The 72,089-nt window shown below is 40.1% G+C and overlaps 2 long non-coding RNA genes across 3 annotated transcripts; one reads left to right on the top strand and one right to left on the bottom strand.

Moving 5' to 3' along the window:
• Positions 1 to 25,616: 25,616 nt before the first annotated feature.
• Positions 25,617 to 30,425, bottom strand: LOC148527239 (uncharacterized). Of its 2 annotated transcripts, none has more exons than XR_015878055.1 (2): positions 30,262 to 30,425; positions 25,617 to 26,847 (listed from the first exon to the last, which is right to left on the bottom strand). It is a non-coding gene; the product is annotated as an uncharacterized LOC148527239 (long non-coding RNA). The 2 variants fall into 2 exon arrangements; XR_015878054.1 differs by lacking the exon at positions 30,262 to 30,425 and adding an exon at positions 27,199 to 27,323.
• Positions 30,426 to 37,643: 7,218 nt separating this feature from the next.
• LOC148527238 (uncharacterized) lies at positions 37,644 to 49,359 on the top strand. Its single transcript, XR_015878053.1, has 3 exons — positions 37,644 to 38,185; positions 46,780 to 47,030; positions 49,025 to 49,359. It is a non-coding gene; the product is annotated as an uncharacterized LOC148527238 (long non-coding RNA).
• The last annotated feature ends 22,730 nt before the right edge of the window (positions 49,360 to 72,089 follow it).

Genomic DNA, 72,089 nt, shown 5'->3' with positions numbered 1-72,089 from the left:
CATTTTATTTTCTTCTTTTCTTGGCACCTTAATATCCAAATGCCTTAAATTTTAATTAGACACTGTTCAAATAGAATGGCAGTTTACCTTCCCCCTCCATGTTGCAATGATATTTTAAAGTCAGTAGTCGCTTTTGTGGTACAATCTCCCTTGACCCTGGTCCTTTGTGTGGGAGATTTTAATAATGTGATGGATAGCTCGGTGGACCCTTCCATCTACCTTCCACTCCTCCACCCCTTTTTCTAAATTAATTAATGAGTTGGGCTGGCTTGATATCCGGTGGGTTTGTTAACCTTTAGCTTCTCAATTCTCCTGTCAGTCCTCTACTCATCACATATTCTCCTGCAAAGACCTTGTCTCTCTCCCCCATTTTGACCCCCAGGTTTCTTGCAATTTATTATTTCTCTCGAGGTGGTTACAACCACTCTCCATTGTGTATAACATTTGGAACTTCACTTGTAGAACGTCCACATTTTTGCAAGCTTAATCCATTTTGGTTAGATCTCATGGGTGCTGAGTCTCCTCTGGTGGCTTTCATTTCTTATTTGAGGTTAATGCTTTTTGTCTTGATGCTTCCAATTTTAAGGCTTTCCTTTGAGGCACCATTATGAAACGTGTTACAATTGTTAAATTGTATAACAAGAAATAGGAGGTTGCCCTTAAATGCTGTTATAAAGCTACTGAGGCCCAATAACTTGTCTTCAGGGATGATTCGGATTTGAAAATTATGCATCATGCAAAAAAGGAGAGATCACACTCTCTATTTAATAAAACTAAATGTACACTGTTATTTTCCCTCCCTCCCTAGGATAAAGCTACCAGGGTAGTTTCGGCTGTTCTAGACTCCTCTCAGGTTTTGCACTCCTCCTTAGAGAATAGTGCTGCTGTTTTTCTGCTATATTACTTTTCATTATACACTAATATGGTATCTTATTCTCCCTAGACATTGACATTTCTTTCTTTAAGACCCCTGGAATTGATGGGTTGCCTGTAGAGGTGTAACATAAATTCAAACATTTCTTCATCCCCGTCTCCTTGAGACTTATAATGCTCTCTTAGATGCTGGGATCCTTCCTCCCTCTATGCCATAATTGTAGTGCTCACGAAACCTGGAACAGATCCCCTATATCCAAAGTCCTGTAGACCTATTTCCCTACTACTGGCTATTCATCTTAATTATCTAATTGGTTTCATAATACACCCTGAATCAAACTGGCTTTATGCCAGGTAAATCCACTACTCAAAATATTCTGTGTCTCTTTTATCATATGCAGATGTCTCATTTGGAGGTCCATGAGGTGGTGGTGGTGGTTTATCTCAAGGCTGCCAAAGTTGATTCTGTTGCATGGAGATATCAGTGTGATATCCTATCTAGGTTTGGTTTTGGTCCTTGTTTTATTGCTTGGGTCTGTCTACTAAATTTTTTCCTGGCTGCCTAGGTATCTATTAATGATTATTTTACTTCCCATTCTAAACCATAATGTGGTACTCATCAGGAACGCCCTCTCTCCCATGCTTTGTTTGCATTAGCCATTGAGCCCATGGCATGTCTCATTTGAATGGATACTATTATATTATTATCCGAAGCCTTTGTTCCTGTCTGATGTTTGCAACTCATTGGAGAGACGTATGAATGTTGTTAGGGATTTTGGTCTTTTTCCTGGACTGATTTATTTGTCCAAGTCTAATACTTTCCCACTTAATGTTCTCTGCCTCCTTTCCAACAATTTTAGTACCTGGTTGTTTTCATATCTCCCAAGTCAGTCGATTTTGTGGTTTACAATGTATTGCCCCATTGGCTCATTTTAAGTAAAAGATTCATATTTGCAAAAAACTACTTACTGTTATGGGTCATATTCATTTTTTTAAGATAATGTGACACAGTCGGGATAGGGGTCCCTCTCCTGGGGTAGATGGACTCCCTCTTTATACACACAGCAGCCGTAGAAACAGGATACAAGTCAGGGGTTCTCATACAAACTGGTTGGCACCAGTCTTTATTGTGCCAAATGAATATAAACATAAACAAAACATAAGCACTAGCTACACAGCAGATTCCCTCTCTATAATAATGGTAGGGCCTATTGCCCTCACCATCAACAAAACATGTGCACAGTACTTACAAGGATTATCACCAAGTGTCTCTGAACAGGCTAGTCTGCCTGCTCTCCCAGGTGTGAGACACTCAGCCACAAACAAACCATGCTTATATTAGCCATTTCCAGCTGCAAGCCCTAATGAGCCTGTTACCAGGCTGAAAGGCCCAAAACCTGGAGTGGCCTGTGGATGGAGCCCTGCCTCTCCTCACATTCACACCTCCAGGACCCAAACCGGCTATTCCAAAAGCCGATACTCTGGTCTGCTTAAAAAACAGACTTCTCCTGGGGTTTTTTAGAACACATAGGCCAATAACCAAGGACAAATGTACCTGCCATTGACCACATATCCCCCTTTGTTTTGACCTGTGGGGTGGAACAACCGCAGCCTCCAAACAATTGACACGTGACAAAGCATCTGCATTGGCCACTGGCTTCCTGGCCTGCGTTCTACCGTAAATTTAAAGGTTTGTAATGCCAAGAATCATCTCGTTATTCTCACATTACTGTTCTTGTTTTCTGACATCCACTTCAGAGGGGCATGGTCAGTGATTAATCTGAACTTTCTTCCCACCAAGTAGTACCTGAGAGTCTCTAACACCCACTTTATGGCCAATGCTTCTTTCTTGACCGTAGCATAGTTTGTTTCATGTACATTTAATTTTTGGCTTAAGAAGAAAATCGGGTGTTCTTCACCCTCTTTGCTTTGGGACAGGACCACTCCGATGACTACATCTGACGCATCGGTTTGTACAACAAACTCTCTGTCAAAATCAGGGGTCATCAGAACTGGTTGGGTACATAACGCTATTTTTAACTCCTGGAATGCCTTTTCTGCTTCAGGACCCCATTCCACCATGACTTTCTGTTTGCCTTTGGTAAGGTCAGTCAGTGGGACTGCAATGGTGGCAAAATTGGGTATAAACATCCTATAATACCCAATGATCCCGAAGAAGGTTCTCACCTGCTTTTTATTCAGGGGTTGTGGCTAGTTTTGGATTGCCTCAATCTTATTGATCTGTGGCTTTATCAAACCTCAGCCAATGGTGTACCCAAGATATTTTACTTCTTCCATCCCCAGTCAACACTTTTTTGGGTTGGCTGTCAAACCTGCCTTATAGATAGAGTCCAACACTGCTTGTACTCTGGGCAAGTGAGACTTTCAATCAGGACTATGAATGACCACATCATCCAGATAAGCAGCAGCATACTATGGGGCCTTAGAATCCTATCCATCATTCTTTGAAAGATATCAGGTGCCCCATGTATCCCAAAGGACAACATTTTGTATTGAAACAACCCCTCTGGTGCAGAAAAAGCTGTCTTTTCTTTGGCGTTCTCAGTTAACTACACTTGGCAATACCCTTTGGTTGTCAAGAGTAGTTAAATACCTGGCTTTCGCCAGCCTTTCAATTAGTTCGTCCACCCTAAACATAGGGTAGGCATCAAACTTTGACACACTGTTCAATTTCCGGAAGTCATTGCAGAATCGCACACTGTTGTCGGGTTTTGGAATGATCAGAGATAATAAGTAAAAAACACTTGCGCACTAAGGTAATGTGCGGGTGAGCTCCAAATCACAGAGGTTTGTCGTCCTCTATATATACATACAGAAAGGTCCTATCACCATTGGTAATCATGGGGGATTGAGTTTCAACCTTATAAGATGACTGTGGGTTGTGGTGTAATGAAACTAAAATGATGCAGAGTAATAGTCAACAATCGTTTACTTGATAATGTAAAATTAAACTGACAGAATAATCAGTTGGTGCATGTACCGAACAGAATGTAAAATATAAAACAACAAATCAAAAGTCAAATCAAAATGATAAAACTTATACTGTAAAATGGATAAATCCTAGTGGAATAGAGCTGCTCAACTGTCAACTCACAAATGGCCAGTCTTGTGTGATCATCTTGGACAGGATGGAATCACTTAAATGTCATTGAATGTCCAATGGGTGGGGAAAATGTTGACTTGTAAGTACAGTACAGATATTTGGATAGCGGCGTCCCGCAGTGTCCAGTGCTTGGATATGCTAATCAATGTCCTGATAGGAAGTGCCGTCCCTTGGTCTTCTTTACAGGGTGAATGATGCGGGGAGAGTAGTGGCTGAGAGCATATGGGAATCCCTGTGTCGGACCTCTGAGTCCGTTCAGGACCTATGGAGGTGTGCAGCTGTAATCCTACAATCCCCCGGGTGCCTGTAAAGGACTAGGGTGCCATCGTCTGGGGAGGGGATATGACAGCGTCGGCTTGATAAACCTGTGCCGCGTACCCCCTCCACTGCTGTGGGACTCACCTTGTATCTCTCTTGCTGTCTGTCTACTGCCTCACACTCCTCTGTAGATGGGAGCTCTGTAGCCGCGGTGTGTGCCTGGATCCTTCTTCCATGCGTGTCACGTTGCATCACTTCCTGGTCTAGAGTGCTGTCCAGCTCGACCACTGGTGAGCTTTCCAAACGAAGCAAATAGATCAAAAATGTAAAGGGGAAATAATGAGAGATGCTGTGTAGCTGTCTCCAACACGTTTCAATCCTGGTGCGGATCTTCCTCTGGGAGATATTATGAGGGTTTTGGAATGAGCACAATGGGACTTGACCACCCACTATGTGATTATTCAATTACACCCAACTCTAAATTTTTTTTAATTTCCTTTGACACTGATTCTCTTTGAGCTTCTGGTAACCTATAGGGTTTTAGGTTAACCTTAACCCCTGGGTCAGCGATTATGTCATGTTTGATGACCGTAGTTTTCCCTGGTAGGTCTGAAAACAGTACCCTATTTCTGATCAGAAATTCCTTAACTTCCTGCTGTTGACTGGCTGACCGGGTTTTTGCCACTGTCACTTCGGGTACCATGGGCCCTGGGTTTACTGGAGGGCCTCGGGTGGCTGACAGTGCTGCTCTATCCTTCCAGGGTTTTATAAGATTTACATGGTATATCTGTTCTGGCTTTCTTTTCCCCGGCTGGTAAACTTTATAATTGACCTGCCCCACTTTTTCTAAGATTTCAAAGGGTCCTTGCCATTTAGCCAAAAGTTTACTTTCTACTGTGGGAAACAGCACCAACACTCTGTCCCCAGGAGCAAAGTTGTGTAAGCGAGCATTGCGGTTGTGTACTCTCTGCTGTGTCTGCTGGGCCTGTTCCAAGTGCTCTCTTACTATTGGCACCACAGCAGCAATTCTTTCTTGCATTTGAGAAACATGCTCAATAACTGTTTTATACGGTCTGAACTGCCCCTCCCATGTCTCTTTGGCAATGTCAAGTAACCCCCATGGATGTCTCCCGTACAATAAATCAAAAGGGGAAAACCCTGTGGAGGATTGGGGAACCTCTCTTATGGCCAACAGCAAATAAGGTAACAAGTAATCCCAATCTCTACCATCTTTGTCCACTACTTTCCTTAGCATGTGTTTTAAAGCTTTATTAAACCTCTCCACTAACCCATCGGGCTGGGGATGGTACACAGAGATTCTTAATTGGTCAATTTTAAACAGGCGGCATAACTCCTTCATGATTTTTGACATAAATGGGGTACCTTGGTCAGTCAGGATTTCCTTAGGTATTCCCAACCTGCTAAAGACATGGACTAATTCTCTAGCAATGGTCCTGGTTGACGTATTGTGTAATGGTATCGCTTCCGGGTACCTGGTAGCGTAATCCATTATCCCCAGAATATATTGATGGCCCTGGGCAGATTTCATTAATGGCCCAACCAAATCCATAGCTATTCTTTCAAACTGGGTAACGGTACCAGGGGACTTTTGAAATGTGGCCTTGGAGCATGATACTGACATTCAGGGCAGGATGCACAATAGTCAGATACCTCTTTATGGACCCCGGGCCAAAAAAACCTCTGCACAATTCCCTCAGTAGTTTTCTTTACCCCTAGGTGGCCTGCCATTATATGACCATGGGCCAGATCTAACACTGTTCTTCTGTATGCTTTAGGAACTATTAATTGTTCCACAATATCTTCCCCCTTCTTAGTCACCTGGTACAACAAATCCTGACATACTGCCATGTGAGGATATGACAAAGGACTATCGGAGTCTATGGGCTTACCATTAATCACCTTGACATTCTCCCTGGCTTTTACCAGAGTAGGGTCATTCAACTGCTCCATGTTAAAGACCTCTCTCCTGACCTCAAGATCAGGCAGGTGGGCCATGGGCTCAATAACCCTCCCCACCTCAGTGGGAGGCACACCACTTGGTGAGCCACCATCATGCTCTGCATTCTCTAGTTCGCCAATCATACTAGAAAAAGGGGACATCTCTGACTGCTACTACGTCAGTAACCCTCTCAAATAAGTCAGGGTGATTTACCTCTCTGCAAAATCGGCTTTCCCACAAATTCCATAAGTGAGCAAAGTCTCTATCCAATATTGCATCATACATTAAGCTCTGTACCAAACCCACAGAGAGTATCGCGGAACCACATGGTGTTTCTATGTTCACTTCTGCAGTAACATAATACCGGGTATACCCATGTATGCAGGTCACACCAAAAGTTTTCCCGATATGCTTCAAGGGGTTCACCAGTTCAGCTTTCATAAGTGTAACCAGGCTACCAGAATCAGAGCCTCTATTCGTTTGCCTTCTACAGTGAGTATACACATGTGCTTGCTGTCTCAACCTGCCGGTCAGCAGTACAGGCTGGTTGTGCAAAGAAAGACATCCTGCGGTTGAAATGAGCAGTATCACATTGCATAGGTTCAAAGGTAAGTGAAAAATTAGCCGCAATATGGGCGAAACCACCACATTGGAAACATTGAATTACATTAATATCTAGTCTTTTATGGGGTAGGAGCCTTCCTGGCCTGGCTGGCCCGTCTCCAGGTTCCACACCCCCAGTCTTGAGTACCTTCCACCACCCAGCACTCTTCTCCCCTGGAACAGTCTTACCAGTGTCAATGGGAGTTCGCCGATGTGCCATCGGGGCTTGGTGGGGCACACTCATCAGCTCCTCAGCCGCTATGTACCTCTCCACCAGTTCGACCAGCTAGTCTGCAGACTTGGCTCACCCACTTGCGCAGAGACGCAGGTAGCAATCGCAGATACTGGTCCATCACGACTCTTTCCACACTCTGTGGTCCTGTCAGCATCTTGGGCTGCAGCCATTTTGTGGTTAAATGGGCGAGGTCATGCATCTGTGAGCGTGGAGGTTTTTCCATTAGGAACTCCCAGCGGTGGACCCGTTGGGCCCGAACAAATGAGGTGACTCCCAAGTGGGTTAGGATCTCCCATTTAAACTGTGCATACTCCTTGGCATCATCCAGGCATAAATCATAGTAGGCCTCTTGTGGTTCTCCAGACAGGAAGGGTGCCACAAGACTTGCCCACTGCTCTTTAGGCCACTTCTCTCTTTTGGCGGTTCTTTCAAAGGCCGTAAGGTACTCCTCCACATCATCACTCTGGGTCATCTTTTGCAGAAAGTGACTGGCCCGTATGGTGTGAGTGTTAGTTAGCAGAGCAGGGGAAGCATCTCCAGACTGGACTACAAACTGTTGTACCACCTCTTTTATGGCCTGGCTGTTTTCTGCTATGGCCTGGTGGGTTTCCTCGATGGTGACTTGTTGTTGCCTCTGGGCTGCCTCCAAGGCCAATAGTTGCACCTGGGTGAATTCCTGCTGAGCCCTGGTAGCTTCTTCCTGAATTTTGTTTGTTTCCTGCTGAGCCCTGGTAGCTTCTTGCTGAGCTGCCATAACTTGGAACAAGGCTTTAACAATGTCCTCCATTTTGTCCTGGTGTGTAGGTTGGAAGCAGAATCTGGCTTCCCTAAGCATCTGCGGATGCCACCTCTATAGATTTCAAAGGACACAACTTTATGTCCACACTGACGAATTGGTGTCTGTCCCTTTAAATTTTAAACAAAAACTTTTCCTTGCTGCAATTTCAGTGTGTGATTGCCCACATTCTCCACCAAAATGTGACACAGTCGGGATAGGGGTCCCTCTCCTGGGGTAGATGGACACACACAGAAGCCGTAGAAACAGGATACAAGTCAGGGGTTCTCGTACAAACTGGTCAGTGCCAGTCTTTATTGTGCCAAATGAATATAAACAAAACATAAACATAAACCTAGCCCGGCTGGGAACTAGCTACACAACAGATTCCCTCTCTATAATAATGGTAGGGCCTATTGCCCTCACTATCAACAAAACATGTGCACAGTACTTACAAGGATTAAAACCAAGTGTCTCTGAACAGGCTAGTGTGCCTGTTCTCCCAGGTGTGAGACACTCAGCCACAAACAAACCATGCTTATATTAGCCATTTCCAGCTGCAAGCCCTAATGAGCCTGTTACCAGGCTGAAAGGCCCAAAACCTGGAGTGGCCTGTGAATGGAGCCCTCCCTCTCCTCACGTCCACACCCCCAGGACCCAAACCAGATTTTCCAAAAGCCGATACTCTGGTCTTCTTACAAAGCAGACTTCTCCTGGGGTTTATTAGAACACATAGGCCAAAATTTTAGGACAAATGTACCTGCCATTGACCACTTTACCAGTGCTACTATCACAATAGTTATTCATCCTAAATACTTATTTTTCAACAATCACCTGTTTTTATTCCTAGGAAAATTTTCTCCCTCACTGATTCTCTTCGTTCTTCTTTTACAGTCAGGTGCATAAACATTGGGAAATTTACAGAATTTTCATATTTTGGCCTCTATTCACCACCACAATGGTTTTGAAATGAAACAAACAAGATGTGCTTTAACTGCAGACTTTCAGATTTAATTTGAGGGTAATTACATCCAAATCGGGTGAATGGTGTAGGAATTACAACGGTTTCTATATGTGCCTCCCACTTTTTAAGGGGCCAAAAGTAATGGGACTATCAACTCAAAAGCTATTTCATGGACAGGTGTGGGCTATTCCCTCGTTATTTCATTATCAATTAAGCAGGTAAAAGGTCTGGAGTTGATTCTAGGTGTGACATTTGCATTTGGAATCAGTTGCTGTTGACTCTCAATAAGAGATCCAAAGAGCTGTCACTATCAGTGAAGCAAGCCATCATTAGGCTGAAAAATCAAAACAAACCAATCAGAGATAGCAAAAACATTAGGTGCGGCCAAATAAACTGTTTGGAACATTTTTAAAATGAAATAACGCACCAGAGAGCTCAGCAACACCAAAAGACCCGGAAGACCACGGAAAACAACTGTGGTGGATGACAGAAGAATTATTTCCCTGGTGAAGAAAAACCCCTTCACAACAGAAGGCCAATTCAAGAACACTCTCCAAGAGGTAGGTGTATATGTGTCAAAGTCAACAATCAAGAGAAGACTTCACAAGAGTGAATATAGAGGGTTCACCACAAAATGTAAACCATTGATTAGCCTCAAAAATAGGAAGACCAGATTAGAGTTTGCCAAACAACATCTAAAAAAGCCATTACAGTTCTGGAACAACATCCTATGGACAGATGTGACAAAGATCAACTTGTACCAGAGTGATGGGAAGAGAAGAGTATGGAGAAGGAAAGGAACTGCTCATGATCCAAAACATACCACCTCATCAGTGAAGCATGGTGGTGGTAGTGTCATGGCGTGGGCATGTATGGCTGCCTATAGAACTGGTTCCCTTGTATTTATTGATGATGTGACTGCTGACAAAAGCAGCAGAATGAATTCTGAAGTGTTTTGGGCAATATTATATGCTCATATTCAGTCAAATGCTTCAGAACTCATTGGACGGCGCTTCACAGTGCAGATGGACAATGACCCGAAGCATACTGCAAAAGCAACCGAAGACTTTTTTAAGGCTAAAAAGTGGAATGCTATGCAATGGCCAAGTCAATCCCCTGACCTGAATCCGATTGAGCATGCATTTCACTTGATGAAGACAAAACTAAAGGGAAAATGCCCCAAGAACGAGCAGGAACTGAAGACATTTGCAATAGAGGCCTGGCAGAGCATCACCAGGGATGAAACCCAGCGTCTGGTGATGTCTATGCATTCCAGACTTCAGGCTGTAATTGCCTACAAAGGATTTGCAACAAAGTATTAAAAAGTGAAAGTTAGATTTAGGATTGTTTAGTTTGTCCCATTACTTTTGGCCCCTTAAAAAGTGGGAGGCACATATAGAAACCGTTGTAATTCCTACACCGTTCACCTGATTTGGATGCAATTACCCTCAAATTAAATCTGAAAGTCCGCAGTTAAAGCACATCTTGTTTGTTTCATTTCAAAGCCATTGTGGTGGTGAATAGAGGCCAAAATATGAAAATTCTGTCAATGTCCCAATATTTATGCACCTGACTTTATATTGGGGAAAGGGGGGGGGGGGGGGGGGGCAGGAGACCTCAGCACTCACTTTGTACTCTCTGTAGATATAAAATCTTAAGGTAGCCTTTCTATTCCCAATTTAAGATTTACTATATGGTCTCTCAACTAGCACTTTTGGTCTCCAGGCTGTGTGCTGGTTCTGATTCTACAATGGTAAATCCTTGGTGAGCATACAGGATTTCCTTTATCTCTTTTAAAGGTCCTTCTCTCTAAACATCTTCCAGGGGGTAAGCCTCATTTGTTACTTCAAGATTTGTTGGTTTGGTACTTTGCACAGTATTATTTTGGGAGGAAATTAAGATCCACATGTTCCTCTTTGGTTTGATTGTAGATATTCTGGACTGGGCATGCTTTTTTCTTTCCTATGGTATCTGTACTATTGATCAGCTGTTTTCCAATGGTGTTTTTTACTGCGTTTGCAGTCAGAGTTTGGCCTTCCTAATACACTATTCTATAGATCTGCCATGCTTTGCATGTCCATTTTAGAAAATTCTCTCTTTTGCTGTCCAATTCTGTTCTTAAACTCACACTCCTAAAATTTACCCCCCAAGAAAGTAATTTTCTATCTCTATAGTGACCTTACTTTCAGTTATTTGCTGAATGCCCTCCTTCCTCTTAGGAATAAATTGGAAGTAGACTTGGGTTCTCTTCAATATGAATACTAGTCTCAGATCTTTGGATCTATCCGCTGTACCTCACCATGTATTCAATATCAACAAATTCACTATTTTATTCTGCTTATATCGTATCGTAAACCTGCTGTTCTAGCTTATATGGCTGTTGGCTCCCTTCTAATTGTCGTAAAGGTCTAGCCATTGACTGTAACTTTTGGCATTTGAAATGGGACTATCCTAGGGTTAATGATTTCTGGCTACAGGTTTGGTGAAACATTCAATCTACTTTTCCTACTTTGCTGTCTGCTGAGGTCAAACTCTATTCATTGGGCTTATATGGGAATTTTTTTAATGGCACTATTTGCCGATATGTTATGGGCCTGTCTATAACATGCCAAAGAGATTTGAGAGGTGTGGATGAACTTAGGTGGCTTGAGCCAGGACTTCCTCATGTATAGATGTGAGGAGGTAAAGATATGATAGTGGATGATGGGCCCGAAGGCGTGAACAAGAATAGAAAGTCTTTATTGAACAGCAGGTTGGAATGGAACTGAATATATAATACTACATGAATGAGCATAATCAGATTGGGACCGATGATGCTGGATTGAGAGCTGTATAGGTTTCAGACAGATGTTGATGATTTGAAGAACTTCATGGAATTGAATCCGATGTTGAAAAATGTATGAACTTGCTAGGTTTTAGACCGATGTTGAAGAATTAAAGAGCTTAATTGATATGAATCTGATATTAATGAATTGAATAACTTGATTGGTTTGGACTGATGTTGATGTATTGAAGAACTTAATTGATTAGAGTCCGATGTTGATGAATTGATGAGCTTGATCGGTTGGGACCGATGTCGATGAATTGAGGAACTTAATTGATAAGAGTCCAATGTTGATGAATTAATTAACTGGATCGGTTGGGACCGATGTTGATGAATTGATTAACTTAATTGATAAGAGTCTGATGTTGGAAGCATTGGATGAGACTGATGGGTGAAGGTATTGGCTGGAACTGATGGTTGCTGTAAGAACAAGTCTCGGTGGTAAAGCCAGAAAATAAATGAGTGAAGGCTGCACTAAACCTGTGTATTCCATAAGACATGCTGGCCTTGAGGAATAATAGGGATTCACCTTCCCTAATACGAGGTTTAGCATAAACGCCAGGGGTGATTTTTTGCTTTTTATTCTAAACCTCAGTGGAAAAACCACACTGGTGTGCAAGATGGTATATGAGACTTGTTTACCAGATCTAGGAACTGGATATAATGAACTAGGACCATTCAGATACAGAGTACCTGGGAGATCAGTATTAAGCTGTAAGCTTAATTGATATGAATCTGATATTAATTAATTGATGAAGTTGATTGGTTGAGACCAATGTTGATTAATTGAAGAACTTAATAAAAGTCTGATGTTGAAGAATTGATGAACTTGATTGTTTTAAACCGATGTCGTTGAATTGAGGAACTTAATTTATAAGAGTCCGATGTTGATGAGTTGATGAACTTGATTGGTTGGAACCAATGTTGATGAATTGATTAGGTTAATTGATAAGAGTCCGATGTTGAAAGCATCGGATGAGACCGATGGTTGAAGGTATCGGCTGTAACCGATGGTTGCTGTAAGAACAAGTCTCAGTGGTAAAACCAGACTAGCATGCAAGATGGTATAGGAGAGTTGTTTACCAGATCTAGGAACTGGATATAACAGACTGGGACCATTCAGATACAGAATACCTGGGAGCGCAGTACTGAGCTGTAACTTCAGCAAGAACCGATTTTGTACTGGCAAAGAGGCCAGTCAGGAAATGGAATTTATAGGGGAGTATCCCCAGGGATTGGATACTGCTATCAGCTGGTCTGGGAGCAGCACTCTGAGTGGTGGAGGAGAGTCAGGTGAAAGAGTCCAACATGGCTGCACCCATACTGTTGTTCTGGAGGTAACACTGGCATGCAGTTTGTATGCCATCATGCTGGGGAGACACGCTGTGAGCAAGTGACTGTGGAGAGCCATCTCCATGCTCAGTGACAGGACACTGAGAAGATGGGGCAGGAGTAAACCTCAGCACCAGCCAGGAGCAATTTGCAGCATGATCGGACCTCTATGCTATCCAGGAGTGATGTACCACACGATTGGACCTCGGTGCTAGCCTGAACAGGCACTGGAAAAGTAAAAAGGTGGTTTTAAGTCACAGGTCTTGTTAATAAAGCCTTATGTCATGAGTAGTATGTCTATACAAGCCAAAAGGCCTTCCAGAAATCTCACAAGCTATGGGTTAGGTGGTCTTAGTCTCTCTGAAGGACCGCCGAAGAAATTTCACTATAATTTCTCCTTATTCTTCTCATACCCTGTCATTATTGTTATATTTGCACTGCTGCACCCATACACTGAGATTTGATTGTATATTACTTTATTGTACTTTTTCTGTTCACTACTTCTTTTGCACTGTAAATTACATATATTAATCTTCTGTCTTCAGTTCACGACTTGGGTCGACATGTTTGCTCTATGCTCCTCTGTAAGTTTTTCTCCGAAATTTTATTTTGTGTACTTTATCAGCGGCTGTATAATTTTTTTTATTTTACTTGTTTTTCTTTTCTTTCTGTTCATAATTTTAATAAAAATATCACTTGATATAAAAAATTAAGTAGGTTTGTAGAATAAGTCTGGTGATATATTAAGTTAGGATTGTAAAATTGTAAAATCAACTTTGTGTTATATAATTTATACATTGTTAGTTGTAAGCTGAAAAGAAGTAGCCTTAAGTAATGAATCACCACAACATGGAAGTTATTGCTTCTGTTAGTATGATATTTTGATATTTAAAACTGTATTATAATGGCACCAGCATATTTTTTTTCTGATTTTCTGTTTGCATCTGGGGGGGGGGGGAATCCTTGCCTCTCTGCTCTGGTGTAAAGTAAGGATGACGCAGAAGTGCTGCTGAAGGAAGAGTTCTGGGGCAAGAGCAAATGCCTGATGACACAATACAATCAGGTAACAGCAGATCAGTGATAATCCAACTATAATTTAATACATTTATTTGGGGTCCCACATCTGGACCACTGTAGTGCAAGTTGAGATACAGGGTGAAGGTTTACTGTGGGAGCCCTTATGCTGTGCGAACAAGCCGGCCAAAGGCGAAACGTATGTCACCCAATTACAGAAGCGGCCAGCGGCCAGGTATTTTCCTGGAAACAGAGTGGATGAGAGAACCGCTGTTCATAGCCACACACTTTATATTATAGCGCACTCTACACAGGGAAGCCGCTCAGTGATCCAGGCTGTTGCCTGACAACAGTATAGGGAGGAGATCCCTCTATTAATGCCACGAGCTCCCAACACGACTTGCATGCACTCACACCAGGTATCCAGGCGTGGTGGTTTCACAGGCATCTGACTACAGTGGAACAAGAACAACTGAGTTAGAGTCCATTTCAACTGATAGCTAAGTATCAATGGTTAATGTACTAACTTGTGGCAAGTTTGCTAAACATATGCTGGGAACATGACTAGTACTTTAACTAGCAATGTTTTAAATCAAGGCGTATGTTATTATTTTGAGGTTCAATTAATTTTTTAACCTATTCTTTAACTTATTGAGAGTGTTAATTTGTGCTAAATAATGGCACATCAATATGTTACTGGTATACTCATGACATACAGTCTCCTGATAATAGACTATAGCAGTCTTTAGACCCTAAGATTTCTTTCATAATTAACACATCACTGTGCAAATAACTTGTGTTACTACATTGTGGTTCAATAGATGTTACAAATTGTTGTGAATGACAGTATTAACTATATATACCTTTATTTGGATACTGTGACTAAAATCTGTTACATATTATAATTGGACTGCAGCATTGCAGAAGTATATTCCATTTCAATTCATGACTATAGGATGTGTTTAAATTTGTGGAAGTGTGCTATCTTAGCAACAGTGAATCACTGCTAGGCTGCTTGGATTGCCAGCAGACCTCATGGTTATTCTCCCATATTAAGACACTACCTTGCAATCAAATTGTGTTGCTTCTGCTGTGTGGTAATTGACCTTGGATACTGTGACTAATAATTTGTTACATGTTATGTCTGGACTGCAATGTTGCAGAAGTGTATCCTTGTTTACTTCAAGGCTATAGGATGTGCATGAATTTGTAGAAGTGTGCTGCTTTAGAGACAGTGAATTACTGTTAGACTGTATTGATTCTCACCAGTCTGTTTATAAGGGATATAGATGTATATTATCTCCATTATTTCGCAGCAGGGCATTATGTCAAATTTAAGGAGATCGTGATTCATGATATACCCTCCTATGTATTAATTTATGTTATATGTAACTTATTTTAAATAGTGATATTAAACGTTAAGTTTATTTATTTTCAAATTACATTACAAGTAGTGCCCCCAAACAAGAGTCTGCTTCTTACTCTTTTGCTCTGTTTTGATTGTACCCTTCTGGCTCTGGGGAGCACCACCAACAGTTAAATTATTACCACTTGTGGTTTATGCTATTTTTGTCATGTTGGTTTGATTTATATCTAAAATATCTGAATCCTGTGTGGCTCTCACCCCCCCTTTTTTTCTTGAACTAATCTCCTCTGTACGTTTTTCTCCGAAATTTTATTTTGTGTAGAAGTTATTGCTTCTGTTAGTATGATATTTTGATATTTAAAACTGTATAATAATGGCACCAGCATATTTTTCTGATTTTCTGTTTGCATCTGTCTGGGGGGGGAATCCTTGCCTCTCTGCTCTGGTGTGAAGTAAGGATGACGCAGAAGTGCTGCTGAAGGTAGAGTTCTGGGGCAAGAGCAAATGCCTGATGACACAATACAATCAGGTAACATCAGGTCAGTGATAATCCAACTATAATTTAATACATTTATTTGGGGTCCCACATCTGGACCATTATAGAGCAAGTTGAGGTACAGGGGGAAGGTTTACAGTGGGAGCCCTTGTGCTTACACAGGTTTTCACAGGTGAACTAATTTGTTTATATAGATTTTATTTGCAAGAGTTTAAACATATATTTTATAACTATACGTTCTCTCAAGTTCATGTCAAATCATTGAAACAGTTACCTTATAGAAGATTCCAGTCACCTACATATTATATAACAAAGGTTGGTCAGCGTCAATTACTTCTTCTCACTGGAGGTGTAATGGTTCAATCATAACGCACAGCATGTAAACCTATCCTTCTACATCCCCACAATTGTGTCAGTCTCTAGCTTTGTCTTTCTGATTGTTATCATGTAAACAGCTATTACTAAGGTCTGGGTTCAAACCTACTGCACTTGAACCTCTCAACTAATTTCCATTTCAATATAATATACTCTTTGTATATTCCATATCTGTTTAACCTGATATATTGACCACTTCATTTTATACTCATCTCAAGTATTCCTTGTTTTGTATTTTTTGCGATCTCTTATGATCTATACAACCTCTGGAGTGCACTTTTCTTCTATATTCACCCAGCACATTCCCTGAGTGTTATTTTTAAAGCTCAATTAAAAGCTCACCTCCTACAAAAGGCATATTCTTAAATGTTTTATGCCTACACAGTCTCTCCAGATATACTTGACGTTAATGGTTTGCACTTATCTATCAATGCACTATTACTCCTACTGTGCCTGTACAGTTCCCATTATCTGACTAGATTTATAACCCTTTTGAAAGGGGCTCATATTATCTTTTGTTAGGCTGCAGTGGATGTTTATATATAGCGCTGCTGTGGATTGGTGAATTGTAAATTAATTAATTTATTGTATTATGTAGACATTAATGTTCCATTTTATCAGAATATGGCATGCTGTTGCTTATGTAAATAAGATAATAAACTTAAGTGTGTAGGAATAGTAAAATACAGCAATAGAACAATATTATTTTAAACTAAGACTGCTGTGCCTTATTCTTCTTGCTTCAGATCTATATCCCAGGGGGAAATATTCAGCATGTCAACTTCAGACACAGCACCTGGCAGCGATGCTACATTAAGAGTACATCTACTCACTTCACTCTCTAATGACTAATGTATACATAAACATTTATCTGTCATTACCATTAAATAGCATACAGTAGTTTAACTGTATACTGCATTTTATCTATTTTAACTAAGCATTTCTTCTTCAAGTGTTCTACATTTGGAATTTGGTATGATTTCCCAGTGGTTGGGATGCCGGCGGTCAGAAGACCGACAGCGGCATCCCCATGTTCAACATACCAACAGGGACCAGTATGTAGACTAACCATCCCCCTCTAACCCCCTAACCTCCCCCAGGTGGTGCCAAACCCTAACCTCCCCCCAGTGGTGCCCATCCCTAACACCCCCTTCCTGCACTCTAACCCTTCCTGGTTGGTGCCTAACCCTAACCTCTCCCCTGTTGTGCCTAACCCTAACCTGAATTACCAGTAATGTAGCAGGAGGCATCCACCTCCTGCATGCATTACTGGTCTGATCTGCATCTAAGGACGCAGCACCGGATCATCTATGTGCCCCATCGGCCGGCTGATTGACCATAGGGTCACGCAAGCCAGTCGTCGCAGATCCTCAAAAAAGGCCAGGAAAATCTCCGTCAGCTGACAGAGACACTGGCCTCTCCACTACCCCCCCAACGGTGGTGACATGCCTCCATTTCAAGAAACGGAGGCTGTCGCTGACCCTTCCCTGCCCACAAACAGCAGCAGACTGCCGTCACTGACAGTGTGCTGCCGAACTCCATGCATGATCGCAGACCCATTTTGCACAAGCGCAGAACAGGTCCTGCACATGCGGAGATCCCGGAACATCGGGAATCTGTGATGCATCAGGCCCATAGTCTTACAAACTTTGTTGGAGTATAACAGATGTTATGCTCTAATTTGTTGTGTATACCTGAGTCCATGTTCTAAGTTCATGTTTGTGGAGTATAACTGAGGCTCAGTTTATGTTAGCAGTATAAAATTAGAACATAGCCTTAGTTCCATAAACATGAAATTAGAAAATGGACTCAAGTATATACCACATATTGAAACAAAGCCTCAGTCATACTCTGCCAAGCATAACAGAACAACATTGATTCACTTAGTACTGGTCATTGCGTCAACATTCAAAATATTGACAGTCAAAATGTCTACAACATTATATCAACCAGCAAAATGTCGACACAATCGAAATATCAACACACTCGAAATGTGGTTAGGGTTTTGGGAAGAGTTTTGGATACGGTTAGGCTTATTCTTCTATTAACATTTTCACTGTAAATATTTTGTATTTGTTGACATTCTGGTCTCCAGAATTTGATTTCCAGCATTTGTACCTGTCAACATTTTGTACCTGTTGACAGCACGGTATTGTTAATTTTGACAGTTGACATTGTCACTGTTGACATTTCATACCAGATTCTGTTCAATGTATATGGCACAAGCATAACCTTTGAGTATAGCCTCATTTATAAAGCACAAGCTTAATATTAGAGCATAGCCTCGGTTATAGACAGACATACAATTAGAGTATAGCCTTAATTATATGCCTACAAGCAAAAAATTAGAACAGTTTTACTTACTGTATACATCTTCAGTCATACAAACATTACATAGCAAGTTATATACTCACAAGGATAAAAATAGGGCACAGCCTCAGTTATATACAACAATCATAGCCTATGAGCACAGCCTGAGTTATAATGAAAGAGTTTGGAATTTAAGCACAGCCTCAGCCATACACTACCTACATAATAAGAGAGCACAGCTTCTGTTATGCACACAGGCAATAATTTATAAAACGGCTTCAATTGTACAGCAAAAAGCAAAAGATTTTAACATAACCTCAGTTACACCCCCTCTAGCATAATATGTGACCATGGCATATATTTAGTTCACCCCATAACAAACCTTTCTAGCATTTATTTATGGTGTCCACTAGGAATGGAGGAGGATGCAAGACAAGTTGCTGGCCTTCATTCATGTACAGTATGCTGGCTAGTTATGTAAAATATAATATGTCAGTAAAACTAACAATGGTATTTGGTACTGTCTCCACACAGGGACACATACAGTATGTTGTTGGTGTTGTTAATATTCTATTTAAATTCAGATGATGTACAATGAGTGAAACACACACACACAAATCAAACACACATTACGCCGTAAACCTATATATCGGTTTTTCTTTAAATGCTTTTCTGTCTGTATGTAACAGACTTCCTTCCTACCCTTTGTTTTATATCACTCTCTACTCTAGATTGGGAAATCTGTCACAGGCTGATAGCTAGGTGTTGCATAGCAAATCAGCAGTCTCTGCTTATGATTAACCCAATTCATCATATCCATCGGAGGGAGAGGAAACATAAGTGACTGCTGGTTTTCTGTGATGCTGGTACCTTGGGATAACAGGAGTTTTACATTTCTAGCTGTTATTTTTCTTTATATGACATGATGATTATTTTTTGACAAAACGAAAAAATTTAAATCTGCAAAGACCCATAGCAACCAATCCATATTTAGCTTTCATTTTCTAACTCAACTGATCAAAGCTAATGTGTTATTGGTTGCCACTTTTGTACTATGACATTTTGCTTGTATATAGTGATATACTGTATAAACAACTCTGGATGCCTGCATTGTTTTACATGTGAGACTTTCTGGCTTGTTTGGTTTTAAATCTGAGATAATTACGTTGCTATTACTGATATTGGACGGCATTTCCTGCTCCTCACAGACCTTTACTGAATAAATCCTTACTCTTATTTCAAATTGTCTCTTACCCACTGGCATTTTGCTTTTATCCCTTAAGGATGCACAAGTCTTAATGATCCTTTAAAATGTTAAATTGTGTTTGTCTTACCTGTCCAGCATTTGCCCCTTCTCCAATAAACCTATAATTTCTAAACTTCTGGAACACTTTACTTTTACTCCTAGATTAAGCAGTAATTCTGAGCCATTTCCAGTCTGGTACTTGCACAGCTCATTTGACTGAAACTGCTCTTTTCAGAATTACTAATGACCTTCAGATTGTTAAATCCAAATGTCACTTTTCTATTCTCATCCTGCTTGTTCCCCTGATATATTGTACACCGTTAACCACTTATATTTCATATTCACACTCTCTGATAATATAAAACTGCTGAATTTGTCTCTCTGTCTCTCAATTCATATCTTGGTCCTCTATGTTCTGTTTATTTCGTCTCCTAAAAATAAAATAGTTTTGCATGATATTTCCCTTTAAAGAAGAGCTCCAAAAGAATAAGAATAAGCCTTGTCTATCCAAGATGCTTTGCCCATGAAACATTGCCCTGGTCCAGAAGAGTATGGACGGACAGAGATGTTCAGGTATATAGATTTAATAAATATACATGTTTTGCATTCCTTTTTAATCTCTAAAATTTAAGAGTTTTTATTGACGAAACATCAACACTAAACACCCCAAGAAACCTCCCATGTTTTCCCACTTTAACTAGGACAGAAATGAAAAGTGTTTAGATTTTATTTCAAGAGTATTTTAAATGATAAGCTTCTCTTAAAAATTATTTATATTCCTAAATGATATGTTTTATATAAAATGACCTCTAAATTGTCATTTTTTCATGTCCTGACTAGTGCAATCTTCTGCTACCTGGCCTACGTACTTAACATTCTTTTTATCAGTCAGTCAACTTACATTCCAAAGCAAGTAAGAATGTATTGTTTGAAAATATTTGCTCACTCACACTTTAATTCAATTTGATTTGTAACATCCACCCTGTGGAGTAATTTGGTGTGTGTTGAACCAGTCTACAACCTATCAACGTCCTAGGATCCAATGACATCACTGATGCACTGCCTGACTATATTACATGAACCCTGACATATTTATGACATAATAGTTCCTAGTAAATTGACAGGCTACATTCTCAGAAATAATAGTTCATCTCACACTATAGATGCCTCCATCATGTGTGTGACAGGTGACAGGTCCACTTAAAGTCCCTTTTATGGACCTCCATATTTCCTCATGTTACCAGTAAAGCACTTCTATCTACTTTTCAAACATGCCACTCTAAGGGTTTCTCTTTAACAGGTTATATTACCTGTTAAACTCATTTCTCCTGATCTGTGTCACAATGTACTATGTTACACTCATTGTTCAAATCTAAACTCTTGTAGTGCCATTATGAATCAAGAAATAATTTAATTTAACAAGTGCATTGATGTCAGCACCTACAATATATATTAATTTGTCCAATGATGAAATTATATTTGATTGCACAGTGCATATACTGGTTTGCTCTGTATGGACCAAATGTACAGTAATAGCCTGTGATTTGCAGGCAAGGGTGGTATGTTGGTGATATATGTAGCTGCTAGATTTAAAGCAGCAATTTGTTACAAAGCAAAACCAACCTCGTTTTGCTTTAAAACTAATTGGTGCTTTAAAACTAGAGACTACTTTATCGAAATTGTGTCATAGGCAATTACATGGGACCTAGGACTGTACTTTTATGATGCATTTGAGTCCATATTTTGCAAATGCTTTTTTTCATGGTGGAAATTATATATATGCAATAGCAAAAGTCTCAGATCAGTGGAATAACTTATTACAGCATTTGGAATACCTTCATTTATTAAACTTTTCATTTTTTATTACTAAATACAACTTTTTTCAGCTACTATTACATATAATTTTTCCTAGGAAAGTGAGGGATATTTGATCTGTCTGTAGTTTCAAGATTTACACATTTACAATTTTTAACACATCGGTATACTATACTTGTGTACAGGGCTATTTTTCTGGAAATATAGGTTCAGGAACTGTGGGAGGAGCTACTGGTGGTGGACCTATAAAAAACAATTATATATATTATATATATACATATATATTATATGTACATATATAGTATTTAGAAAAGAAGGCACTCAAAGGGGACTTTAAAATAAAACTTATCTTATGGAATATACATTTTGGCCCAGGACATTACGTTGTAGTTAATGAGGGGTTTCCGGAACTGAGTTCCTGATTGTCCCTGATGAAAAATAGCACTGCATGTTTGTATAAATGCACATCGTGGATGACATACACCTAGACTGGCACATGAGCTTGAACTGAAAGTAATGAATATGTCCTCTCTCAAGTCATTTGATCATTTTGTGCAGCTAAACAATCTATGTGGCCTGCCAATAAAATTGCTGAATTTTACAGAATCTTCACCTCTTGAATGTCATTATTATATATCATCCCACAAAGAAAAATCCTTTTTTTGCACTTGAGTGCACAATCAGGCTCATTATTTCAGATAAGCTGCATTCTGTATGAAACTGCGCATCTGCCCAGGTCTGGCAAAGTCCAGGCATCATGGTCAATAAATCACTGCTTAAGCTACAATTGATGCTGCCTTGCTGTGCTAATTCATCCGCAACATTGTAAAAACAAGACTAAGTGCACAAAAAAAGTTACACTTGATGTAACAGAATTAGCATAATACTGATGCATGTATTCTAGATTTTCCTATATCTATTGGCCAATGTGAATAATCGGTATGGCTAGAGCTCAGACCAGGCATATCATTGAATGGAATATACAAGTGCTACAGTATTCTTTTAAAATTAACATTTTCTAAACACATCAAATAATATTCAGGAAAGCATATGCCAATTAGGAGAACAGGGCTAATATGGTTAGAATCTTGCCAACATTATTATGATAGTTGAAAACAAGTCAGAAAAAATATATCTGGGGCAAGCATGTGAGTTCCTCATATAATATATATTACAAGCATATAAATGTCCTTATAAGCTGAAATGTTTATCATTCTACCCTACAAAAAGGAACAGATATCCCATCATTGTATTATAATGGCAGTGAGATGGATTTCTTTATACTACATACAGTGTTCCGGGGTCTGAAGGCCTGATCATAGACCCCACCATGACTACCCCTGAGATTTGTATCTCATCCAGCATATTTCGTATACATTGTGTAACATCTAACTAATAAGCATAATAAACTTTTCTAGTTATTCCAACAAGATGGAGTCAAAAGCATATAAAACAAATATGTATGAATGTACCTGCTGTTGTTTGAATTGCTATATATATATATATATATATATATATATAGTTCATATATTTATTTCCAGCTCATTAGATGTATATGTAAAATAAGCCAAAAGCAGATGACATCAACAGAAATTTAAATAAATTCTCTAAAAAATATATATTTTCTTGTACCCTTCCTATTGTGTGCTGGTAAACTGATTTTCAATGTACAGTATCAGACTTAAACAAACAGGTTCAACCATACAGTAGCACAATTGTGCCCAGAGAGTGACCAAACTGGCTTAAATTAACTAAACATGCAGTGTATGCCACCTGCAGTTATTACATTGATACACAAACAATGTCATCAACTGAATAGCCTTAAAGCTATTAAAGCTATAATAATAAAAATGATCTTTATTGACCTCTGTGTCATTGTAGGCTCTTCTGGAATAGACTCAAATTTAGGTTAACCTTTCCAGACGGATATGTCCAGCAATAAGACATTAATACATGCTTTCGATCACTGCTCTAATGCTTTAGGTTCAGTTTATTATTTGCATCACTTGCTTAGCAATTTTTTATTTACATCTCCAGGGCTTCAAATGTCGTTTAATTGATTGGAAACCCTACATGTCTTATTACCCGCGGTGTAGCAAATGCACCATAGAGGGCGTTGCGGGACACTGTTGTATTGTTAATTCTGCTGTTACAAAGACTCCATTTGCTCTCCATACAACTTCAGTGCCCTCTACATCCCGCTGCAGTCTAAATGTACTCTGCTATAATGGAGCACAGAGAGAGCAACGATCCAACAAAAGCAGTTTCTTACATATTATTAGCAATTATGACAATTATAACAATTATGACCTATAAAATAAAACGAAAAAGCATCTAGTGTGCTTAATATTTTTAATCAAATTAAATAAACATCCACAAATATTCTTGGCATAAACGCTTCATTTGCAATTATATAGTCTGCAAAGATCATTGCATTAATTGTAGCCTACAGGCTGAGATGTGTGGCGGAATGAACAAAGTTATCAGACCTCGATTGATTCATTATGTGAATTAAAAAAAAAGGATTCTAACGTTTTGACGCACATGCGTACATGCTCCATTATCTGCCTGCTGTGACCTACATACAGAACTGCTACTGTCAGATCTCTTCAGTTGGCTACAGCTATGAATGGTATAATCGATGTGTTGTAATATGTAATTAATATTCAATGTGTGCTGCGCCAGTATATATATATATATATATATATATATATATATAATGTTCACTGAGGCCAGCGAGGTTTGCATTACTATGCACAGTCCATAACTTAAAGGAACAGGTTATTGTCTTAGATGTCACAGCTTTCGTTATCCAGTTGGCGAATCTGTCTTATAACGTTGGGTATGTATATAACAATATGACGACTGTAGCTACCATAGTGATGACAATTGCAAGGTATTTATTACACAATGTGTGGTAGTAAATATACAGTTCATTTAGCAGACAGACTAAAGTAGATATGCAATATTCTAAATTGCAGTATCCAGACAATACAGTCAGAATCCACTATGTTGCAGATTTTATAGGTTCCTTCCTTAAAATCTACACAAAACAGTATCTTCATTACATACATGCCATGTGAGTGTAACTTTTCTGCTGAGCAATAGCTACAGGACGTTCAGTACTTTGATATTCATGATATATAGTTAATTGTGGCCCTAATCTGAGCTTCAAGGATCTACATAAGTGCATCCACTGTAACAGATGCAGCATTAAACTAGTAAAGCGACCTTATTTATAGTCATGACATACGTTTCCTTTACTGCATTTCTGTACAGTGCGGATCGTACGGTAAAATAACTGCATTCTGCCCAGCGCGTTATTTCGTGCGTTTTTGCTCTATGTGGACAGAAAATCTATTTCTTTCACTGTGTACATTGATTAGAATGCCGAAGAACTTTGACATATAAACTATGTAACTTGTTTCAATATATTGCTTTTGTGTAAGACAGCTGGGACGCAGTGTGTTACACATTTATTTCCAAGCCATCCTTTTGTTCGCCTTTCGTATGGGGGGTGGGGGAGGCTATTCGTTACGCTGATACAAGAACAGGGTGTCTTACATTAAATATGCAGATCATTAGAGTGCCTGGAATTAATTATTACATTGTGACCAGCACAGGGAGTCCTGGGCTATTCACAGCAAAGGCCGGTTTCAGCACCTTGGACAGCGAGCCATGTCATATACATATATCCTCTGCCTGTTTTGCAGGGGCTTCGGCGGACCAATGGATTTCAAGATTAAAATGCTAATTTACCAAACACATTTTTTTTCCAAATTTCTTTTAATTGGCATTGTATTAATGAACTCAGCTACGAATGATAATCACACTAGCTATTTGTCAACCATTCACGAAATAATTAAGGCGCTTTGAATTACTTCACCTTGTATTGTGGGGCATCACAACTTAATCCAGAAATGTTTTTCTTTTTATTATTTTTTTTTCTAAAATGCATATGGAAGTTAGTGCAGAGAAATAAAAATGCTTAAATACAACAAAAACTTATTGTAGGACAGGATGTAATTGTAGAAACTGTATTGTAATATAGGAGAGAGAGAGAGAGAGAGAGAGAGAGAGAGAGAGAGAGAGAGAGAGAGAGAGAGAGAGAGAGAGAGATGTGTGTTGGTGTATGCCCACTCTGTATACATAAAAAATTGCATATATTCGCCTACTTGTCATTATAAGTATATCTGTATTTATTCGGTCACACTTCCATTTACAAGACACACTCGAATTAATTATTGCTAATGCGCTTAAGGTTTTGGCTTGTGGAGCTGATGAGGTCTTAGGTGCGGTTCTTCGGTCAGTGCGGTTCTTAGGCTCCGCTCTTGGCATTCACCGCGTGCCTTAATTGTATGACATTAAATCAAGGTCCGCTGTGAACACGGAGAGTCAGAGACTTGGGTCACAACTAAATGGCATCATTGCAAGGACACACAACCCCTCCTTCATTTTTCTTATTATATATTTTTTCTACTGCCATGACCAATGACTGTAGCACTATTTTCTGTAATAGACTGCAGAGCTGGCATTCCATTTTTTTTAATAAGCTCCTTTTTTAATAAGGTAAAATGACTCTTGCAGGCAATCCTTATTATTGAGGTCCATTGACTGTTGGGATACTAAGTGGATTTATGCCTATATGAAACTTGTACGTTTTTTTTTCCTCCTGAGTTATAATAGAATGAGATGCATTAAATAAATTCTTCTTTGCAACACAGGGCTATGACGTTATTCAATGGAAGTCTTGTGTTGACCCGATGATCTTAAGGAAAGGTCGAACCGTGTCATCTTTCTGTGTAATGAGAAAAATTAACTCAATCGCAACTGCCCATCCCAAGAGAGTATGGGCAGCCCATATGGCCTGGCTACAGTTGCTGTAAACGGGGAGGGGAAAAAAGGAATTGAGGAATCTAAGCCTTTTACTGCCATTTAAATGTTAAAAATTATTTGGCATCCATATTGTCTTTCACTGTGAAAAAGCCTGCACCAAGGACTCCTGCACATCCACCATTCTGGATTCAGGGTGTAAGCAGTACGAGAACCCCTAAGACTGGCCGAAGTTGACCTAGTATTGGTGGATGTGTGACTTGGCTTTAGAACCAAAGCAGAAAAATGATATTATTGTCAGCTGCAGATCCATTCTCAGCAGCAGCCATGGGTGGATCCGTAGGTTTAATTTCCAACAGCTATACAGAAACTGCAGCGTAGGCTCGAGGCTGGGGGAGGCAAATGAGGGGACCCAAGTCTTCTACTGGTAGATCCGGATTAAACCTTACAAAATATAAACAAAGCAACAAAATGAATATAGCACTTTAACCAAACAAGCAAACCAAAAAATTAGCTGTTTTCAGAAATGCAGTACTGCGTACTTTAGTGACAAGGACAAGAACAACTAACCCTTAAATATCTAACGCCGTCTTTCTCAATAAATACAGTAACTGTACAAATCTGTCAGTTTAGCCAATAACCAATATAGACAGCAGCAGCCGAGTCTCAACACAACACACCACAGAACATATATATATATATATATATATATATATATATACACACACACTGCATGACATTGAATCTGCAAAAGCAAGGAAATAATGCAAATTTGTTTTTAAAGTATTACAATACCATTTTTGGAAGATGTTCGATCGTAATTGGGCAGCGCTGGACCTCTAGTTGTTCATCGGGTGCATCTGTGGTCATATTTAGGGGGAATGACAGATGCAGCGGTGCGGTCTTTCCCCCTCGCTTGCTGATCCAGAATTAGGGATTAATGGCTGTACAGCCAAACAAATAAAGCGACTGCCTCCTGCACAGGAGGATTACACGGGGCCGCTGACGTCACCAGCCAGGCAGATGTTGGCTCCCAAAGTCCTCATCATCTCCCTGTGTCCTTGAAACCACAGAGAGCCCAGAACACAATCTGTGCTATGACCATTCCCCAATCAAGGGCGAATCCCTCTATCAGCTTTTCCTCGTCTGCTTATCGATCATGGATCTCTCTGTCTTGTGGGGTTTATAAATCACCTATCTCTTTATAACTGTGTAGGGCCAATAGCACTTGCAGTTATTACCTTGCACGCTTAAATACCAAGGTACTTATCTAGGAAAGCTTAAAAACCATTGGAAGGATAAAGGAAAATGCTTCCTAATCACTTTGTAAGAAGTACTTAACCTTTCAGTGGAAAGGGTTATCGTGCACTTTTTATATTGAATATTCAGGATGAAATAGAAGTAAAGTTAGAGAAGAGCCCTTTCCATTCCAATGCAGCAAATTCACTTTCTAGTTTGTGCTGTGAATCCCAGGGACAATGGACATCCATAGGCACTAGTTTACACACAATACATTTAAACAGCCGTGTGGCATTAGACAAAAGCCAGAGCCAGCATCTGACCAAAAATGGCCATACTATTACAAATACAATTCGATGGGTGTCCACAGGCAGGAAAAGCTAGCGCTGCTGAATTATGCAAAGTAATGCAATGGAATAGCAGACCAGGGTATTGAGAAGAGGGGATGTGAGCATGTCAGCAGTTGGGGGAAAGAAATGTATACACTTTCTGCAGCTGCCCATGGTACTATTGATTGCACATATTGCCTTGCTCACTGCAGCATCCAACATACAATTCCTATAGTATTACAATTACTGTGACAATATCCATCAGGCGTATCCACCTTAGAAACTGAACTCTGCTAAGTCTCAAAATACTAGAACACTTTCTGTCTGAAAAAATTAGTCTATGTTTTTTGTGTGATTAAATATGCTGTATATATATATATATATATATATATATATATGTGTGTGTATTATATATGTAATGCACACACACACACACACACACACACACACACACACACACACACACACACACACACACACACACACACACACACACATATATACAGATAGATAGATAGATAGATGATAGATAGATGTGCATATATCTATCAAACGTACATATAATTACATTGTATAGTAACATAGGTGTTAGCACTGTAAAACAATACAGAATACTTGATGATTAAGCAGTACATTCAAGGAGGCAAGGCAGTATCACAAACAGACAGGCGTGATAGGATTGCTTTTATAAATGTGTTAATTAAATGTGAAGTAATATTGTACTTGAAAGATGTGTGCTGTTTTGGCTCAACATCTGATATAAACCATACCCCATGTTTCACACTGTAAAATTAGATGAACTACCGCATCATTTTAAGATATATATTAATGAAAGCAATGATCTAATTTCAAAGATGGCTGCTCAGTACCTGCAGAAACAGTATCAGAATTTTTTTTGCTATAAGACATTGATGCTAATTCTCTTACTGCAGTGTTAGGAATAAAAATGAGTACTGGCTGCAATGTTCTTCCTTCGCTGTCCATGGTTTTGATCTATTGTGTAAAGATATTTTCAGGAATTTGTATACGAGTTTGTATGTCACATGTCAAATCTACAGCAGAAACAATATTTACATACAGATACATAGTATGTGTCTAAAATTATAATCACTACTATGGTAAGGTATGGCCACCTTGTATAAAATCCATTTCATAAAAACATGATCGTCCATCCCATTACTCTAACTTCCATAATGATACCATAGTGTACATGATTGTGTCAGTTTCACTTCCATCAGTTTTAATTGTGAGCTGTCAACCTGCTGTATCTGCATCTTGACCGTAGAAACGTATGTGTGCAGACATGTAGTTATCATAAACACCATAACAATTATGAGCAGTTGCTACTATTTTGATTAATGTTTCTCTCTCCTGTTGTGAACGATTTTATTTGAAAATATTTGTGTGTGTGTTTTTATAAGGTAATGAAGAAAATGCAGCATTATATAAACAATGCCGTAAATAAATGTACAATGTGTCATTTGTCTTTGTAACATTTCTTACTGTGTCAAAGATTCCTGCCTTACATACGCTATGATTCTACAAAGGCCATTGATATATGAAACTCTCTCTCCTCTCTCTCACTCTCTCTATCGCCCCCCTCTCTCTCTCTCTCTCTCTCTCTCTCTCTCTCTCACCCTCTTTCTCTCACCCCCCCTCCCTCTCCATCCTTATCTCTTCCCCTCTCTGTGTGGGTCTCTCTCTCTTATGAAGAAATCAGGGCTTGGAGAACCCTTTGTACCGGAAGAAAATGTTCCATCCACAATAGCCTTCGCCATTTTCTCTCTCCCTAGCACAAAGCCGACAGCTTCAGCATCACACAAAGGAAGCACAGGGGCCATCGGAATTCACTGCACATTTGCATGGAGTAACGGCAAAGCTTTCCCTATTCTAGTATTAAACTGCTTAGCTTATCAGGATCACAATGTCTTAAAAAACTAGAATAAAATAATTAAGCATAAAAGTATCCAGAGGTTAATAAAAACCAAAACAGGAAATAAAGCAAAAAGCATTTTTTTTAAAATGACTGTAAACCTGCAGTGTAAAAGTGACTGTAGATAAGGAGAGGATGAACATTGTGGTCTGATGAACTAGCAGCTTGTATTGGGCGCAGTTACAGTATTTTGCAGAGAGCAAATCGATGTCATGGTATCTGTATCTGCAATGCTACAATCGCCTCATCTGCAGTACAGTAACAATGCAGCAGAAGTCAGTCAGATTGTGAGTGAACAAAGCATGTGTGTGCATACATAAAACCGAGGGGGGAAATGCACAGAAACGCTCTACTTACAGTGAAGGCTTAATGCTGAGTAATCCCCATCAGTCCCTTGTTTATCCATAGCTTCCATGGTTGCAGAATGATTGCACCCAGGACTTGTGCTGGCAGTAATATAAAGATAGATTCTTCATAGCAATGGAAGTCCCATGTTGCAGTTTGCATGTGATTGCACTGAGTGTAAGCTCCTATCCGCCTGTCCTTCTATCAGTATCTCTCTCCCTCTCTCTCTCCTTCCCTCTCCTTTTTTTTTTCAAAAGAGGGCTGGCCGCATTCTGCATCCCAATGAGTTAAATCAGTCACTCTCTTCTCATGCATCAGCAGCCTATTTAACAACCCCAGGGCTGGAGGCACAAAAGAGCATTTAAACTGCCCCCAGTTTATGTGGAAGGCCTCTCTTTGTTTTCCTTTGTTTATGATGTATTTATTTTTATTCCATTACATAATGCATTTTCTATATATACAACACTATGCCTACTTTAATATCTCCATTTTTTTTATTGCTATACACTGAAATGGCCATTGTTAGATAGTAGAGGTCAACTGTGAAATCTTTACACTGGTTACAATGAAATCTTCTGATCACAAACCACTTTTGATTGGAACATGTCAATATGATCACTTGGTAAGCATATTTTCTAATGAAGGGACTGGAAACATACTGTATAGGGTTCATAATGCAATCCACCTACTGGGCAGGCGTTAATGCTGAATCATAACAGTGATTACTAACCTTAAAAAAATAACTGTTATCCAACCACGTACTGTATACAGTGTTTTTCCACATAGGAAATTGTAGGTATTTATAGTCATATTATTCTATGTCGGCCATGACACCGTTAATTAATTGAATCACTGAATATTCATAATGCAACAGAGATAGAAATGCATTTAGTTAACAGTTTGGTGTCCATATGGTATACATGCAATGCATATAACAGGCACAGAACTATGCATACAGAAAATAAAATTAATTCACTAAACCATATACATATACACACACACATATATATATATATATATATATATATATATATATATAATTTAAGCTCTTCCTGTTCAAATACAATATTTGCACGAATGTTTGGGTCTTTACATTCAAATGCAAAACAGAAATTACACAGTGAGACTATCGTTAGAATACAGTAAGATTTATATAGAATATAGATTCCCAATATTCAAATAGTGACAATGTCAGTTGTGATGATCCAAGCACCTACTGCCTTGTATTATGCGCCAATGTCCTTTAGAATATTGCTATAATATATTCATATAGTTGCTATTATTTTTGTACATAGCAAATACTATGATCTACATTTATTATAGGTAAGTTGCATCTCATGTGACAGGCATTGTATTATGATATATTTTCATTCTTTTTGTTGCATAAAACATTATATGAAATGTAATGCACTGAGTCCCTGTGATATCTATGGAAGAAATACTAGAGGAATTTGCTACAACACAACGCTGCCAGTACACAGCCTCAGCACACACAGACTAAACGCGTATAGCATGCATTAATTATTAAAGATCAGCTCCTGTCTCAGGACTCTCCATTCTGCTTGGCAAGCCCATCATCTTCAAACGTCTCAGTTCACTATGTTTGTTCAAAGCTTATGAAAATGTAACCTAACTCATTGGAAGAGGTTGTTGCTAATTAGTTAATAATAAACTTCTCTGGCTAGGGCACAAAAGTATTTTAAAACTGCAAGGTGTTCTTTGTTATTGTGCCACTGGTAGCATTACCATATCAATGGGGGAAACGAACAATGGGATGGTGCAGCTGATCCAAATACCTTCATTTCACTCTTTTTATGTTCTTGTCATTCTTAGGACCAATTGTTTACAGAAATACCTTTTCCCTCTGAATTGATCTCTGCCCTTTGAATGCTTTGCGTCTATCTATCTATCTATCTATCTATCTATCTATCTATCTATCTATCTATCTATCTATCTATCTATCTATCTAATCTATCTTCTGTCTATCTACTATTTAAGGTTTTTTTTGCCATTGGTCAATATATGACGACTTCTGTAGTTAGAATTAGTTATCTTAATGAGAGAGTATGGCAGGTGGGTGGAGAGAGATGATAGATAGATAGATAGATAGATAGATAGATAGATAGATAGATAGATAGATGATACATACATACATACATACATACATACATACATACATACATACATACATGCATGTGTTTTTATGTGCAACACAAAAAAGTAATTAAAAATGAAAAAAAAAATATTTTAATTTGCAACACATCTACAAGTAGATATAAAGACTGAAATATAAGACAAGAAGCGGTACATTGCTGTACCGGTGTTCCTTAGACCTTACTGCGTCGCTTCTTGTTTCTATTAAGTAACTGACCTATTTTGCATAAATACTCTCCTCCTAGAGTGATAGAGCAAAGTGAGGCAAAGGTGTATTTCGCTCGAATCAAACTGCCGGATTAACTACCTTTATGGACGTGTCATGGATACATTATGATATCTTTACTTTTATGTTCAATGAAAAATTAGTTGTTGCGCAATACAGTAATAATATTGTATAATTACTGCTGCTGAGAAAATATGTGTGCACACGCACACGCACACGCACACGCACGCATATCTATTGATATACATATAGAACATTTAATATTTGAAAAAATGAGTATGTATTTGTGTGCGATTATATATACTGTATATATATATATATATATATATATATATATATATAATTCATGTATAATATATACATATATGGTATATATATATCTCCATATGCACATGTATACATGCACACACACACATACACACATAAAATTAAAGAACAGTTTGGAATGTGAGGAATCTCTTACTTTCCCTCTAAATGTCTATTGTTATAAGCTAAACAATGGGATTCTGCGAGCGACAATAAGACTGTGAATGAATAGAGAGCCGGCAGAATGAATGCGGGTCAATGCTTGGGGTCTCTGTCCAACAGCCCCCTTCTCAGCTTGCTACATTGAACTAGCTGAAGGTTTAGTCGTTGCTGGGTCACCAGCCATTTCTCCATTATGCAACAGTCCACAAAAAAAAAATATATATTAATCAGTGCTGACCAGAAGCCCCTTTCACAGACCGAGGGGAACAGAAGGAGATGGGAAGAAAAACTTGCCAGAGATTTGTATTTGGAACCTGCAGCATAAATCCTAGGATTCCTGTTGGAGTGGTGCTACATTGCAAAGTTTAATACGGATGCAGGGGAAGTACATTATTCTCTTACTGTCATTGTTTTTTATGTACCTGTCCCTCTGTCTTTGTGATTCTCGACCTCAATTTTCATTATACCCTCTTTTTTATTATTGGGATTGTTTCATCAGATCCCTCATTTATCCCTCTTTCATGTCAAGACGTTTATCTCTCACCTTTATATTGCTCTTTTTACATAACCATTATTGTGGCACAATTTGTATTTAGTTGTTTAGTTGCTGCTTAGAATGAAAATAGCATGCATGGCCTACATAACATAACCTTTTTAATAGGGCATTTAAGTAGACATTCATGCCTGGTGGGATGTTACTATGCAGCCTGTGTTGTCTTTATAATTCAGTTTCCTGCAACATTCACCCTATGGACCTTCCTAGTGGAGGTTACATCCCTAGTGTGTATACTAAACCACCAACAGGAGTTTTCTCACTCTCTCTCTTCTCTCTCTCTCTCTCTCTCTCTCTCTCTCTCTCTATATATAAAATTATGCACGCCATACGCACACACTACATCATTCATATTGCAGAATGCTGATTATGCACCCATGCAGAAGATAAAAACAAAGCCAAAATCTTATAAGTAATTAATAAAATTAACAAGATGATCAAGATACTATTTATTGCTGTTTTATTGTATGACAAATATTTGATGCACAGTGTTACAGACAGCACAAAGACTGTAAAAGTGTTTTTTTTTTCTTTCCTATCTTTAAAAAAAAACACCTCAAAATGACCCTTTAACAAAGAAGAATCAGATAAAGGAAACTGGAAATTTACAGCATTTTGGTAGATGTTCATTGTTTTATGTTTGTCCATCCCTCATTGCTGAAAAATAAACTGGAATTTGTATTATGCTTCTTTTACTGCTCAGTGGATGTGGTATAGTTATGTACTCATGGAATACTTTAGTGCTAACATAGATAGGCTTTTTAATATTGTGCAGTTCAGAAGCACTTGATGTTCCATTCTGGAGTAATCAAGTGTTACCTGAATTATTTAAGTCCTGGGATTAAAGGCCCTGGTGCTTTGTGCAGACAGGCTCTTACAGCAGACAAAAGACACATTGTTTTATTTTTTTATAGTACAGTGTAGGCTTTGGTTATAATTTGGTCAACACTAACTAAATATTTAACTGCTTCTGGACACCGAAGAAAAATCATACACATACCATCCCTTTGTACTTTGCAGTTCACTTCAAATAAAATTCTGAATACATTCATTGCACAAATATTCTTACTAAGCAGCCAAGTATCTCTCTATTTACAACTGAACAATATTTAGCATTATCTAGACATCTTTTTGATGTGCGATTCTACTGTTTGTGAACATAGTTTATATATTTATTTTATTGCATTCTTAGGGTCTTCAAAATACCTTAAGATGATAATGCTTCTTCAGTTACAGAATTACATTTTGAATGCATGTATAAAGTCTTTGAATGTTAGGGTAGGTATGTCTTCATGCTTAGCTAGTAAGGGATGAATCCTTTAAATCGTAAATTATAATATGGAATTTTTTTTTTAAGTGGGTATTGTAGTGAAGTTAATTTCATAAAGTATTGTCATTTAAAGGTTTTGAAAAATAATGAGGAACATAATAAATTGTAAGACTAAATGTAACTTTTGAAATTGTATTTACAATGTATTTTTATTAAAACATTGCAAATATTAGGCTTATTTGCAACAACACATATTACAACAAATAGTATAAATGTAGGGTATAAAGACATTAATTGAAACCATTCTCCTTTTTACACTCTGTACATATGCAGTCTGAGAGTAATTAGCTTTCTTATTATTGTCAGTCAACTCAAAATAGAGGTTTAAGGAAACTAAAAAGGCCTAAATTGTATAACAAATGCAAAACATAAAAACAACTGCTATCATGAAATATGAATATATGCTTACATAATGCATAGCATTATTATTGATTTAGAATATAATAGCTGCAATTCAAATATTCTCTACATTTTATGATATTTGTAGCTCCATGTTACTGTATCTATGAATCCTATACATTACTTCAGTCTATGCCCTGCTTAGTAACTAGGTCATCAGTCTTTAAATATGTAAATGTTATGTATCCATATATCTGTACATTTCCATTTTGATGGCATAGTGACCTATGCTATCTAAAACTAGTATACACAGTGCCGGACTGTAGTGGGAAGGGTCCAATGGGATATCCATCTATAATAACACCTTGGGTGAAGATGTATTCTATTTTATATGGGGTGTATACTCTGACTGTATGTGCTTAAAAATGTATGGCAATTATACACATGGCTTGCTATCTGCGAATGTGCAGTGGACACTTTTTCAACATGTGTTTAACGGGTTTTATTTTGATTGGTTGGTGAAAGTTTTTATTTTTTTTCAATTATTTCAATTATACCTAAATACATGAACATGTTTTCTACTGGAAAACAACATGTGCTGTCATTTAAAATCCTGGAGTAATTCATCACCTTTCACTTTTAAAGAAATAAAAATTTGTTTCAAACAGATACATTTTTGATGGAATATTTCAAGTAATATAGATGTGTTGTTACTTTATTCAGTTTACAATCTTATGCAGCGTACACAACTAACATACTTGCCCAGAAAACATTGCTTAATGCTGAACCAGTCTTCACGATTAGCAACATTTGCCAGCATTCTTGATAATTTAATTTAGTGAGAAAAAGAGGCTGAATCTCACTCATATAAGATCAGCTAAGTGATTAGTACATTTTCATTAAAAAAAAAAAAACAATTTGCTGAAGGCTTCAATGTTTATCATGACAGAGCATGCTCCACTCATCATAAGTGCTGCCTGGCTTTTAAAATTAATTTTTCTGGGTTACTTAATAGATGATGCCATATGACTGAACAAGGTAGTCTTCATTTTGGACCCACTCCCTCCATGTCATTGAGTGACCTCGCCAGTGATGAAAGTCCCACTGCTCAAATCTGTTTGTGCTGCGGCTTTCAAAGATGCTGACACTGCCCTAATGATCAAGGTCCAGTTTAGATGTTTGCTGGTTTAGGTGGAGGTTTTCCCTTGGTAAACAGGGCACCCACTTTAAAGGGCTTATTTGACACTTATTAAAACATTCACCGAAATTCACATTACATGCTTACAGAACTGACAATGTTAAAAATTCAGAAGGTAAAGCATAGATCTGTTTTTGTAGAATATATAAATATATATATATATATATACACATATTTATATATATATATATTATTAGCAAATAAGTTGTCATTCTCACTTTTCTTAATACAAAATTCATATTTTAATATAGCGTTCTGTGTCATCCAAATTTCACCACCTCCATGTTCACATTCTTACGGATTTCTTTAGGATGTATAACTGAAACTGAAACAATTTCAATATATTTCACTGTATGTGTGTCAGCTGTGCCTCCTGTATGAGGTTACTGTACAGCTTATGACAAGACTTGTTATTTGTGGGAAGACAATAGAGCGTGAACACATTTTTAACATGATATCTATACATTATTGAACACAGGGCCAGATTAAGGGCACATGGGCCTATTGTGAGAAGCGGAGGAGGTGTGACCAGTGCTGTGTGGGTGTGATTTATGGCCGACCATGTGGCCAACAGGTGGCTGGTCATTGTCCTGCTGTCATGATGATGGGCCTATTTTTATGTGGAGGCCTGGAGTTGTAGCTTCATTTGCCACATTGTTAATATGGTAAAACATATATTAAATAATTCTAATATCCTTGGAGGTCTATTGATGGTGATAAATGTAAATGTAATATATATTTTTTCAAATATTTACTGTCTTGTTATGCCTACAAAATATCATACTATATTTTGTAAAAAAAAAAGTGTATGGAGCAGGGAAATGCTACCCTATTAATTTTACTCTTATTCTTAGTATTCTTATTCTTATTATTATTTGCATATCTGATCTCACTTTTATATACATGGATTATTTACTAATATACTAATAATGTTCAAAAGTGCAAATGTTCAGCAACCTATAACCATCAGCAATTACTTTTTGATCTGTCTAGTGCAATATAGATAATGAAAACAAATCACACCGTTAGCTATGGGCTGTTACACTTTCATACTTTTGCACTTGGTCAATAAATAGCTCACATTGTGGGGAAGCAAATGCATAATTAGTTTTCTGCAAATGTTTTTTGCACTAATTACACTTTTATACATTGTGCCTTAGTAGAATAGCTTAGGCACACTGATTGATAAATTGTGTGCATAAACTAATACTGTATATCACTTTTAATCTAGCCCTCTTGGTAATGTATTTCAGTTGCACCAGGTATGATCTATCTTATCTTATTTTCCAAAACATGACATTACTGTATGTATGTTGCAAGGACATTATTAATTTTAAAATATTAAGGCAGTTGTTTTGTATTTGTGAGTTAATTTTATTTTATCATATTAGAGTGACTGTAACTTTTAATTTTTTGCTGGGGTCAATGTATATCCCAGATAGTTCCATGTTAAACCCCCCACCGTGCAACACCACAGTCTTCCTCTTGATCATATTGTTGGTCATATTGTTGGTCCTTACTAAAAATCCACATGTATAGCCTTTAACACAGTATTATTCAACTTCAATAAGATCGACAGAAGAGCCATGGGTGGATTATGGACAAGAGGAGAAAAACAATGGTATCTCTACTGCCAGCGGTTTTTCCAGCACCAGCATATGTATACAGGTACATTTACCTCTTAATATATCTACAGAGTCCATTTAAGGTATTGAAAACATTACTGATGATCCAGTTATGTTTATCATAATATAACATACATTACCGTTGATTAATATGCGACAAATGAGTACTCACTATCATGATGTTTATGTTATTTTATGTATGAGTATTTATTATTTGTATATATACACCCATTATTTATATGTATGAGTATTCCCTTTAAGTACACAAGAGTTACTGTTTGTATTGCCAGAATTAACCCAGTGTCAGAAATTTACACCAATACACATGAAGGATATGTGGAGAATACAGGAGCTCAGTCAATACACCAAGATGCAAATAAATCATATAGAAATTAAGTAACTAAGTGCTTTGTTTGAGTAGGGAATTGAGATATGCATATCATGGTATAAATTGGTAGGGTACATAGGATGAAAAGGTTCACGCTCAGGATTAGTGTGAGGATACTTGGTCAATGTGTGCTTTGCTTTACCTCCTTGACAAAGGTGTCTGCTTACAGTATAGCAGACACGGTACCCCGGTAACTCATGAATCCACAGATTGTACTGGAAAGCCACAATGGCAAAGATACAACAAAACCTTTATATTATTTATTATACAATATAACAATGTAAAAACAGTAACTTTAATGATATATAATATATATAGGAATTCCACTAGTATTACCACACTCCACCCCCTATCAGTAAACCCAGCTGCATGGAGATTACAGTCAGAAACAGTCTCTCACTTACCTGCCTTGTCTGTGAAAAGTATTGCTGAGAGGAAAGTCACTGAGAGGGAAGCCACTGAGAGATGTACCTCTGAATGAAGTTTTGCTCTGGTGGCATTAATCTTGCTGATCCCAGTCGCTTGGCCAGACCTCTACCTAGTGTGGTAGGTGCCGGGAATCAGTCAACCCATGCCCATAAGGTACACTGAAGTCCACAAATTCACAAAGTGCTCACATTGTAGCAATGGGGTGTACTGGTAATACAAAATCCCTCACCGCCTTGCCATTGATCGGTTTCCATTTATTCGCTCAGTGAGTTTCTGATGTCCTTCTTGCTGGACTTGGCATAAACCATAACAACAACACCAAATCTCTTTGGGTCATAACACCAAACAACTGTGTGCCCAGCCTTCCCTTTTATCTCCTTTACCCAAGTTACTACTACTAGGAGTGTAAAGGACCTGTTTGAGGACACGGATTGGGTCCTTCAAAACATTGTCCTGTTATATACAGGACCAGCAACCACAGTAAGCCATTACATGTTGAAGTAGGGCCACCCTGTCTGATCTGAATGTTTTTATTCCAGATGTGGGCTCCATTACAGATCATTTGAGAAAGTTTGGGAATCTGGGGGGTTTTGCAATCGAAGAACCTAGCACTGCCCTGGACATATATGTACAGATTGGCCTCCTTATATACTGGACAGTTTATTATTATACAGTATTAATAATTGACCTAATAGATGGTTAATAATATATCAGTGCACCCCTAACAACCCTCTCCTAGGTGGTGCACATTTATATTCATTGCAGGCTGACACATTTTGAAAGATCAACAGGTGGTGCTAATTTCTTCATTTGTGACACTGTGGGGATATTAAAAATATGCAACTTTAGTATTATATGCTATTTCTATTGTGGTCAGCATGGTGTGGGCTAGGGAGGGGTTTGCCTATGGGATTGACCATGGCGGGGATAAGTGGGGATTTTGGAAGGGGTTATCTGCCTGGGAGAGATTCTTTCCCTGTATCTTTAAATTATATATATTGACACTATACTAAAACAGATACACTGATGAATTGCAGTAAAAGATAATAATAACCAACCTGGCCACATTGCACATACTATTACCATTTATCTTATAATATCCCCAGTTTTTAACATAGCAGGCAATATGGACAATCTGTGGGCCTGATCCACTACGGTTCGCAACTGCGATCCCAGCTGCGATTACGTACGCAGTCTCTGCGATGATATATTAATCCATTGCAATCGCTATGCCATCGCAGCACAACACAAGGACGCCCACCTTACCTAACACACATCAGTAATGTTTAGCAACACTTCGAAACCGTCAGTAACATCGAGTACAATCTGAGCCTCACACACACAAGCACAAGGATTGACCTTACTCAGAAATTGCTAACCTAATCACACACACTGAAAACCCAAGTTGTGTATGGCATCGCAGTTGAAAATTTATGGACGCCCTGCAACGTCGTTCAAATGCACTGGCACGCCTGCGTTTCACCGACCACCCCCATCACTTCCCACAAACAGCACTTGCTGTCAATCACTCTGCGATGGATCTGCGTAGTCACTACAATTGCAGTCCCGATCACAGCGGCCAGTTCGCGCACGCATACGCATGTGCAGATCGCAACAATCAGCCAATAGCATGCATAATCACAGTTGCAAACCTTACTGAATCAGGCCCTGTGTCCCTTTCTGTAAGAAATGAGGTATAAGGCTATTGACAGGCTAGGGGACCCTCATCTCACCACATTCAGTAATACATTAAATTCTATTTCATTATAGATTTTCAGAAATGCACAGTAGAGTGTTATAGAGGTAACACTTCATGTTTTTTAAACCATTCCCATGACCACCTATAAGTTAGATTCAGAGAAGATAAAAATAATTATCTGTAACAATTATTCCTAGACTGTTGTGAGCCACTCACTGCAATAAGTAGGCAAAGATTTACAGCCTAAAGGAAAATGAAACAACATTTTTAAAAATTATATTTCACCCTACATTTGTGGGTGTGACTGAAGTGCACACCTGGGCCAGCCTGTTACTGGTAGGAGTATACAGTTTAAAAATTGCTAAATATTTATGTTTCTTCATCACAGACCTGAAGCCATTCCTCACCGGCTATCTTAATTATAATCTTGTTCGTGGAAATTCATGTTTCCTACAGTAGGTTCATGGTTGTCACAGATAGATTTGTATCTGTATTAATCATAACAACTTGTATTCTTTTTTATTCTGAATTAAAGGTTTTATTTATGCTTTATGTTTGCACTGCACAGAACAAGTAAAAAGCAAGTAAAAAAAATAAGGTGCTAGGAGCATTTTATCATCACAATGTATCCATCTTCTCCATATATTATCTATTTGAATAGTCAAACAAAACCAGCATAGGTTATTTTACCGAACTTGCGAGAGCCATTAACTAGTTAGAGCCATAATTAGTGGGTTCATTGTCCTTCTCTCATATACATTGCTTTTGTGGCATGATATAGAGTGAGAAAAATTTATCTTTTGTACAGAGGAACATGCTTATCCAGCAACCCAGTAGGTACTCTACTCCTCTGGATTATGAATTAAAGGCTGTAAGAAGGGTTGTTTTTTTGGAATTTGGACATATAAGGGCACTACCATGTAATTTTTACAAAAAAAAGCCTGTTTTGTCGCAATGTTTAAAACATTCATCTGTCTGTACCTCACAATGCAAACTGATATGTTTTGGCAAAATTTCCTACTAAAAGGATTCTGTCCATGTACAATATCACTGTGGATATGTTGAATCCCAATCAGTATGTGTTAAATTAAGAAGAGCAGAGACCAAAAAAGCTTTAAAGGAGAGGGTTTAAAAATTAGGAGAGTGGCACCTATAAATGATACTTGCTTCTTAGGGTTGAGAGACCAAAGGATGGAGACTTTAGGTTGAGAGACTTTAGAGATGGCAACTCCACTCCACTGAAGAATAGTTGCTTGTTCATGATACATCTAAACCTTGGGCATGTCTACTTTACAAATATTCAACCTGTTATTGTATTTATTCATTTAAAATACTTGGCATTAGTCTACTTTCCTTGTGAATTTAAAGGGATGCATCAATATTTTTTAAAATGATCTACTTGTTTAAGCTTATATACTTATTTCACAATGCTATAATTTATTTATCCAGTAATCATCTGTTACCTGTAACTCAATTTCTGACCTCTTTTATGTATATAGGGTACCGCTCACCTTAGGGTCAGTAGGATAATCTTTCAATCCTTCCAGATTGAGATGGATTAGCTTGCCTGGATTTGCATCTGTAGCTTTGGTAACTAAATAAATTAATGTAGTTATTATTTGGCTGTAAATGAGACCCAGAAAATGGTACTTCTGTAATAAGGGTACAAACAATGGGTTACTATGAGGCATTATCAAATATATGTTTATTTTGAAATCTTAGTACCAATTAACATATTACTGAAAATACACTGTGCCAGTAATTAGGTCTTGTAATGCCGATTCTAAAAATAAAACCTGGGACATTAGTGGTGACATATGAAGATCCATTCACTCTTTTAGGACCTATCTTGGTAGCTGTCATAAGCCGCCGCTACGTCTTGTCTGACAACAGTATTCCAGGCTGCTCTCTAAGGCCTGTTGCTAGGAGACAAAGTCACCAGCCTGCTTCTCCGTGAGGTCCTCTTATCTGTCCGCTCCATCATCTCTGCCCTTCTCGGATTGGATCCCTCTCCTTTTTCTTCCCTGCTGGTTCTCTGCTCGGATGCTGGTGATAGCATTCAGTTTGTGCCTTCCAGTTCCTGTGTGTGGAGGGTATCCTCATGTGTGTTCCATCTCCTCCTGTCCAGCGTGTCTCTTCAGACTCAGCTGCACTGCTGATTCTGAGTGGACTTTTAGTTCCTTAAAACATCATGGCAGTCTCAGCCGCATTGCAGTGTCTCAGTGGACTCCTTGTTACCAACCTCATGGTGGTCTCAGCCGCACTACAGCATCTGTGTGGACTTTGAGTTCCTGAAAACATCATGGCAGTCTCAGCCACACTGCTGCATCTGAGTGGATTTTAGTTCCTTAACATCATGGCAGTCTAAGTCGCACTGCAGTGTCTGAGTGGACTTTTGTGTCTTACATCTCGGCAGTCTCAGCCGCATCTCGGCTCCAAGGTCACACCTCAGGCAAGTGCACATCAGCCCTCAAGGCTGCAACTCGGCCCCAAGGCCGCATCTCAGCCAAGTACACATCAGCCTTCAAGGCTGCAACTCGACCCCAAGGCCGCATCGCAGCCAAGTACACATCAGCCCTCAAGGCTGCAACTTGGCCCCAAGGCTGCATCTCAGCCAAGTACACATCAGGCCTGAGGGCTGCAACTCAGCCCCAAGGCTGCATCTCAGCCAAGTACGCATCAGCCCTCAAGGCTGCAACTAGGTCTGAGGCCAAATCTCAGCCAATTACACATCAGCCCTCAAGGCTGCAACTTGGCTCCAAGGCCGCACCTCAGCCAAGTGCACATCAGCTCTCAAGGCTGCAACTCATCCTGAGGCCGCACCTTCCGCCAAGTACACATCAGCCTTCAAAGCTGCAACTCAACCATAGGACTGTACCTTAGTCTAGCTGTTATCTGTTCACCTGGGACTCATTATTATCTCTTGTTTGTGTGAATCTCCCCAGGGATACATAACAGTAGCAAATTAAAGCCAAACTGGGCAAACAATTGGTGAGTGGGCCAGATAACATATGTGAGAGATCCAATGTTTCCTGTTGGCTGATGCTGTACACAGGCCAACATAGTTACAACCAGTTAGTATTATCCAGGTTGAAAGATCAATTCCAAACAGATTAGATTTTTATAATTAAGACAATCCTTTTATTTTTTATTTTATTTTAGTCCACTCCCCTCCCATTTATCTATCAATTTGATTGAAACAACTAAATTGGCTGAGTCTACAAAATCTGGATTTATGTGTGTAGATTTACAGTGCTTATTTTCCTAGGAATAAGATTATTGAAATTTAGTTTAGATTATCATAAATTATGGGAAGAGATAGCTTCTTATAGTTCACCTTTCTTTACTGTACTATTTGTTTGATGGAGTACTTCCTTAATGTATTATAAAACGAACGCAAAATTCATGAACCGCAACTCATTTGCATCTAACATCTGCTTCAATTAATTAATTAATCAATCCATATCACTGTAAAGCTTTGGCGTGATTCTTGAATATGTTTAAAACAACCATTGCAAGCTGGGTAAAGCCATGTCGTCAATACAGGACAATGGAATTCTTTAGTGAAAGAGAACAATCCATAGAGATGATCCCTCTCATTTGGCCTCAAATAGAAATAAATAAATTATAGAATAGAAGCATTAATAGGAAAAACTGTCATAAACTTTATCAGCATTTACATTAGCTAACATTCTGAAAAATTATATTCTATACAATAAGATTAATGTTTAATATATAGATATACCATGCAATTCATCTCTAATAATAATGGTTAATTTACAGTAACTTGTTGAGACCTTGAGAATATTTTCAGGATAAAAAAAAAAGATTTTTGAAATAGTTTACAAGACCTTGCTTTGATTCGAGTATAATTTCTTAATCCATCAAATGTTCAGACCTTGAATATATTTACTCAATAAAAGTAGAAATAAATTCCTAAAGCTCTTCCTAATTTGTATGCATTTTAAATTGGATGAATGCTAAAATAAATATTTATTGATAATTTGCATGCCAGATGAAGAAAAAATGTCTGGAACCCTCCTAATCTGCTTTAGTAATATCTATATCTGGCAACCTGTAAAAATACCATATTTTATGTAACTCAAGTGCCTACAAAGACTGTTAATTTTGTAAGACCCGCAAGCTCCCCTATTTGTGCACATGATGCAGTGATGTTATCAGTTAGCACAGTATTGGTTCAGATCGTAAAATGTCTGCTTCAATTGGGCATACACAAAACATACACTTGTAAGTCGGTAATAAACTGGAGAACAAGAATGACTTTTGAGACACTGTTATGACTTCTTACGATGGGAGAGATGGAACGCATGGGCCGAGTTCAGTAAGGGCATGTTCACATAATTATGAATCAAGTATACCTGAATACAGTCCACTTGTCAGGAGGCTGCTGGACGGCTGGAACAAAGACACATTGATGATCAGTTAGCCAGTTCTTATTGGCTGATAATATTTGAATTATTAGTAAGACTGCTACTGTATATTATATGAAGATGTGGTTGTTTAGTCACATTCCTTAATGATAATTTCCATTTGGACTGCAACAGGAAAAAAGATCCCTTTTCATTTTGAAGAGGGATATTTTAGATTTTTATTATTCAATTTAAAATAATTTAAATTGCATTTCTATTTTGCGTTTGTTTTTAATTACATATGGCTAATGTGACTTTTATGCTTATTAATAGCTGTCAAGACACTATTCATAATTATATATTGGACACTGCATTACATTATAGTATTGTCCATATGTTGTGTATAGAGAAATGCAAAATCCATATAAAATAGTAACACTGTCAAGCCTTTTGCCTTCTCTAAACTAGCATTGTACTTAAGTATACTGTATACATTTGTTACGCCTGATGTATATACACCCAGTGCAAATACTAGCACTGCTGGATGTATTTTTATATGCGCATAAATGCGCTTAATCATCGGTCCGTCTTTTCCTGCGTACGGTTGTGCGCATATGTGTCCACCTTTAAATGAATTCCAGGATGTACACAATTATTGCTGGTTTGAAGGTGTAATTGAAAACCTCATCTCTAGAGCTGGTGAAAACATCACTGCAATATACAAGCTGCTGTATCATTTGGCCCACAGCTGTCATTGGTTTAAATGACTCGTTGTTTCCTCCTACAGGTTGAGTCTCCCATATCCAAATATTCCGAAATACGGAATATTCCGAATTACGGAATAATTTTGGCATGACTGAGATAATAAAACCTTTGATTTTTGATGGTTCAATGTACACAAACTTTGTCTAAGGTACAAATTATTAAAAATATGGTATAAAATTACCTTCAGGCTGTGTGTATAGGGTGTAAATGAAACAAATTTATTTCATGTATGTACACAAACTTTGCTTGAGCCACAAATTTATTGAAAATATTGTATAAAATGAGCTGCAGGCTATGTGTATAAGGTGCATATAACACATATATGCATTCTGTGTGTATATTGGGGTCCCATTCCCAAGATATTTCATTATGATATGCAATTATTCCAAAATACGGAATATTCCGAATTACGGAATAATTTTGGCATGACTGAGATAATAAAACCTTTGATTTTTGATGGTTCAATGTACACAAACTTTGTCTAAGGTACAAATTATTAAAAATATGGTATAAAATTACCTTCAGGCTGTGTGTATAGGGTGTAAATGAAACATAAATTTATTTTATGTATGTACACAAACTTTGCTTGAGCCACAAAATTATTGAAAATATTGTATAAAATGAGCTGCAGGCTATGTGTATAAGGTGCATATAACACATATATGCATTCTGTGTGTATATTGGGGTCCCATTCCCAAGATATTTCATTATGATATGCAATTATTCCAAAATACGGAATATTCCGTTATCCAAAATACCCCTGGTCCCAAGCATTTTGGATATGGGAGATTCAACCTGTACTATACTCCTGAATTGATCCTACATTATGGTTCAAATAACTCCAGACAGTAAAGACATAATTTTAAATGTTAACTAATTGAATCTGCTTGAAAATAATGAATGTAATAATTTTTATTTACAGTAAGTTTGCACTTATTTGTACACATTGTGAAACACAAAAACATGATACTGTATTTCCCCCACAGTACATAGGTGTGTGCAGCGCAATAGCAGCAATTCTAGAAGCAGAGCCATCAGTTAATCTTTCGACCCCTGCCCTGAGGAAGAGAGACAGTCTTGAAATGAGTTGGCTGGGAAAATCTCATTGGACTTCAAACAAAGAAGAACGGTTCCCTGATTGAGTGATGTCGAGAACGGGATACGTTCAGTATCCGTCACAGGGGATGCCGGCGCTTAGAATACTGGTGTCGGCTTCCCGACCGCCGGAATCCTTAAGGTAAGTAGTGGGGTTGGGGAGATGGTTAGGGTTAGGAGTTAGGGTTAGGCACTAAGGGGGGGGGTTAGGTTCAGGCACTGGGGAGGGAGGGTTAGGGTAGGGAGAGGGAGGGTTAGGATACCTACCTTCAGGTGTTGGTATCCTAAACCTGTCGGGAGTTGGGATTTTGACCGCCCGGATCCCGAGCGGCGGCATTCCATACCCATCCCATCCAGAACCTAGGTCTCAGAAATCCGGAACCTCAGATTTTATACCATACGCCTGTTTTACTCACCCTTCTGGTAAAAGTCCTAGATTATATACTGTACAGTACTATATGTATTACTCTATGATTCACCCTCCATTGGGTTATTCTATTTCCTGTTATTGATCTAATAAATGCCTTTCAATTCCTGTTGTGTCACTATTATATGTATGGTTCACATACTAAAGTTGACAATTACGTCATTTTGAGCTAACTATTATTTATCATTAGACATTGTTGCACTATGATATTGCGTTCTTATGTCATTTCATATCTCTGAAATGTGCTGCAGGTGAACTGCGCACAGCACAAGGGAAGGTTTATTCCTTATTTATAACCTATATTATAGATCTTCCCTCACCCATTATCCATACTAGCACCATTTCTAAATACACCACCATTTTGTCTGCTTGCTATGTTTCGGTTCTCAGTGGGTTGAACCAAAGTTGCATTTTAAGGCGGTTGGTGCCCTTCCCCTGAAGCGCTAAAAGAGTACCACTACCCTATTTTTTTCCATTGATCTATCGACCCCCAGATAATATGGGGATGTGGTAAAATGTGTTGGGGTGCTTCTATTATTTGCTGTGAATACTGGGGCCTAGTGGTTTGCTTCTGAAGATAGCATGCATATGCCATGTTGAGTGTGTGACAGTGCCTCCTGGCAACCTGGCCCCCACACAGGTACAACCTCCTCTATAATAGACCCTGTTCAGAGGAGCAGAACTTTCAACAGAAAGGGGGGGGGAGGAATTGGACAGAGTCAGGGAGTTCCCTGGAGAGTGGAGCGTAGTGCAAAAATGGGATTAACCACTTTAATATTATTTAGCAATATCATTGACATGAGATGAAGGGGAGAAGAGTGCATACTGTTAGGGGGATCCCTTGCCATGGTGCCATTTCACTCCTTGAAAGGTATTTAATGTTGCACCAGAGCAAAGCTGCCCATTTTTTCCCTCCATGTTGCACTTCTACATACAATATATAAATGTACTCTGACAAATATAAAAATAAGCAACACACACACAAAAGTGACCCATATGCCACTTTCTAACTTTCATTTAATGAAAAGATGATTGCGCATTGGTCAGAGGTTTGACTTCCCACTATTGCACTAATTTATCTGCCTCTCCCTACACTTATTTGCTGAGGCATCTCCTGTAAGCACAAACAAGTTTAACTCTTATTGCAGCAGAAAAGCTGCTAAGTATAAATGATGACTATTCAGGTGTTCTAGGACATGATACCATAAAATATGTACATCAGAACCCCTCCAGTTGGTTTCATATTGTATAGTTCTAACAATCGACAGCATTAGAGCTACAAAAATTACTGTGCACTATTACCCTCTTCTACGTAGTAGAGTTCAACACTTAAGTTTTATTTTTTTAACCAATTCAATACCAAACGCAAAACTGATTTAAAATTTTTTCTTCCTTGCCTGTAGGTTTGCCATTCATTTCCCTCTCTCTGCATTGCAGCAAACCCTTCCTGGGTTAAAAGGGCTGGAACATTAGGATCATTTCACAAATACTGTCATTACACTCGCCTGTTATCCCTTCAAAATTAGCCACAAAAATTATCATTTGTATTATTTCAACTTTAAAATAACAAGCAGGAAACCAATTAGAATTTACTTAATTACAGTCCTTTGTGACACATATTTCCATTATTCTTCATGTAAACCAAAACAACAGACATCCCTAATGTGCTTTTTCTTAATGTAATATATCTTCTCAATTTTACTTATAAGGATGGAGCTGAATCAACAATGGAGAGTCTACATCCCAGATGCTGTATTTTGGTGTCAGAATGACCCCTAGCCCTCTGGATGACTAATTGCTAATAATTATTAATAACTGCTCTAAGAACATCAAATGACAAGGTCATTTGTCATATGTAAAGTATTTGACTAAAGCAGATTAAAAATTATAAGATTCCATTATTCTTGGCTGACTGTTGTTTATGAGACAGTTTATGATTTGTTGACTGTTAATAAAAAATATCAGGCAGTGCTACACTGCATGGCTATTAAATGTGTGTGTCACACTGGGAACACTATCAACATTATAAAATTAAGTCATTAATTTTGCGAACTAATAATGTTTATATAATATGTTATTTTTTTATTTTCTAAAAAAAATAAAATAAAAATTAGCAACTAATTTATGGAAGCCTCTCAAAGACATTAGTCTTCACAGGATATTAGCAATCCTAACACTGGATGGTGAAATGGAAAAATGCTTCTAATTAATGCATTAAATCAATAAAATGTTTCCTGTGTTGTATGAAGAATGTAGTGGCTGCACCACATTTTCAATTTTCTTCCTTATTTCCCTTTCTCTCTATTCCCATATGATATTTTATAATAATTACTTAAATTGTACTATTTTTTGCTATTAATTGTGCATTGTTTTTCTTTGTATCATCCTATTGTTTTTTTCATAAAACTTTAATGGAAAATGTTTAGAAAATTAAACAGAATGTGTAGAAATACATGGGTAAACCTGCCTTATGATTGGTAATATTATATTACAACACCCACCAAGCTGAAAATCTCCAGAATGATGGACTTATTTTTCCTGCATTGATCCTATAACTTTTTCATTTGACACCTACAGGGACTAAGAAGATTATAGTAGTTTAACACACTGGGCCAAATATAATAGGGTGAGAATTTAGAAAACATAAGAGTTTAGCAATAAACTCTCACATTGGTAGAGTTTTATCTTCAAAATGGGAAACCATATGGATGAGAGTTTTAATTGTGAGAGTTTTTGAGTCTAAAAACATGGGAGTTTGCATGTTCTCAGACTCTATTACATTGAGCGAGTTTAAACTAAAGCGAGTTTACTGCTAAACTCTCAAATTTTCTAAACTCTCACCCTAATACATTTGGCCCACTGTCTCCAATCTTACACAGAGAATACTTCCTAAATTTTAACAGAGGGAAATTGGTTAGTGTAAATATTTTCTACTCATGCACAAATTTTTGCTTAATAGTTGCATGTGGTGCTAAAGAAGGCATGCACTGCTCTGTCTGAGAGTTGTATCATAAAATTACTATCCAACTGAGTATTAAAAATATGCTGCAGTCTATTATATTCTGGAATGTTATATAATCCACACTAACTTTCTCCCTTCCACAAGGTTCATGGGGTTGGTAACGAGATGCCGGTTCTTGGGATCTCGCTGGTCAGAATCCTGACAGGGTTAGGATACCAACACCTGTCAGTAAGTATCCTAACCCTACCACTAACCCTAACCCTCCCTCGCTGCACCCTAAACCTAACCTCCCACCAGTGTCTAACCTAACCCTCCCCCCTAGTGCCTAACCCTAACCCCTAATCCTGAGCCTCCCCCTAACCATACTATTAACCATCGGGATGCCGGCGCCAGGATTGTGCCTAGTGTCAGGATTCTGTCACCGGCATGTCCCGTATGCCAGGATTTAAACTACATCCCAGTTCATGCAATAGTCACAAATTCCCTGTAATGTAGAAAACATCCCTGGGCATGTACTCCCTGTAATGCAGCACACACTCCCTGGAATGAAGCCCACATGCTTTGTAGTCATAATGAAACACACATATACTGTAATGGAGTGCAAATCTACATTGAATTAGCACACTTCCTTGACCATAAATCACCTGTATTTATCACACATCATTGGGCACACAGTTAGTCATGTAGTCATCAGTGTGCTGAAGAATGGCAGCCATTTTCTTGTAGCACACATCCTCCTTATTCTGCTTCCCAGAGTTTCCTCCATAGTGGCCAAAGAGTGATGACATAATCAATGAACTTCATCCACCCTTCCCAGCCTCAGGTGGACTCTTAGGGGTACATTTACTAAGAAGGGAGTTCTATTAAGAAGTGATGTTGCCCATAGCAACCAATCAGATTCCAGGTATTATCTTCTAGAAGGTGCTAGATAAATGAGAAGTAGAATCTGATTGGTTGCTATGGGCAACATCACTTCTTAAATAGAACTCCAATCTTACTAAATTTAACCCCTAGACTCTCCAGGGAGTTTTAATGAGGTCACCACTATTTCAGGGAGTCTGGAAGAATGCGAAGTTCAAAGCAAAACAATAAAAGAGTATAGGAAGAAGAATAAGGGTCAACAATGGGAGACGATGGAGGCGCCTGCCACCGGATGCCTGCACTGAAGGGGCACCTCCTCCATTGCCCACAATGTATTCAACCCACTTAGGGCTGTAAATATGTACCCGGAGTGTACCATCACGGCCGCCAAATACATGGCACCTCTTTCCGGCACCTGAGAAGCTACCATGACCATATACTAACCATATACTAGTGGAGGGCTACTTGTCAGACCATCAGAAGCCGCTTCGGTCTATCTATAACCTGTCCCTGCTCATTGATGTCACTGATCCTCAGCAGCTTCTCATGCCAGTGTGACTCTGGCGCCCCCATCACCCACAACTCCCTGTCTGACTCTTCCTTAGTGGCAGCTCTAGCCGCAGATCTGTGCGGTGGGTCCGAGCCTAAGTGCAGCTGCAGATCTTCCAGGAGCTGAATGTCAACAAGGATACACCAGACGGATCTGTGGGTAAGGGGGAATGGGAGGAGGGGGCCTGGGGAACCAGCGAATGAGTCTGGGTTCAGATCTTTGGTGGAGCATCTTCCCAGCATGTGAAGCAGTCAGCAGTAGACTGGGCATTTTGAGATTTGTAGTCCCACCACAGTAGCAGTTTTACAGTATCTTGACTCAAACTCAGTCCCCACATCAGGTGGTTTTCCTCTCTATCTGGGATATCAGGAGGGCTCCTCATCCCACATTAGATGGCTTTCGCCTCCATCAGGAGGACTTTGAGCCTCATGCTAATTGCACTATACAGGTCACTATCTTATCTGTGACTAACGCTTAACTGTATATACCCGAAAAAGTGGGGGAATATCTCAAAAATGTACTTTAGTAAATAGGCCTAATAGAAACAAATTCACATATTCTATGTTAGTGTTTTTGTGCCGATAGATGGATAGATAGATAGTAGGCAAATATAAGCAAGGTTTTCCTGCTGCATCACCCTTGTTACATTAGTGTGCAAGGTCCTGGCGTATAGCTGAAGCAAATTGAATCTCTCCCAATTTATTTGATTTTAAATAAACATAATTGAATGTCTTGTGCGAATCCAATACAATTAAAGTGACAGTATGATTGAGTCACATCTGATAGTGGCTCAAGTTCTGTTATAGTTCTGTAGTTTTTTTTTTTCTGAATAACAATTCACTTATCAAATAAAACTTTATGGGTTACATTTGGGATGTGTTTGACCTACAGTATATGACCATTCATACATGCAAATTAAAATGATATATGTGAGGGAATAACCCTTTAAAAACTGAATAAAAGATCTGTATAATGGTATAAATATTTAGCATTCCAGTAATAATAATGAATAGTGAATATATGATTGCAATGATTATAATGAATAATGAATAATAGTGAATATATGACTATATTGGTAATAAAAAATGTAAAAAGAACCTCCATTATATTTTTTTTGCAACTGTAATTCCTTTAAATTATTCTAGGCTTTTAATAACTAAAGCTGACGTTTAAATCAATTAATAAAAGTTACATTGTATTGTACTTATTATTTTCTAGCCCGTAGATATGAATGAGCATGTTTGAACCAATTACTGTTGGGAATCTGAGTGCTATCAGAGTGGTCTTCTTTTTTTTTCTCGGTAAATAATTGCCAATCTCATTGAGCACCAGAGTAAGCCAAGTGCACTTTATTATTATATAATAATCTGTCAAGGTCTGTCAAGGACTGTTCCCCCCTCCAATAGCTCACACTGCAGAGAGCAAGGGGACATACTTGGACGGAGGACCGCCCAGCACCAGAAAGGGGTAAGTATATACAGAGGGGAGGGTTTTAGACAGAGTGGGGGCATAGCAGCTGTCTGAGCAAGGAGACATGGCAAATACCAGGTCCAATATACTAGTGTGGCATATTTTGGTTGCAGAATTCTAGATTGGTTGAAATAATGACAGATAGATTTTTATTTTGTTGCAGAAGAGACAATATGTTTTACAGAGGCAAATATGTACTATGGTATAATATGGTTCTACAGTCTGTGATGGTAAAAGAAATGTGTTGGGCTACTGAGTGTACAGTAGATAGATGAATTATTGCCCACTGTGTCTTTAGCAGATTTATTTCAGAAAGGCAAGAGTTCAATCAAGTGGTGTATATACAATGGGCGCATGGTGTATCATGTACACGTGCTCATAATCCAAGTGGGGCACTGTGCCTACACTCTGCATCCATGATATTTTCTGCTGTGCCCATGAAGCTGCCCTATATCTTTTTTGCAATGGTGTAGACACAGGAGATAGCAAAGACTCGGGCACTCTGCCAGAGTCAGTGCTATCTTCTGCTCATGATCTATATTTCCAAAGACATCACTGGAAAGATGGCACCACCAGCAACAGGTAAAATGCCTATAGTTCATCCAAACTAAAATTGTTACAGTCCAACATTTTGGTGACCGGACAATTTGCAGAATGGATCGATAAATTTAAACATTTACTCATAGATGATAATTGACTCTTCTGCTGAAATAAGATAACTGAAACCATATAAGTTATTGAGATCTCCAAATTTTAAAAAAGCAACATACAGAACTGACACTTGAGATTTATTTAAGGAATGCAAAAATGGATCTTAGGAAAGGAAAGTTTTTAATCTATTCGATACAAGTTAGTAGTAGACAATGCCATTTTATGGTCGTCTTTTAAAACAATCTCATTAAAAATACTGTACATTTGTGGATCATGTACATTAAAGAATTAGCACAAAATAGTGACAAGGAACATCTATTTACAATGTAAAAATTATACATATTACATTATAATTAGGACTATAATTTTTAGAACAGAAACCTGTGACCTCCATGTAATATGGAGATCAATTAGTCCATTTAAGTCAACTGTTAAATTATGTGCTAGATCAGCTAAGGGAACACATTTCTGCTATTATTGTTAATCTTTAGGTTTATTGAGATGGTGAATTGCAAAAAACCCAAATTCTTTAGTTGCTCTGTTTGCTTTACTTTGCTTACTGACAGGGACTGGAGAAATGCTTGATATCATGCAGGCCAGCGAGTGGAAAGGTAAGTGGGACAACCTTGGGTGTTCATCCTACCTGAGATTCACCATAACACCATAATACCATCTACCTTCTAACTGTATCACCTACATAAATACATGGAATCACAGCTGAACCAAAATCAGAGATGGTCCAGTGGATTAAAATAGTCTTGAATGCATGAGACCTACAGTAAAACCAGGTATGTATTAAGTTACATGACCCCTGAAGTACTAGAGTTAGGTATGGGACAATTAGGCAAATTATAGGGCAGCATAAAATGTCATGGTGTCAATCAGCAAGCATCAATATATATCTGATGTCTATAGCCTTATAAAAGGAGCTTACAGCCTCTGGACACTAATTCTTTATATATTGTATTGGGGGGAAAATCTGTGTCCAGACTACTGACAATTGTTTTCATACTACATTTCCTACATAGCTGTGCAAACAGAACTGACCACTGCAAAATACAATAGATTTTTTCTACTTGTCATTGACACCATAAACTTTTAAATACACTGGTAATTTATTGTCATCTGAACTTGTGGAAGACCTTGCTGTGCACTTTGATTTGTACAATGTGATTTATATAGGGGCACATGCCGGTGAAGGGGAGCAGGGCTAACTTCGGAACTTGCAAGGCCCCGTAGAAATTAAATACACAGGTGTGGAGCCCTGGTGCCTAGAGCAAGCGAATGCTATGAAGTCCCCTGATCACCGCTCTTTCCATTAGACCAGCTAGCTCCTACATATCCCTTGCATGCTTATCTGCCTTCCTTATGTGGCATTGGACATGTTTGTGCCTCTATTCATCCATGCTACTTCTGATTGGCATCTGCCAACCACGGGATAAGTACAGATGGTCAAGGGTCAGAGGCACAGATGGCAAAAGGATCATAGGCACAGCTGGGGAAGGGGGCAAAGGCACAGTGCCCTTATTACTGTGCATTGCAGCAACACATATTTTCTCCTTAAGGGACTCTGCAGTGCACAGTATGTAATAAGCCCAGCCAATTCATTATCCTGCCCATTTTTGTATTTGCAGGCAGATGTTTGCCTGTCACCAAACAGGATAATTAGGTCAAGTGGGTCCCCCTGATACTTTGGACCCAATACTTCAGTACTCATATACCTCTTAAAGGCCTTGAATGGAATACTAGGGACTCCTAGCTTTATTAATTCTGCCGCATTCAGTGTGTGGGTGAGGTTACTTTCCTTATGGGAATTTTTTTTGCCAAATTGGACTACACAATATCAAGTGTTTTATTCAATAAAATATGTTTTACTATTTTTTTTTTACTCTTTTATTTTAATGTCTCTCAATTTTCCAGGAACCACTATGGTAACACTAAAATCTGATGTGCACTTTAAAGTATAAACAAGTATTAAGGCTGTACCTTCACAGTTATGTGTGTAAATGTAGCCACATATACACTTGTTTTGTTACAAATAAAAGTGTAAAAACACACTGGCAAATTATTGTTATAATAATCACTGTATTGTCTATCTATAACTTGCAGACTGGCAGAAAACATTTTTAATTGTCATTAGCGCCATTAGTTATAGGTGTATGAATACAAATATACACTTTGATCTCAACTGGTGCCTTCATTGTACACACTGGCTGCCTCAAATACAAGTTTTACTTAGCAACTAGTGAGTCTATCTCTCTAATTAAAGCCATTTTTCAAAATATCCAGTTTATTTTGTATTGAGTGTCAGATATGTTATAGATAATAATGACTTGGAAGCACACAGTAAGGGAAGCCAATAGTTTATTGCTAGACAGTTACTTTACTCCCAATTCCCCACAGTCTACCACCTTACATATAAAGTCTAGAAAACTTCCTATACAAGACAAACAAGGCAATCATTACCTAACATTTCAGCCACTATTGCAAGACAAAAATGATTGATTTGGATTTTTTTTAAAGTGACATACATACTATATCAATAGCCAAGTCTGTACTGAGCCTGATCTCTGAGTTACATGCAAAGTGGCCACAAGTCCGGACAGCTGCTGCAGCCAAATTTGGAACCATATCTTAATGTGAGTATCCATATGGCAAGTGCATAGTTGCACCACCCACTGTTTTTCTGTCTGCAGCCGTAGCCATCATCAATAGTATCGGAACTTTCACATGCTGGCTGAATCAGGTGTCCCTTTGTCATAAGCCTGACTCGGAATGGGCATGAAATCTGGCTACATGCCCACGACACTTCCATGACACTCCCACAAGATGTTTTTTTTATGTGCATATGAATTGTTGCTGCCCGGTTGCCATCCTTTTCGTGGGTGGAGAGAAAAGAGAAATAATTGAGATCTGTCTAAGTCAGGACCAAATGTAGTACCCTGTGATTTAAATGGCCCACTAGATTTAAAGCAGCACTTAGGTTGGATTTCCATTAAAAGTAATTGCTGCTTTAAATCTAACAGCTATCTCACCTAATCATGTTGGAGCCCGCATATCAGAGTATTACATTTTGGCCTGCTCTCAACCCCTTCTTTCCATCTATGATATGGGCAGTGGTGGCTCCAGAGGTGGGGCTGCAGCACAGTACAAAATTCAAATTGGGGAGCCACAGCAACCGCCACCCTAAACACTGCCAAAGATCAGCGGCTGGGACTTACTGGCAGTTGGTGTGGCTCGCCTATTTGAATTTTGGACTGTGCAACAGTTCCACCTCTGGAGCCACCACTGGACATGGGTGTTTCTGGTTGGCAACCGGATGGCAACAATTCCATTTTGGAGAAAATTGCAAGACCTGATAATCTAGGTGGCAGCTCAAACAATAAAATTGTTAATGTTAATTGTACATCTAGCGTTATTATCGTTGCTGTTGGTGATGAAGGCAGGATGATGCACATCTTGATCCTTATGGAGCTGAATCTGCAGCTGATGACAATTCTGACATGCAAACACTGCCGCTGTCACCTAATGACTGTAATAATTCCATAGGAAAATTCCAAACCAGCCTCAGCTATCACCACTAACCATCACTGACGGAAGTTTTATACAAAGGGAAAAATCACAGCAAGACAAACCGCAGAGCACTCTCCCTAAACACGCACTTAGCAAAAATGATAGCTTTACAAATGATACCTTTCAAGTCTGTTGAATCAGAATCACTTTTTAGAATTGATATCGTCTGCAGAACCAGGACAGCAAGTACCTGGCCTGTATTATTTTTCAACTAAAGCTTTATTCTTTTTATACAAATCTGAATTATCCAGACAAGAATTATCCAAATATTGTCATTGAAACTATGTATTGCCCATGTCCTAGTGTATTGTCTAAACATGTAATCGGTGTTGCTGATAAAACTGTAACTAAACAGCACAGTCAGTTACCTCTGAAAATGTGATAATGCTGAGATTCATCAAAATGAATCAACATAATTCTTTATTCACCCCCCTTCCCCCACCAACCAAGAGTCACAAAAACAAAAAGGGGGAATTCAATTAGCCCTGATAATTTTTTGGGCAGATAAAATAAGATTTACCACATTTTTTACCTCCAAAAAATTACCTGTTTTCAGACGAATATACATAGGATCCAAGGTAAGTTCACAGGCCTATGTGTTTTCCCTGCCAGCTTCCCGATAATCATTATCAGGGATTTTTGTTTTTGGAGCCTACTGAGCTTCTGAAAATAATCCCTGATACGGGCTGGCTGCTGGCAGCCTCGCTTTGGGGCTAATTGAATCACCCCCCAGGGATCAATTAGCCGTGGTCATGGCTATTTTCCTGGAAAATTAGGTTAAGGAACTGTGGGTGGAGCTATAGAAAAACAATTTTATATACTGTACTGTGCAAAAGTTTAGGTAGGTGTGGGGAAAATGCTTTCAAAAATAGTTTATAGTTTATTTTTTATCAATTAGCAAAATGCAAAGTGAATGAACAGAAGAAAAATCTAAATCAAATCAATATTCGTTGTGCCCACTCTTTGCCTTCAAAACAGCATCAATTTTTCAATTCTTCTAGTTACACTTGCACACAGTTTTTGAAGGAACTTGGCAGGGAGGTTGTTCCAAACATCTTGGAGACCTAACTACAGATCTTCTGTGGACATAGGCTTGCTCAAATCCTTCTGTCTCTTCATGTAATCCCAGACAGACACTCAATGATGTTGAGATCAGGGCTCTGTGGGAGCCATATCATCACTTCCAGGACTCCTTGTTCTTCTTTACACTGCATATAGTTCTTAATGACATTGGCTATATGTTTGGGTCGTTGTCCTGCTGCAAAATAAATTTGGAGCCATGATGGTATTGCATGATGGATAAGTATCTGCCTTAATCCTGACCAAATCCCTAACTCTATTTGCTGAAATGCAGTCCCAAACTTGCAAGGAACCTCCACCATGCTTCACTGTTGCCTCATTATTGTACCACTCTCCAGCCCTTCAGCTCAGAACTGGCATAAACTAGTGGGATCAAGGTACACCCATCTACTGTTCAAAAAGTCTGGCCAGAAGTGGTCTTCATTGAAGAATTGCTGTCAAAAGCCATACATTTGATGTGGAAACAAGGCAAAGCGACTCAACTATGTCACGGCCAGGGTATTTCAGCATGGTGCTAGGCGGGTGTTACCTGTGAGGTCATTGTGGCGCGGGTTGTCTGGTGGCGGAGCTGGTGTCTGGTGGGGGGATTTGGCTGCGCGCGTTGTTGTGCGGGCCTGTTGTCACTCTGCGCTGGTAAGGCCTGGCGGCACCTCCGTTCCGTTTGGCACGGGCGCCGCCAACTTGCCTTCTGGCCATGTGATGCGGCTGGCCAATCCTGGTGAGTCACATGTTCCCTCCGGCCAGTAACAGCATGGCATGGGGTATTTAGGAAGGGTCAGTGCCTTCCTTCTTTGCCAGTGCAACGTGTATCTCAGCCTAGCTGAGAGGGAGTTCTCTGTGCTTATCCTGTTCCTGTGAATTCGCTGTCTGCCAGTCTGCCTGTCAGCTCCTAGCACCCGCTGGACTACCCCGCTTCCTCCACCACCCTTACCCATACCTGAGTGCCTGAGCCTGCTGACATCCTGCTCATTGCCTTAGTTCACTACCTGCATACCTTGCTTATTATTTCCTGCATCACTACCTGCATACCTGGTGGATTATTCCAGTCTCACTACCTGCACACCTGGACAGCTCTAATTGTTTCTACTTGGACATTAACCCATTACTTCCACCACAGAACTTTAGTGCACATTTATATATACCTGGACTTTTATTTACTGCCATACTTTATGTCTTCTCAAGCACTTATTAAAAAACCTAGTTTTATTTTCAAACCCGCTTCTGTGATCACTCCTGCTACCACCCCGGGTCCACAAACAACCCAGAACATAACAGTTTGCACTGGCCCTATGGAGCCGGCCACAGATCAGGAGTCAGGAGTGGATTTATTCCGGTGCATTCCTGGTCGTTTAGAAAATCTGGAAAACATGCAGCATCAGATGGCTCAATTTTTGCAAGAGATATCTAAGCGACAGGATAGTTTACAAACTTCCTTTTCTACCCCTGGAGTACCAGCAACCACATCCGCATCAGCGTCTGGGAATACAGGAGGCAGATCATCTCCCCGCTTACATCTTCCTTTACCAAGTAAATTTGACGGCAACCCTAAACTCTACCGAGGATTCCTAAATCAGTGTGACATACATTTTACCCTGCAGCCTGACAACTTTCTAACTGCAAGAACTAAAGCGACTTATATAGTCTCCCTGTTATCCGGCCAGGCCTTGGAATGGTTTTCCCCACCCTGGGAGCGCTCAGATCCGCTGCTGGATAATTACGCAGACTTTGTGTCATCCTTCAGGAGGATTTTCGATGAACCTGGGCGTACTGTATCAGCATTATCAAACATCATGACACTGAGACAAGTGGTCCGTCCTGTCAGTCAATATGCCGTGCAATTTAAAATTTTAGCATCAGAGCTCAAATGGAATGAGGAAGCCCTCACCTCGGCCTTCTGGCATGGGTTGTCAGACCGACTAAAGGATGATCTAGTCACTCGAGAGCTTCCTACTAATCTGAACGACATGATTTCGCTGTGTATCAAAGTTGACCTACGCTTCATGGAACATCAGGCTGAAAAACACAGAACTGACCTGCTGATCTCCTGTCCCCGTAAACCGGGAAATGCCCAAATCCTAACTGACCCTGGAGACATCAAGTTAGGAGTTATGTGCCCGTCTCCAAAAATTAAAGACTTCACGATTACCCTAGCTTTGGATCTTAAACCCAAACCTGTCTTTGTTACTGCTCTACTTGACTCGGGAGCAGCCGGAAATTTCATAGCGTCTAGTTTCGTAGATAAATTTCAGATTCCTTGTTTGTCTCTCAATCATGCCATCTCTCTGACCTATATAGACGGACGCCCTCTAACTAATGGATAGTCACCAAGGAGACTCAACCAGTATTGGTCCGAATTGGGGCACTTCATTCTGAGTCCTTAAAATTCCTGGTGATATCAGAGGCCTCTCAAGAAATTGTTCTTGGTTTACCCTGGTTGCGTCAACATAATCCCCGGATAGATTGGAGTTCTATGCAGATTCTTTCATGGGGTATGGACTGTCAGAAATCCTGTCTTCCAAAAATTCGACCTGTAAGAAAGACAGTTCTATTAGTTTCTTCTGCCATTCCCAAGGAATATCAGATGTTCGCCGACGTGTTCTCTGAGCAGCAAGCAAATATCTTACCTCCTCATAGGGAATGGGACTGTCCAATTGATTTGATATCTGACAAGATACCACCTCGTGGTCGTACCTATCCGTTATCCTTGCCTGAGACTCAAGCCATGACCTAGTACATCCGGGACAACCTGGCAAAGGGGTTCATTTGCCCCTCTACTTCACCTGCCGGAGCTGGGTTTTTCTTCGTTGGCAAGAAGGACGGTGGTTTAAGACCATGTATCAATTATCGAGGCCTTAATGACATTACTGTAAAGAATCGATACCCTCTTCCCCTGATTACTGAGTTGTTTGATAGGGTCAAGGGCTCTGTCATTTTTTCTAAATTAGATATGAGAGGGGCTTACAATCTTATCCATATTCGAGCTGGCAATGAATGGAAGACCGCTTTTAATACCAGAGATGGACATTTTGAATATTTAGTAATGCCTTTTGGATTGTGCAACGCCCCTGCTGTCTTTCAGAGTTTCGTTAATGAGATTTTCCGGGATCTGTTATATGTTTCAGTTGTTGTCTATCTGGACTATATAACTGATTTTTTCATCGTCTGTAGCTAAACATCATGAACATGTTAAAGAAGTTTTGACCCATTTGAGAGAGAACCACCTTTACTGCAAGCTGGAGAAGTGTGTCTTTGGAGTGCCCAGTGTACCTTTCCTCGGCTATGTTATTTCTGGCTCCAGTTTGGAAATGGACCCCAAGAAGGTACAAGCAATTCTGGATTGGTCCCGACCTCAGACACAGAAGGCCATCCAGAGATTGTTGGGCTTCGCCAATTATTATAGGTGGTTCATTAAGGGATTCTCTACACTGCTGGCTCCCATTACAGCCTTGACCCGCAAAGGTGCTAATCCTGCCCAATGGTCACCAGAGGCAGAGTCTGCCTTTCATCTCCTAAAACAGGCCTTTATTTCAGCACCAGTTCTTCGATAACCAGATCTGGACAGGCCTTTTTTGTTGGAAGTAGACGCATCATCTGAAGCTGTGGGAGCAGTCCTGTCTCAACGTTATGAGGACAATCGAGTCCATCCTTGTGGGTTCTTTTCTAAAAAATTCTCACCTGCCGAAAGGAACTATGCAATAGGTGAGCAAGAACTACTAGCTGTAAAGTTGGCGTTGAAGGAATGGAGATATTTGCTAGAAGGCGCTAAGTTTCCATTTACTGTATTTACGGACCATAGAAATCTTCTATTTCTCAAAAACCTTCAATGTGTGAGTCCTCGTTTCACCCGCTGGGCAATATTCTTTGCCAGGTTTCAGTTCACCCTGACCTTCCGATTTGGAGCACTTAATCAGAAGGCTGATGCCCTATCAAGATCTCTCCTCTTTGATGATCAATCTGAAAATCAAAACAACACCCCTGTCTTGGAATCTAGAGTCTTTGCCACATTAGAGGTTAAGCCTCCTACAGGAAAATCGTTTGTGGCCCCGGAATTAAGGAAGCGGCTTCTCACTTGGGCACATTCCTCTCGCTTCACAGGACACTCAGGCACTCGGAAGACCTTGGAGTTCCAGAAAAGATGCTATTGGTGGCCTTCCATGAAGGCAGATATAATGGAGTTCATCTCTTCCTATTCTCCTGTGCCCAGCATAAATCATCATGACAAGCTCCAGCTGGGGAATTGCTTCCACTACCTACTCTGTCACATCCATGGACGCATGGATTTTGTCACAGACCTGCCAGTCTCTCAAGGCTTCAATACTATCTGGGTTGTAATAGACCGATTCTCAAAGATGGTCCACTATATACCTTTGAAGAAGTTACCTTCTGCTCCTGACCTGGCACAGTTGTTTGTCCAACACATATTTCGTCTTCATGGCCTTCCTGCTGAAATTGTCTCTGACCGTGGTGTGCAGTTTACTGCAAAATTCTGGAGGGCTTTGTGTTCTGTTCTTCAAGTGAAGTTAAACTTTTCCACGGCCTACCATCCGCAAAGCAACAGCTCCACTGAGAGAGTTAATCAAGATCTAGAGACTTTCTTAAGAATCTTTATGACATCTTCCCAGGACAATTGGGCTGCCTTGCTGCCGTGGGCCGAGTTTGCACATAATGCTTCCTACCACTCGTCAACTAACCAAACGCCATTTCAAGTTGTTTATGGCCTTCATCCTCGTGTCTCCGAATTCCGAAGCCTGCCTGTTTTTGATGTTCCGGCCGTGGAGGACACGGTGCGGAATTTTGCTGCCATCCGGACTCAAGTATGGTCTGATTTGCTGAAGGCATCCTCTCGCTATAAGACCCAGGCCGATAAGAAGCGTAGAATAGTTCCACGCATGCAAGTTGGAAACCAGGTCTGGTTGTCCTCCCGGAATCTTCGTCTAAGAGTTCCTTCAATGAAATTTTCACCTCGCTTCATTGGTCCCTTCATCATAACAGAAGTCATTAATCCAGTGGCCTACCGTTTACAGTTACCCCCATACCTAAAAATCCCTAATTCCTTCCATGTTTCCTTATTAAAGCCCCTAGTTCTGAATAGGTTCCACAGTTCTCTACCTGCTACTCCTCGAGTCCAGATGGAGAGAGGAGTTGAGTTTGAGGTCGCCCAGGTCTTGGACTCTCGTCTACACAGAGGTCATCTACAGTATTTGCTGGACTGGAAAGGTTACGGTCCAGAGGAACGTTGCTGGACCGATGCTCGTGATGTCCACGCTCCCACACTCATCTGGAGATTCCATTCTGCCCATTCGGAGAAGCCTGGTGAGTGTCCTGAGGCCACCTCAATAGGGGGGGTACTGTCATGGCCAGGGTATTTCAGCATGGCGCTAGGTGGGTGTTACCTGTGAGGTCGTTGTGGCGCGGGCTGTCTGGTGGCGGAGCTGGTGTCTGGCAGGGGGCTTTGGCTGCGTACGTTGTTGTGCGGGCCTGTTGTCACTCTGCGCTGGTAAGGCCTGGTGGCGTCTCCGTTCCATTTGGCATGGGCGCCGGCATATTGCCTTCTGGCCATGTCATGCGGCTGGCCAATCCTGGTGAGTCACATGTTCCCTCCGGCCAGTAACAGCATGGCATGGGGTATTTAGGAAGGGTCAGTGCCTTCCTTCTTTGCCAGTGCAACGTGTATCTCAGCCTAGCTGAGAGGGAGCTCTCTGTGCTTATCCTGTTCCTGTGAATTCGCTGTCTGCCAGTCTGCCTGTCAGCTCCTAGCTCCCGCTGGACTACCCCGCTTCCTCCACCACCCTTACCCATACCTGAGTGCCTGAGCCTGCTGACATCCTGCTCATTGCCTTAGTTCACTACCTGCATACCTGGCTTATTATTTCCTGCATCAATACCTGCATACCTGGTGGATTATTCCAGTCTCACTACCTGCACACCTGGACAGCTCTAATTGTTTCTACTTGGACATTAACCCATTACTTCCACCACAGAACTTTAGTGCACATTTATATATACCTGGACTTTTATTTACTGCCATACTTTATGTCTTCTCAAGCACTTATTAAAAAACCTAGTTTTATTTTCAAACCCGCTTCTGTGATTGCTCCTGCTACCACCCCGGGTCTACAAACAACCCAGAACATAACAAACTAGACACGAAAACATAGGAACTGGGGTGCAGAATAATGACAGCAGGTGCCCTGGGCTGATGAGTCAGAAATTGAAATATTTGTCTGTAACAGAAGGCAGTATGTTTGCCAATGGACTGGATTAATGGTATCCTCAATGCTGAGAAATACAGGCAGGTACATATCCATCATGCAATACCATCAGGGAGGGGTCTGATTGGCTCCAAATTTATTCTGCAGCAGAACAACGACCCAAAACATACAGGCAAAGTCATTAGGAACTATCTTCAGTGTAAAGAAGAACAAGGAGTCCTGGAAGTGATGATATGGCCCCCACAGAGCCCTGATCTCAACATCATCGAGTCTCTCTGGGATTATATGAAGAGACAGAAGGATTTGAGCAAGCCTACATCCATAGAAGATCTGTGGTTAGTTCTCCAAGTTGTTTGGCTCCAACCTCCCTGCCGAGTTCCTTCAAAAACTGTGTACAAGTGTACCTAGAAGAATTGATGCTGTTTTGAAGGGTGGTCACACCAAATATAAATTAATTTAAATTTCTCTTCTATTCACTCACTTTGAATTTTGTTAATTGATAAAAATAAACTATCAACACGTCTATTTTTGAAAATATTCTTACTTTACAGTGTTTTCTTCACACCTGCCCAAAACAATTGCACAGTACTGTATATATTATATAAATATATTTTATATATATATATATATATATATATATACACACACTGTATATATATATATATTAGGGGTGTGCACCAGCCATTTTTCGTGTTTTGTGTTTTGGTTTTGAATCTTGATCTTTCTTCGTATTTTGGGTCTGGATTGGTTTTGACAAAACCACCCTACTGTGTTTTGGATTTTGTGTTTTGTATCTGTATTTCTTTGGAAAAAAGCATAAAAACTGCTAAAATCACAGAATTTGTTTTTTATTGTTCCTATGCTATTATTAACCTCAATAAAATTCATTTCCACTCATTTCCAGTCTATTCTGAACTAGGGGTGTGCACCGGCCACTTTTCGTGTTTTGTGTTTTGGTTTTGGATCTGGATCTTTCTTCGTGTTTTGGATCTGGATTGGTTTTGCCAAAACCACCCTTCCGTGTTTTGGGTTCTGGGTTTTGTGTTTTGGATCTGTATTTTTTTGAAAAAAAGCATAAAAACAGCTAAAATCACAGAATTTGTAAGTTTTTCTGCTCCTATGCTATTATTAACCTCAATAACCTTAATTTCCACTCATTTCCAGTCTATTCTGAACACCTCACACCTCACAATAGTGTTTTTATGTCCAAAAGGTTGCACCGAGGTAGCTGGATGACTATGCTAAGCGACACGAGTGGGCGGCACAAACACGTGACCCATCTAGGAGTGACACTGCAGTGGCAGGCAGGATGGCAGTTAGAAAAACTAGGCCCCAAACTGTACATAATGCAAAGAAAAAAAGAGGTGCAAGATGGAATTGTCCTTGGGCCCTCCCACCCACCCTTATGTTGTATAAACAGGACATGCACACTTTAACAAATCAATCATTTCAGCGCCAGGGTCTGCCACACAACTGTGGCTGAAATGATTGGTTCGTTTGGGCCCCCACAAAACAAGCTGGCAATTAATGTGTCCCTGCACAAACTGGCTCTACGGAGGCAAGATGTCATCCTCATCCTCCTCATCCACCGATTCCTCACCCTCTTCAGTGTGTACATCCTCATCCTCACAAAGTATTAACTCGTCCCCACTTGAATCCACCACCACAGGTCCCTCTGTACCTTCTGGAGGCTGGTCTCCCTGGAAGAGCTGATAATTCATTTTGATGAACATCATCTTCTCCACATTCTGTGGAAGCAACCTCCTACGCCTTTCGCTGACAAGGTTCCCGGCTGCACTAAACACTCTTTCGGAGTACACACTGGAGGGGGGGCAACTCAGGTAAAATAGAGCCAGTTTGTACAGGGGCCTCCAAATTGCCTCTTTTTCCTGCCAGTACAGGTATGGACTGTCTGACATGCCTACTTGGATGCTGTCACCGATGTAATCCTCCACCATTCTGTCAATGGTGACAGTATCATATGCAGTGACAGTAGACATGTCAGAAATTGTTGCCAGGTCCTTCAGTCCGGACCAGATGTCCAAACTTGGTCCTGCCTGCCCTGCATCACCGCCAGCGGGTTGCTTAGGATACCTAAGTTTTTTCCTGGCAGCCCCAGTTGCGGGAGAAAATGAAGAAGGAGCCGTTGACGTGTCACGTTCCGCTTCAGCTGACAGTGTGTTCACCAGCAGGTCTTTGCACCTCTGCAGGCTTGTGTCGGCCGGAAAGAGAGACACCACATAGGCTTTAAACCTAGGATCGAGCACGGTGGCCAAAATGTAGTGGTCTGATTTCAACAGATTGACCACCCTGGAATCCTGGCAAAGCGAATGAAGGGCTTCATCCACAAGTCCCACATGCCGAGCGGAATCGCTCCGTCTTAGCTCCTCCTTCACTTTCTCCAGCTGCTTCTGCAAAAGCCTGATGAGGGGAATGACCTGACTCAAGCTGGCAGTGTCTGAACTGACTTCACGTGTGGCAAGTTCGAAGGGCTGAAGAACCTTGCACAACACGGAAATCATTCTCCACTGCGCTTGAGTCAGGTGCATACCCCCTCCTTTGCCTATGTCATAGGTGGATGTATAGGCTTGTATGGCCTTTTGCTGCTCCTCCATCCTCTGAAGCATATAGAGGGTTGAGTTCCACCGCGTCACAACCTCTTGCTTCAGGTGATGGCGGGGCAGGTTCAAGAGTGTTTGCTGGCGCTCCAGTCTTCGGCACGCAGTCGCTGAATGGCGAAAGTGGCCAGAAATTTTTCGGGCCACCCAAAGCGTCTCCTGCACGCCCCTGTCGCTTTTCAGAAAATTCTGCACCACCAAGTTTATTGTGTGAGCAAAACATGGGACGTGCTGGAATTTGCCCAGATGTAATGCCCGCACAATATTGGTGGCGTTGTCAGATATCACAAATCCCCAGGAGAGTCTAAGTGGGGTAAGCCACTGGGCGATGATTTCCCTCAGTTTCTCTAAGAGGTTGTCGGCGGTGTGCCTCTTACTGAAACCGGTGATACACAGCGTAGCCTGCCTTGTAACGAGCTGGCGTTTCTGAGATGCTGCTACTGGTGACGCTGCTGCTGTTGCTGCGTAAGGTGATACGTCTACCCAGTGGGCTGTCACAGTCATATAGTCCTTAGTCTGCCCTGTTCCACTTGTCCACATGTCCGTGGTTAAGTGGACATTGTGTACAACGGCATTTTTCAGGACACTGAGGACACTTTTTCTGACGTTTCTGTACAGTCTCGGTATCGCCTGCCTAGTGAAGTGGAATCTAGACGGGATTTGGAACCGGGGACACACTACCTCCATCAATTGTCTAAATCCCACTGCACTAATGGCGGATACCGGACGCACGTCTAACACCAACATAGCAGTCAAGGCCTCAGTTATACGTTTTGCTTCAGGATGACTGCTGTCGTACTTCATCCTCCTCGCTAAGGACTGTTGGAGGGTCAATTGTTTAGTAAAAGTAGTGGTGTTCCTACTTCCTCTCTGGGATGATGAACGACTCCCAGCAGCAGCAGCAACAGCAGCAGCGGCAGCAGTAGGCGTAGCAATGCAGGATCCTCCGGAGGAAACCCGGATAGGAGAGTCAGTCATGCCAGTGATATGGCCTGCAGGACTACTTCCGATCCTGACTAAGGAGGAAATTGACGAGGAGGGAGTTGACGGTGTGGTTTGCAGGCGCTTGGATACAACAGGACAACGGGATTTAGGTGTCCCTGGACTGCTTACGGTCTGAGCCAAAGTTTCTGAACTTGACAGTAACTTTTTATGAACGCGCTGCAGGTGCCGTATAAGGGAGGATGTTCCTAGGTGGTTGACGTCCCTACCCCTACTTATTTCACCTTTACATATGGTACATATGGCAAGACAGTTGTTGTCCGGATTTGGATAGAAATATTGCCAGACCAAAGAGGTGGAATGTTTGGTCTTCTGCCCAGGCATGACCGTGATGGGCTTTTTCATCCCACGGACAACAACTGTCTCCCCCGGAGCCTGATTTAAACAAACCACATCACCATCAGAATCCTCCTCGCCAACTTCCTCCTCAGCGCCAGCTACACCAGTATCCTCATCCTGTTGTACTTCAACAGTGACATCTTCAATTTGCATATCAGCAAGTGGACTGTGGGTGCTCCTTTCAGCACTTGCAGGGGGCGTGCAAATGGTGGAAAGAGCCACCTCTTCCCGTCCAGTGCTGGGAAGGTCAGGCATCGCAACCACCACCACACTTGGACTCTCTTTGGGGATTTGTGATATCTTCTTAGAAAGCACAGTTCTTCGCTGTGCTTTTGCCAGCTTAACTCTTTTGATTTTTTTAGTGGGAGGAGTGCTTCCATCGTCATGTGAAGCTGAACCACTAGTCATGAACATACTAGGGATCGACCTTAGCCGTTCCTTGCCACTCCGTGTCGTAAATGGCATATTGGCAAGTTTACGTTTCTCTTCAGCTGATTTAAATGTCTTTTTCAAGGTCATTTTCCTGAACTTTGCCATTTGGGATTGTATGTGCCCTCTACTATGACATTGGGCATCGGCCTTGGCAGACGACGTTGATGGCATGTTATCGTCTATGTCATGACTAGTGGCAGCAGCTTCAGCACTAGGAGGAAGTGGTTCTTGATCTTTCTCTATTTTATTTTTATCGGAGAAAGTTTGGTCCTCCATTTATGTTATATCGATTTGATATATACGTGCGGCTAAACACAGAAAATAAATTTTTTTTTGGTTCGGACTGGAGTGTACTTTGTGGGTTACAGCACCCTTTAACGGTCAAGCCAGCCGGCCCTTTACTTATGACACAGGCGCACTCTTGGCACTACTTTGTTGATGCACGTGCAGCTACTGCGCACACAATTCACAAACACATAAAATAATTTTTTTTTGGTTTGGACTGGAGTGTACTTTGGGGGTTACAGCACCCTTTAACGGTCAAGCCAGCCAGCCCTTTACTTATGACACAGGCGCACGCTTGGCACTACTTTGTTGATGCACGTGCGGCTACTGCGCACACAATTCACAAACACAGAAAATAATTTTTTTTTGGTTTGGACTGGAGTGTACTTTCGGGGGTTACAGCACCCTTTAACGGTCAAGCCAGCCGGCCCTTTACTTATGACACAGGCGCACGCTTGGCACTACTTTGTTGATGCACGTGCGGCTACTGCGCACACAATTCACAAACACAGAAAATTATTTTTTTTTAGGTTTGGACTGGAGTGTACTTTCGGGGGTTACAGCACCCTTAACGGTCAAGCCAGCCGGCCCTTTACTTATGACACAGGCGCACGCTTGGCACTACTTTGTTGATGCACGTGCGGCTACTGCGCACACAATTCACAAACACAGAAAATAATTTTTTTTTTGGTTTGGACTGGAGTGTACTTTCGGGGGTTACAGCACCCTTAACGGTCAAGCCAGCCGGCCCTTTACTTATGACACAGGCGCACGCTTGGCACTACTTTGTTGATGCACGTGCGGCTACTGCGCACACAATTCACAAACACAGAAAATAATTTTTTTTTTGGTTTGGACTGGAGTGTACTTTCGGGAGTTACAGCACCCTTAACGGTCAAGCCAGCCGGCCCTTTACTTATGACACAGGCGCACGCTTGGCACTACTTTGTTGATGCACGTGCGGCTACTGCGCACACAATTCACAAACACAGAAAATAATTTTTTTTTGGTTTGGACTGGAGTGTACTTTCAGGGGTTACAGCACCCTTTAACGGTCAAGCCAGCCGGCCCTTTACTTATGACACAGGCGCACGCTTGGCACTACTTTGTTGATGCACGTGCGGCTACTGCGCACACAATTCACAAACACAGAAAATAATTTTTTTTTGGTTTGGACTGGAGTGTACTTTCGGGGGTTACAGCACCCTTTAACGGTCAAGCCAGCCGGCCCTTTACTTATGACACAGGCGCACTCTTGGCACTACTTTGTTGATGCATGTGCGGCTACTGCGCACACAATTCACAAACACAGAAAATAATTTTTTTTTAGGTTTGGACTGGAGTGTACTTTCGGGGGTTACAGCACCCTTAACGGTCAAGCCAGCCGGCCCTTTACTTATGACACAGGCGCACGCTTGGCACTACTTTGTTGATGCACGTGCGGCTACTGCGCACACAATTCACAACCACAGAAAATAATTTTTTTTTGGTTTGGACTGGAGTGTACTTTCGGGGGTTACAGCACCCTTTAACGGTCAAGCCAGCCGGCCCTTTACTTATGACACAGGCGCACGCTTGGCACTACTTTGTTGATGCACGTGCGGCTACTGCGCACACAATTCACAAACACAGAAAATAATTTTTTTTTAGGTTTGGACTGGAGTGTACTTTCGGGGGTTACAGCACCCTTAACGGTCAAGCCAGCCGGCCCTTTACTTATGACACAGGCGCACGCTTGGCACTACTTTGTTGATGCACGTGCGGCTACTGCGCACACAATTCACAAACACAGAAAATAATTTTTTTTTGGTTTGGACTGGAGTGTACTTTCGGGGGTTACAGTACCCTTTAACGGTCAAGCCAGCCGGCCCTTTACTTATGACACAGGGGCACTCTTGGCACTACTTTGTTGATGCACGTGCGGCTACTGCGCACACAATTCACAAACACAGAAAATAATTTTTTTTTAGGTTTGGACTGGAGTGTACTTTCGGGGGTTACAGCACCCTTAACGGTCAAGCCAGCCGGCCCTTTACTTATGACACAGGCGCACGCTTGGCACTACTTTGTTGATGCACGTGCGGCTACTGCGCACACAATTAACAAACACAGAAAATAATTTTTTTTTGGTTTGGACTGGAGTGTACTTTCGGGGGTTACAGCACCCTTTAACGGTCAAGCCAGCCGGCCCTTTACTTATGACACAGGCGCACGCTTGGCACTACTTTGTTGATGCACGTGCGGCTACTGCGCACACAATTCACAAACACAGAAAATAATTTTTTTTTAGGTTTGGACTGGAGTGTACTTTCGGGGGTTACAGCACCCTTAACGGTCAAGCCAGCCGGCCCTTTACTTATGACACAGGCGCACGCTTGGCACTACTTTGTTGATGCACGTGCGGCTACTGCGCACACAATTCACAAACACAGAAAATAATTTTTTTTTTGGTTTGGACTGGAGTGTACTTTTGGGGGTTACAGCACCCTTAACGGTCAAGCCAGCCGGCCCTTTACTTATGACACAGGCGCACGCTTGGCACTACTTTGTTGATGCACGTGCGGCTACTGCGCACACAATTCACAAACACAGAAAATATATTGTTTTTTTAGCACTTGGGGGGAGCACCCCTGATGGACAGAGCACCCCCTGGACAACACTACAGCACCCCTTTAGGACTGGGACACTGCACAGGACTTTGGAACTGACTGCACAACACAGTCCAGCCAGCCCCTATGG

The sequence above is a fragment of the Taudactylus pleione genome, unplaced genomic scaffold, assembly GCF_031769625.1.
Source record: "Taudactylus pleione unplaced genomic scaffold, aTauple2 ptg000090l, whole genome shotgun sequence".
Classification (NCBI taxonomy): Eukaryota; Metazoa; Chordata; class Amphibia; order Anura; family Myobatrachidae; genus Taudactylus; species Taudactylus pleione.
The sequence above is the reverse complement of the archived record's forward strand: the minus strand, read 5'-3'. Positions and strand labels throughout refer to the sequence as shown.